The sequence below is a fragment of the Rhinolophus sinicus genome, chromosome 1, assembly GCF_057876585.1.
Source record: "Rhinolophus sinicus isolate RSI-liver-muscle chromosome 1, RSI-T2T, whole genome shotgun sequence".
In the NCBI taxonomy this organism is placed as follows: domain Eukaryota; kingdom Metazoa; phylum Chordata; class Mammalia; order Chiroptera; family Rhinolophidae; genus Rhinolophus; species Rhinolophus sinicus.
The window spans coordinates 203,982,407-204,054,495 of record NC_142501.1 but is presented as its reverse complement, the minus strand read 5'-3'; positions in this window follow the sequence as shown (position 1 = coordinate 204,054,495).

Here is a 72,089-nt window from a genome sequence, read left to right as displayed (position 1 = left end):
GCAGCTGCCAGCTGGCTTTGTGTCTGGATCTGTGACGTTCTCAGAGCGGAGCAGCCTGGATGTGGACTGGGAGACAGGCTGATGGGTGGAGAGAACTGGAAACTTCTAGACAGAAAAGGTATGATGTGAAAAACTAAAACGAAACACATGCACATAGGTAGCATGACAACAAAGTATCTACTCAAACAAGCTTGTAAACAGAATTTTAAAACACATGAAAAAATGAATGTGGTGAACAAAATTAAAAAAAAAAAGAGTCAGACCATGAATTCACTTCCAATGAAATTATTTTAGAAACCAGTCTGACAAAAACTTTTGTACAACTACATTTTTTTTTAATTTTATTAAATTTATTGGGGTGACAATTGTTAGTAAAATTACATAGATTTCAGGTGTACAATTCTGTATTACATCATCTATAAATCCCATTGTGTGTTCATCACCCAGAGTCAGTTCTCCTCCCATCACCATATATTCGATCCCCCTTACCCTCATCTCCCACCCCCCCGCCCCCCGCCCCCCTTACCCTCTGGCAACCACTAAACTATTGTCTGTACAACTACATTTAAGACATTCAAAACCAACCAACCAACCAAACAAATAAGCCATATGTTCTATTAAAAATGGAGGAGTTACAGACAAGATGAGCCAAAATGACACACACATACACACACACTGTACCTTATAATTTCCATTGCATAAAGTTTAAAAACTGGTAAAACTCATGTGGTTTTAGAAGTCAGGATAAAGATAGTGTTATTTTAGGAGGAGGAAGAGAGAGGGTGCAAGGGGCATGAGGGAACATTTGAAGGACTTTTGGGATGACAGTAATTTTTGGTGACTAGGTTGTAATAATTCATTAAGGTATATGTACATATGATTTATGTTGTTTTCTGTTTGGATGTTACAATGCAAAGAGTTTATTTAAAAACAGGAAAAGAAATAATAAAACAAAACTAGGCAGTAATAAGAGCAAGTGGCTTTATAAGTCAAAATGGGAATTAAAAGCATAGTCCTGGAAACTAAGAAGTCAAAAATTATGTAGGGTTTTATGGGTTCCATAAATGACACCCCTCTCTACACCACTCTGTCTGAAATCAGCTGAGAGGGATTCAGGAACCAGATAGAGAGTAAAACTGAGCTTTATTAAGGGGAAGAAGCCAGACAACAAAAGCCCACATCTTGTATAATTTCATTTAAATAAAGTAACCAGAATAGACAAATCCGCTGAGACAAAAGTAGATTAGTTGTTTCCAGGGCCTGGGAGTGAGGTAGGATTGGGGTATGGCTACTAATGAATACAAGGTTTGTTTTTGGCGTGATGGAAATGTTCTGGAAGTAGATAGTACAGTTGCACAACTTTGTGGAGATACCAAAAATGAACAAATAGTACACTTTAAAGGGGTGAGTATTATGGTGTGTGAACTATATCTCAATTTTTAAAAAGGAAAAAGTGAGTTTTATCACCCATGCAAAAGCTGTGTTGGAGGATGAGGCCAATGCAACCAAGTGCCAAACAGTTTTGCTGATGTTTCCCACCTGGCTTGTCTCTAGCTTACCATATACTCCAGTCTGGATCCCACCTGTGGATAACTTTGGGGTGGCAGACACGTACAGAATTGCTTCCTCATACCAGGTCAGAATGCAGAAGGAGAAAGAGACTGAACTTCCAGAGTCTACAGCCTTTATAATAGATTAGCTCCTTCCAGTCAAAGAAGGTGGAGGAATGGCTGTCACCCAGCAGTCAGGTGGGAGGAGTGACTAGGGGAGGAGCAAGAGGAAGGAAGGTCACTTTCCATATTGCTACCTGAGGAGCAGGGAATAAGTCTTGCTCCCTGAGAAAATCATCCCTAGACTGGACACAAAGTGAGAATTCGTGAGTTAAAGGTAGTACTGGGAATTCACTATGTGTTCAACACTGTTTTCTTATTGTAGGGAAACTGCAAAATATTACAGAGAAAGGGAAATCTTAAAGCCATGACAGAGAAAAGATAATCTACCTACAAAGAAACAGCAATTAAACTCATAGTAGAATCTTTTTTTTAAATTAAATTTTATTGGGATGACAATGGTTAGTAAAATTACATAGGCTTCATGTGTACAATTCTGTAATACATTATCTCTATATATATCACATTGTGTGTTCACCACCCAGAGTCGGTTCTCCTTCCTTCCACCATATATTTGATCCCGTTTACCCTCATCTACCAGCCCCCTCCCCCCTTACCCTCTGGTAACCACTAAACTATTGTCTGTGTCTATGAGTTTTTGTTTCTTTATTTGTTTGCATTGTAGACTTTTAAATCAGCAAAACGAGAGGGCAGAAGACTCATAAGTACAATTGCAAAATGTCAACCAAGAATAATAACCCAGATGAATTGTTATTCAAGAATGAAGGCAAATGAATGCAATTTTGGATATATAAATACAAGAGTTTACTCCACAGAGATTGTCAATGTTAGAATTATTAAGATATACTATAGAATATAGAAAAGAGATGCGGAGAGAAGCCCTGGGACATAAGGTACAAGGGAAGGCACTGAAATTAATAAGTAGTGTTGAACATTAAGAGTTGATGTAAAAGAAACAAAATTAAAAACCGAATAGTACAGTTTTCTTAAAGATAAAACTAAGGAGGAGGGTCATTTGATAGATAAGGAGTGCAAGAATACTTGCCGTGTCTAAGAGGGACATAAAATACGATAAATTTATAGTATTAGAATAATGTATAACTAATTACATATGCTAAAAAGTAAAGAAAACCGTGGAAATAAAATCTATGGGTGGATAAAAAGGGCATGTAGAAAACATTGTGTACCTAATGGAAACAAGAAAAGACAAAAAAATAGGAAGAGCAAAGAAAAATGTTGGTTAAATTCTAAACACAAAGTAAGATGCAGAAATAATTCCAAGTATATCAGGTATTACAATAAGTGTAAGTAGATTAAGCCTTCAAAGACAGAGATTATTAGATAGATACAAAAACGAAATCCAGTCATATGTTGCTGATGGAAGGTACGACGAAAGCAAAATCACACAGAGAGGTTGAAAACAGAGATGGAAAAATAATCCCATTACTGTAGCAATATTAATATTGTACAAGACAGATTTAAAGTATTGAATAGTAAAAGAGGACCATTGTGTAAAGTACAGTCGTTTCAGAAGATATAACAGTCACAATCTATTTGCACCTAATAGCATATCCTTGAAAGATGTAAAGTAAAAATGGACCAAAATGTAAGGAGAGATGGTCAAATCAACAATTGAAGTGGGAAATTTAACCCCTGACAGATACAGAACAAGCTGAAGAGACATTAGTAAGAATAGAGATGTAAGCAGTGCAATTAAAACGATAACTATAATAACATAGAATGTCTGAGTTGAACAAATAGAGACTATTATATGCCTTTCAAGTGCACATGGAGTATTTACACAATGATCACATTAAGACTCAGAAGAAGTCTCAATAAATTTCAAAGAATCAGTGTAATGAATTCCATCTTCTGTAACCCAAAGGCAATTAGAACTCAATAAAATATTAAAAGACAGTCTCCATATGTTTAGAAAGTACAAATTATACTTAAAAATTAATGAATTGAAGAGTAAACCCAATGAAACTTACAAAATGTTGGAAGAATGCACCAACATTAGTACATTATGTACATTTTTTAACAAACAATTGAACATAAATTATTTGGTTCAAGGAGCTAAAAAAAAAAAGGATAAACTTAAATATTGTAGGAAAATAAATTAAGACAAAAAAAATTAAACAGAAAATAAATATACAAAGAACAAAGAAAGTCTAAATATTGTTCTTCAATAAAAACTAATAATAGCAAAACTGATAAGTACAAAAAGATGTAAAGGAATTAAAAATAAAAGAGTATGTAACAATGTATGAGTATACAGTAGGGCTATAAAAACATCACAAAGAATACTATAAACATTTTTATGCTACAAAAAATATGTTTCAAAATTAAAGTAAGTTTTTTAGAAAAATATGTTTAAATTCCAATATGAATCAAGAAGATGTAGAGAACTTAAACAAAAGAATAATCATCAAAGAAGTTGAGATAGTAATTACAGTTCTCCCTCTCTCCACTTCTTAACCCTGACTCATAATCCCCACCACAGAAGCTTCAAAGTCATCTGTCTTCTGTCCTATATGGTTTCGATAAGTAAGTTTTACCAGTCCTTTGAAGAATAAAAGATCCTTATTTTGTAAAACTGTTTCAGAGAATTAAAACAGAGGGAAAGCTCAGCTTATTTTATGATAATATTATAATCTTGTTGAAACTAGATCAAGAAAGTAAAATAAAATTATTGTTTAATTTCACAAGATAGATGCAGAAATCCTGAATAAAATATAAACAAAGTCAGCATGTGTGAGGGCTTTATATATGCTCTCAGATATATATATATATATATATATATATATATATATATATATATATATATATATATATATATATAATGGGTTATTCCAGCAATGTAAGGATAGCTTTATATGAGAAAAATCTAATCATATAGTTCATTGTATGAACAGATTAAAATGGAATACCATATGATCATCTCAACAGATGGAGAAAAAAATTGATAAAAATGCAACACTCGAGCACAGTTATATATTAAATGATATTGTATATTATTTACATATATACATATAAATGTTACATATTTCAAAATCTGTCAGCCAATTGGAAATAAAAGACACTTCCTTAAATTGATTATTTCTATTAAAAATTTATACCAAACATAATACTTGATGGTAATATTTTACAAGCATTCTTACTAATGTCAGGTAAAAGTAAAGAAGGCAAATTTAATCATTCCTATTGTCATTAATTAGAAACCATATCCAATTTAATAAATCAAAGATAGAGATTAGGGTTTGAAATGAGTAGAACAAATACTTTTAATTGCAGACAATGTGATTGTCTCCATAGAAAAATCCAATAGAATCAATAAATTATTATACCAGAGTTCAACATGCTTATTGGATATAATAAGATCAATGTACAAACAATAGCTATCCTAAATACCAGAAATAGCAAAATGGAATATGTAATAAAATAAAACATTATAAGGTACAAAGGGGTAAATGTAACATATTTTTAAAATGTTAAAACATTTAAAAATCTTTATGCAGAAAATTACAAAAAATTTTTGAAGGTTACAAAATGGACACAAATTTAGAGATATACTATGTTCATGGATAGAAAGATTATACCATATAGACAACAATTCTCCATAAGTTATTTTAAAGATTTAATGAACTGCTAGTTAAAATTCTAATTCTTCATGGAATTTGACAAGCTTGCCCTAAAACTCACATGGAAGAAGAAAGAAACAGAATAAAGTTTTAGAAAAAGAAGATGGTAAATTGCCTTATAGATATCAAAAATTACTATTAAAAACATAGTAATTAAAGATGTGTGCATTGGTTTAGAGATAGAAAAAAAATGGATCAATGCAATAAAAGAAGTCCATAAGTATATGGAAACTTAATCAATGACATATCTGGCATTAAAAATTAGTGGCAGAAAAATTATTTAGCAAAAAGCATTTGGAAAAAATCAAATTAAATCCCTACCATACACTATACACAAAATTACTAAAGACAAAAATGTGATAAAAAACCGTTTAAGTCTTTAGAAGAAAACATGAGAGAAAATGTTTATGACCTTGGGTTAGGAAAAGATTTTATAAAGAAGAAACAAAAAAGCACGGACTATAAAGGAAAAGATAAATACATTTGAATATAAGAAAACAATTTTTTTTTCAGTATAAGATGGCATACATTTAAAAGACAAGGAACAGACTAGGTGAAGATATTTACAACCCATACAAATTGCAAAAGTTTAGCTTCTAGAACTGAAGAACTCCTACATATCAAAAAGAAAAGGCAAAGACTTCAATAGGATAATGGACAAAGGCAGTGGATAGGCAGTCTGCAGAAGAGGAAATGTGTACGGCCAACAGAATGAAGAAAAGGAGGTCAACCTCACTAGTATGCAGAGAACGGCCAAATGCAATGAGATACCTTTTTCACAGTTCTTGGAATGAAGACATAAAATTAAAGTTGGCTAACTCCAAAGTTTGAGGGTTCTGTGGAGACTTGGCAACTCACATACCCCTGCTGGTGCGAGAAGCCACAAGTTGAGTCAATTTGGAGATCTAATTTGGCAATATCTGGTCAATTTGAAATGTGCCGTAATGTTGGTCAGGTGCTCCAGAAGCTGACCCTGAGATGAGATCTGTGTGTCAGTGATCTATTAAGACAGTGCTCTCAGGGCCGACTAGTAAGGGAATGGGGAAGCAGGACCTGGAAGGAGAGGATGACAATTAATAGTAAAATCTCAGGTAAAGTCCTGTAGATCTTGCTTTACGTCCTAGGAATTGTTCTGACTGCATATAAGGGGAGTTGATCTTTCCTTCCTTCCTCCTGCTCACCTTCCTCCTGCTCACCAGTCATCACTCAAGGGCAGTGAGATGCCAAAGTGAATGCTAGCTAGTTCAGGGTCAATTTCTGGTGTTCTGTGTTAGCTATCATTTCTAATTCCTGGAGTGGAGGTTACTGAACATAAATAATGGGGAAAGTGATTTGGGTTGAACATCAACAGTGCAATAGATTTCTATACCACAGTCCAGTAGTTCCACTCTCTCCTTGCTCATTGTGTACCAGGGGACACATACAGGAACTTATATCAATGTTGTTGATAACATCAAAGCACCAGAAGTAATCTCGGTAAACAGGATAAAGTTAAATAAATTGTGATATGTAAATACTAGAGATGCTTTATAGTAGTTAAAATGAATGAGACTGTTTCTTTATGGATACAGGTCCAAAACACAAAGTAGTATAGTTAAAAAAAAAAAAAAAAGAGCAACTTGCAAGATGAAAATTGAAGTATGACAGACACCATTTATATAAGGAAAACTTACAAAATTCTATATATTATGGATGCATACACATACACTAATAGCATAAGACATGAAAAGGAAAGATAAATGCCAAATCAAGTTAGTGATCACCACTAGGGAATGCAGGAGGTAATATGTCTGGGCATGTATACAAATGAAGTATTAATTTCATCTATGATGTTTTGTTCTCTACAAAATCTGAAGCAAAAAGGCATGATTTGATTAAGCTCAAGTGATGAGTACATGGTAATTATTAAGTCATATAGGCAGGGAGGTGGTATATTGCTTTTCTGTAGATTGGAACAATGATAGCTCAAGAAAGTGATTGGACTGAAGAAAATAGATTGTTATTATTATTTTTAAGGATAGGAAAGCAATCTGTTGGAGAATGAGACATTGAAGATGTCTTAGAAAAAGGATAATTGATGAGTCTGTTTTAAATACTCCCACATCCTTTATGTCTTCAGTTGAATATTTCCTACCCATTCTTTAAGATTTGGCTCAGCTGTCACCTTCTCCAGAAAGACCTCTTTGCCATCCCAGAATGAGGTGTTCCCAGAAGAACCTGTCTCTGCTCCTTCACTGTTGTACTATTTTGTAATTGTAAGCTACATACATGACTTTCACTTGACGTTCTATATACGTCTGTATTTTCAGCGCCAAGCATGGTACCTGGCTCATATAGGCATTGAATGGACCTTTAATAAACTAGTCTTATTTTAGTACCTGCCTTTGTGATGTTGGATCTCAATTAGTGGTTGCCTTTTAGGTAAGTGCGTAAGTAGGGAATAGGACATCTAAATGGAAATCTTTATGAGGCTTTTTGAGATGTTCAATATGGAGGTGTGAGAGAAGGTGAAGATACAGAAAACTTGGAGAGCAAAAAGGCAAAACTAGAATTTTAAGATGAGAAGAAATAAATAACTGTTAATAATAAATAATAATCAATAATGATAATTACATAATTTGCTCATGGTCACACATCTAGAAAATGAGGGGGCCAGAATTTAAACCGAGGGCTTTCCACCTCCAAATCTATGCTATCAACTACAGTACTGTATTTCCAGGAAATAACCATGAATGTTTTTAGTTCCATTCTTTAAAAATGGTTAGCTACTCAACCAATCAATGCTAGGTCACGTGTTGGGTTTTCTCTCTCTAGGATGAGTAGAGCATAAAGCCCATTGTTCCAGTAACCAATGAGAAGCTCAAGTTTTACTGTTGGAGAAGCTGAGGCTCAAGGAAATTAAGAAAACTGCGCAAGATAAAGTCACAGAGATGTTTTTAACCTCAGATACATATGTGTATGATTCCAGATTCTGTCTTCTCTCATTGTCTCCTATTAGCTTTTCTGAATATAATTTATGCTGTTCTTCTTTTCTAATCTTTTTTCCTTCTCTGTGAAACTCTAGTACATATTAATTTGGTCCTGCATACCTTTACCTCAACTCCAAGAATTTTGAGGTGAGTTTGTCTGAATTTCCAGTCTTTCAGCAGAACAGGGATAAAGGTTTCACAATAATGAAGGTCCGGGAGGAAACCAAATGTAAAAGGAACTCAGGTCTTGAAATTACATTTGTCCCTTTTGACGAGAGGGCGATGGCGATGAGTGTGTGAGTGGCTGACAGCACCAAGCCTTAGTCTTAAACACCAGCTGCCATCATTGGACTCCTGTGAAAGCACCAGGCACTGGAATATCTGCTTTATACACATTGTCACATTTAGTACCATGATGTAAGGGAGCTGTAGCAGAATTGCTTCATACAATCTTACATGCGTTTAACTTGGGTGCATTTACGCTCGCGTGGGAGAAGGGGAGGAAGAGGGAGAAGCAGAAGAGGAAAAGAGAGAAAGAGGAAACTAGGGGGAGGTAAGGGGAGGAAGAAATGTTTTTACAGGCTGCATTTAAATAGTGCACTATCACTGGTCAGCCCTCTGCTAATCAGTGTTTGGCTTGGAGTAACCTGCGCATGAAACTGTTATTCCCAGAACTTGCCTCTGCTTCAAATGCTTCTCAGTTTGTATCAGCTGTGTTGAGTGCAATTCTGATGTTTAAATCTAAACAGTTCCCATTCCACACGGCCCTCAAATGCAAGCCAACAGCTTCATCTGGTCCATAAATGAAGACGTAGCCATCATTTCCAACACTAGAGGAAAGCTGGCTCTGCTGGTCTTAAAGAAATACATAGTGCACGTGGACTCCAAAGTGCAGCCTTTTTATAGATTACAAAAACAAAACAAAACAAACAAACAACCTGCATCACCTTTGCCTTGCAACCTGACTAGAGTCAAACTGCCAATGTTCCCCATTTCTCTTGTATTCCCTAATTCTAAAACACTGGAACTGATGCCCAGAAAGGGTTATCCACTTTCCTGTGGTCACACAGGGGTAAGGACTGAGTTGGGATTTGAGCCGAAGTTTCTCTTCCTCCAAAGGTCTGCTGTTGTTTTTATCTGCTGCCTCATGCAGATTATAGAAGAACAGAGATTGGCAGGTGTATTTGGAGTGCCAGAGAGGGGTCTCCCTGGGGTCTGTGTGCAGCAAAGTGCTGGGATGACCTAACCATGCTGGATTCCAACCCAACATCACTGCGTGTAAAACTTTTGAACTTCAATTTCTGCAGAACAATCCGTTTCCTTAGATAATGCTATTCTCTTGATGGAATGGCTTCTAAGGGCATGTTTCTCTTCCCTTTAGGGAGGATAGTGTATTCCCCAGAAATAAAATGGGCCTATTTGTCACCTGAAATGAACTGGTGACTTGGAATAGCCGTGTTTATTTCTGCTGTTTGTCTTTCCCTTGCCTTCTTCGTGGTCATCTGGGTTTAATATCCTGGGTGGTGGGAAGTGACAGGCTGTGTGTATTTGCCCTGAGATTTTCAAATTTGAATTTCCTGCTGTGAGTGCTCTCACTGCTGAGTTGAAATTAGAGCAGGATGAACTTCTTGAACTGTCACCAACTTGGCCACAGGCTGACTCCAGGACCTCCTGTGGGGAAAGTTCCCTGAAGGGACAGCTTGAAATGTCTCTGCAGGAGAGATTAAATGGTTTAATAATGTCCTATTAAACCCACAGCTTTCAAACAAAACTGAGGCTTTCAATGCCACTTGTCACCCCAAAGCTCCTATTTAAGCGATTTTAATCTCAGATAAGGCTTTTACAATCAGAAAAGAAGGTACTGGCAACAATACTACTTTTTAGCCTTCTTTGGGGTGAGGGATGGTGAGCTTTTGTCAAATTCTGATAAAGCACGTTAGAATGGTTCTTATGCGGGTAGCAGAAGAAAGGAGAGAGTTTTGTAAATAAACATAAACAAATAATAATAAAATGGAACAGAGAGGTGAATCAGCACCAATGAGACCGAGGTACCATGAAATGAGACGTTTGAGGGCCTCAGCAATGTCCAGAAAGAAACACACAACAAAATAAGACAAGGAAACAAGCCAGATCCTCTAGAATAGACCTTTGTGCTGTTTCCATTCCCAATGAATAAATGAAGTTTCAAAAATGTGTCACCCCATCAGGAAACCAGCACACTCCAGATAGATTTTTCAGTGCTTCTTGTTTCTATTTTCCTAGAGTAATTGGATATCACAGTCTTCTTTAAAATACCATTTGTGTTCTTACAGTAGGGAGGTGATTTTTTTTTTTAAATTTTATTTTATTAAATTTATTGGGGTGACAATTGTTAGTAAAATTACATAGATTTCAGGTGTACAATTCTGTATTACATCTAATTTTTAGAACAGGTTTAGATTTACAGAAGAATTTCAAAGGTAATATAGAGACTTTTTATATATTTTGTACCCTGGTTCCCCTGCTATTAACAGCTTACATTAGTTTGGCACATTTGTGACATTTAATGGATCAATATCGATACGTTATTATTAACTAACATCCATACTTTATTCCTGTTGCCTTAGATTTTACCTAATGTCTTTTTCTGTTCCAGTATCTCATCCAGGATCCTGCTTTATATTTAGTTGTCATGTCTTCTTAGGTTCCTCTTGGCTGTGACAGTTTCTCAACCTTTCCTTGTTTTTGATGACTTTGACAATTTTGAGGGGTACTAGTTGGCTGTTTTATATAAAATCCCTCAACTGGAATTTGATGTTTTCTCATGATTAAACTGGGGTTATCTGGCTTTTGGGTAAGATCACAGAGGTAAAGGTCCATTTTCACCACCTCTATATTTATCTATCTCTATCTCCCTATATTGTTCTATATCGATCTGTGTGTGTGTGTGTGTGTGTGTGTGTGTGTGTGTGTGTGTGTGTGTGTATGAGAGAGAGGGAGAGGGAGAAAGCGATTTTAAGGAATTGGCTCACACTATTAGGGGGGTGTAAGTCCAAAACCTGCAGGGCAGGCTGGCAGGCTGGAGACCCAGGGTAGAGTTGTAGTCTGAGTCCAAAGGCAGTCTGCTGGTGAATTCCTTCTTGCTCAAGGGAAGTCACTCTTTGTTCTGTTAAGCCTTCAACTGATTGGATGAGGCCAACCACATCATGGAGGGTAATCTGCTTTACTCAGAGGTCACTGATTTAAATGTTAATCTCATCCAAAATAACTTTCACAGAAATGTACAGTATAATGTTGACTACATATCTACGTGCTGTGCCCAGCAAAGGTGACACATAAAATTAACTATCAGAAGCAGACTCATGACAAGATGATAATTCTTTCCTCTTGTACCCCTCCTCTACCCCCAGCATTATATTCAGAGGGCCCAAGTGAGAACTCACGGGACTTTGTTTTCATTAAGAAGTAGAGATTGATTATTTGGTGAGAGGCAGAAGGAAGTCAATGGGTGCAGAATTGGAAGTTACCTAAGTTCAGAGGCAGAGCATTGGTTTCCCCAAGAATGAGGATTTGAAAAGATGGCTGGTTTCTCAATGTGTCCAGGGTCTATGCCCTTGAAAAGTCCTGGTGGTGGTCTGATGGGGTGCTGATGTGGAAGGCTGCGTGGACTGGAAACAGGGCGAGGGCTTGGATGCCTCTGATAAACACTGAGAATAGACCCAGCACCCTTCTAATGGAGCATGAGAACATGGATACAGCATCTCAACTACAGTCAGGATGGATTTGTAGTGCCATTCAAATCCTAGGAGGTTTTTTTGAATCTCAGGAGGGAAGGAGACAGTAAAATAGGAAATATGATTGCAAATGATTTTCTTGTTACCCTGATGAACAGAACCTCAGATTAAGCAGGTTCGCTATAGTTCAGCATAAATAAAGTAATGGGCTGTTCTTTGTCTGTCAGCGTGTGGAGCCAACCATTCCACTGTAATCACTTCAATTGTTGTAATTGTTTCTCAGTGGGTTTTGACAACTAATTTCTTTCAAAATAACTATAATTGTAAAACATAAGGAATCGGAGAAATCCTCATGTGCAAAAGGCTGTCTTCAGTGATGGGGAAAGTGATTTTCTCAAGGTCACATAGTGACGAGAAAGGGAAGACTAGAACCCAGCCCTCCCAATCCTCTGTCCACATGCTTTCTCTCTCCCACTTTCATATAAATCTACTCCTTTACAGTATGTTTCTCAAATATTTCATTTTTAAATATAAACTAGTTTTTCCCTTTTAGAAACTGTTATGGGCTGAATTGTGTCCCCCCCAAATTCATGTGTTGAAGCCCCAACCCCCACTGATGATGTATTTGGTGATAGAGCATCCACAGAGGTAATTAGAGTCAAAAAAAGTCATAAAGGGGGGACCCTCGTCTAATAGGACTTGTGTCCTTATAAAATAGAAAGAGACACAGGGCCGCACACACAGAACAAAGGCCACGTGAGGACACAGCAAGACAGCAGGAAGTCTGCACGCCAAGGGGAGAGTCAAACCTGCCAACACCCTGACCTTGGACTTCTAGCCTCTGGAATTGTGAGGAATGCCTGTGGGGACTAGCAAACTCAAACAGCAATCATTTTCTTTATCACATTTACTTTAATAAAAGTTTAAAGAAAAACTGTTTACTTTAATAAAAAATTAAGGAAAAAAAAAATCACCCATAAACCCATCACGATAGCACGGTTCCCCTTGTGCACATTCCCTTCTAGTACTTCTAGTACTAGTATGAATACATAGTTTACCTAGGTAATTCACTTACTTCTAAAACTACTTATTTGTGCTAAACTGCAGCCTTCTCGAGCGTCCCCTTAAAATCTTGTTGCTGCTCTGCGGTACATTAAGTGGTCTTAGACCCAGGCGGTAGTTCAGGGACACCTGTTTATTATTGAGAAGGAAGCTTCACTCCTCTGTGTTTCTTCATGAGCTACAGCTCTCACTAACACAGCCTCAGGGTCAGAGGTGACCCTAGGTCCCAGTGGTCTAGCTCCCCGGTGGCCCCTGCAGGTCAAGGAGATCAGAAGGATCAGGGGGTCCCCAAGGGCAACTCACATGGGTATGCCCAGCCTCGGTGCCTGCAGACCCTTACATCTTCCAGTCCAGGCTCTTTTTAGAACTTACCCCTTAGGTTCTTCAGCTCAACCTAGCCCCTCTCATCTGGCCCCAAGCATAAAAATTCTGCCCATGGCTGAAGTCTCAGCTGAGAGGCTGCTTGCCTAAGAGCCCACACTTCCTGGAGCTGGTAGGCTCAGGAAAGTTGGGTCCAGTACTTGGATTTTCAACCGAGGTGGTCGCGTAAAGCTTTCCCAGGGCAGGACAGATAGAACTTGGAAAGGAGGGTGTGATATTGTGATTTAATAAGAAACATATATTTGGTCTGAATCCTTGTTTCTGGCACAGAACTCCTAAAATCCTTGGAATTTCCTAAGTGGAGAGAGGATAAAGGTGCCTTTTGTTATGCTAATGAAGCGACTTTTTAGATCTAAGGATGGGGGTCTGGTTGCTAGGACAAGTGAGGGTGTGATTAGAGTGTGTTGGTTTGCTCCCCATACACAGAGGGCAGGGACGACTGAAGGAAGAGGCAGATCACTCCAGACTGGTAGGTGGCGGTTTTCATGGACAAGGCTGGCCACAGACATGATGATCTCCATACCCACGAGCCAGAATCTTAAAAGTGTATATAGAATTCTTAACTGGGTTCAGTGACGTGTTCAGTCCAGATGGTCTCAGCATACCTTACTTTCCCAAGGCTGCATCCTTGAAGTAACTCCTAGTGTGGGAATAGTGGGTGGACTGTACGTTCCAAGGACAGGGGAGGGGGTGATGAGCCTCTGATTTGGGGTCACCTGGCAGTCATGTCCTCTCAATGACCTCATCCAACAGAGGATTGGGACCTTCAGTCCCATCCCCTGACCTCAAGGGAACGGAGAGGGGCTGGAGGTTGAATCAATTGCCAATAGCCAATAATTTAATCAGTCATGCTTATGTGGTGAATCATTCAGAAAAAGCCCAAAGGACAGGATTCAGAGAGCTGGGTTGGTGAACAGGTGGAAGTGCGGGGACCCAGTGCAACTGGACAGGGCCTGGAAGCTCCACCCCTCCTCACATACCTGGCCACATCTCTTCCATTTGACTGTTCCTGAGGTATGTCCTTTTACAGTAAACCGGTGATGTAGCAGGTAAAATGTTTCTCTGAGTTCTGTGAGCCGCTCTAGCAAATGAATTGAACCCGAAAAGGGGGTCATGGGAACCTCTGATATCAGTCAGAAGTAAAGGTGATAACCCGGGCTTATGACTGGTATTTGAAATCAAGGGGGAGCATGCACCCTTAAGGACTGAACCCTTAACCTGTAAGATCTGATGCTATTTCTGGGTGAATAGAGTCAGAATTGAGTTGAATTCTAGGAAACTCAGCGGGTATCTGGAGAATTTCTTGTGGTGGGAGAATACTCTTCTCTCCCATTGGAATTGGGTCTAGAAACCTATAAAGAAAGTGGGAAAGGCATTTCAGGTCCAGGAAAATACATGAGCTAAGGTAGGGAAAATCAAAGGTATGTCCTGGGAATCAAGAATAAATAAGTCTGACTATAACCAAGGCCCCTGCACTCATAAAATTATAACCCATCTGTTCCACAAAATACATCATGAGGAACAGCCACTCTGAAAACTCCTTATATATTGCCTAATTATAAATATATACATATGTATGTATTGTACACGCAAATTTGTGTTATATGTGAAGGTGTCCATAAAGTTTTTGTGCAGTTTGAATTTGTGGTTTTACTTCTACATAAGATGCAAGCAATCTGCAAAATGTGACAGAGGGAGGATTTACACAGATTTAAAGTATTGCCGTGTTAGCGTCCAACACACCCACCATCATCTTGGATACATTTGCATTTAGCCATTATTATACCTCGGGTTTATTACCAAGACAATGGAATAAGATGTTAAACAAATTGTTAACAGTTTATTTAAATCTTGAATAATTATCCTTTGTGTATTTTGCAAATTGTTTTCTTGTTACATAAAGATTATTTACTATTCATACTGAACCAGGACTTTGTGTACACCTCGTACTTATAGGACACACACACACACACGCACACACACACACCAGTTCCCAAATGTGAGTGTGAATCAGAATTACCTAGATGGCTTGTTAGAACACAGCTTGCTGGGTCCCACTATCAGCAAGGGTCCCTCTCTCCCTCCCTTTTTTTTCCTCCCTGCCCACTCCTTGCCTTCCTGCTCACTCGCTCCCTTCTATGTGTGCGTGTATATATGCATGTATATATTTCAGCCTTCCCCAGGTAGAACTGATTTGGCAAACCATTTGTTGCCAATATTTGGTGATCCCAGATAACAGGGAAGAATGATACGATCTCTTACGATCTCTCTTCCTGCCTGTTGCCATGGTCTCTTTACCTGTTTCCTTGCCTCCCATCTCTGTTTGTCTGATTCTTTTCCCTACACAGCTGCCAGTTGCTGTCTGAAAATAGGTCAGTTCTTGAAACCTCTAGTGACTTCCACTGATACTCAGGGGAGCAGCAATTCAGACTCAGCTTTGACTAACTTTGAAGTAAGTGGTACATTTAACTACAATATATCCTGTCTTTCTCACTTGTGTGAACAGAATGCATAATTAAAACCTAAGTCTTCCCATCTTAGGTAATAATTGTAACCTTATTCCTCACTAAGCTCTTAAATTCTAACAAATAGAAATTATTTATTTTAAGTTAATTGACATTTAATAAACCTCTGTGATGGACCTGACGCTGTCTGCATGGAGATATCTTTCCTAGTCCCTGAACATGTCTTTGGGTGTGAACAACGGCACAACCAAATAAACAAAAGACCCAAAGTACAGAAAAAACCCCAACCCCTCAGAAAACCAAAAGGCAGAACACAAGAAGAGGGAGTTGGGACGATCATTCCCTGATGCAAAGAGGAACTTCTTAAACAAACAAACAAAAAAAATCTGTCATGAATTGTTTCTGAAAATCCAGGCATACATATCAAAGCAGAATCTCAGGAAAACGAGAAACGGTATTATTATAGAAATAACCTGAGTTCTAGTGTCCACTCTTTTAAACATAGTCTGGGTGTCTTTGATCGATTCACGTTATTTCTCCATTCCTTCATCTGTAAAATGAAAAGCTGGGCCCAGGTGATCTCCAGAGTTCCTCCAAGTGCCAATATTCCAGGATTGCAATGTTCTGTGGATAAACACACAGAGCAGTCTTTAATTATAAGTTTGCAAAGGCATCTAGGGGGCCAGCTCCATCTGCTTCTGAGGTCTTAAACCTTTATTAATTACTCGCTTCCCAAGGCCACCTCTGTTGGTGGGAGGGGGCAGGGAAGCAGAGAAAGCCCTTGGACCACAAGCCTTCCACTTCTGCTTTCTCACTGCACAATATTCCCAGGACTTGGGAGCCAGATGGCAACATTTTTGAAGATGCACTAAGGATTTGAATTCTGGTTTGTACTAAATATCACATATTAATTATTAATCTGTGGCAGATGTAAAGGTATATTATTACACTACATTAAACATTAATGTTGCAAAAACCAGGCTTTGGACCACATGGAGCTGCTGGGGAAACACCATTGGTCCTCTGACTAAAATCCAGATTCAGAATCCAGGTAAATTAGGCAAAAGGCTTTAGAAGGAATATTTATTATTAATGTGATGTACAAAGAATATGAGTATTGTTTCAAAATAAGTGATAATAGTTAGCATTTATTGAGGTCTTATTATGTGTCAAGTTCTCTTCTAAGTGCTTAACACACACTGATAGATTTAAGCTCCCTAAAAACTCTATACAGCAGGCATTACTACTTACTACTGATAGGGATCAACCTTTATTAAGCACCAACTACGTACTGGGAAATGTTCTAAGTAGTGGGGATACAGAGGTGGGATAAGCCATTGTCATGATTTTTTATGGAACTTACTTTCTAGTGAGATGAGACAGACAATATACCCCAAGCCAAAAAATGAACAAAATAATTTCAGAGAGGGATATGTGCTCCGTGCTCCGAAGTAAATGCAACAGAGTTATGTGATTGCCAGGGGCTGGGAGGGGATTATTATAGGTCAGTTGATCTGGAGAGTCCTCTTTGAGGATGTAACATTTAGGGTAAAGGTTCTAGGTCAAATGGCTTAATAGCGATTTCCTAAAAACAATTGGGCAAATATTAATTTTTCAAATGACCGATGCGTTGAGATATCAATTTGCCAAGAACTTGTTCTAATGAACTACCTATCAATTTGATAGCAGTTTGTGCTTCTACCAGGTCACGTAACACACAGTGCGTTTTTAGCTTGACAGATTCCTGAGTATTGTGAATTTTAGCTGCAGTTCATGTCACTGATGTCAAGAAGATGATAAGCAGTAGTGTGGGTTTCTGCTTTCCCAAAGCGTTTTTTATCCAATCTACAGCTTTTTCTTCTTCTCTCAGTTTACATCTCTATTTGGATTATTCCATTTTGCAATTTTGCCTCTGCTTGCCTGTAAATGGCTAGAAATAGTTTGTGGAGAGACAAGTTGGGCCACTCCAGTGTAAACATGGATGTAAATTAAACAGGATAGGTATACTGTCTAGAAATGGCTGCTGTCACTCTAGCCTTTCTTCAAGTCGGTCCATCATCTCCTCTCCCAGGATAATCACACCAGGAGATGACCTTGTTGGTATGTTTTGGATCCCACCGTCTTTGGAGCCCTCTGCCCTCTTTTGGGAGACCCTTTTCTTTCACCCGTTTGCCTACCTTAGAAGCCAGGCAAGCCCCTGTTTCAGATCTCCTCAAATTTTATCTCTGTTTACCTCGTAGCTACTAAATATCAAAAGCTGTATGTTTGCTGCCTTAAAACTCATTTGAACCCACTTGGAAACTGCTTTCCTTTATTACAGAGCCTGGAGAGCCAAAAGGACTTTGCTTCAACTTTGTAACTAGGATGTAGGCACACGACCTAGGTAGGATCTGGCAATCAGAAGGCCCCCAGATTTGGAAAATAAGCAAAGGGAAGAGGCAGGAGGCCATGGAGAAACCAACATTTCAAACAAGCGTAGTGGGGAGGGGTCCAGGGCAGGTGTGGGGTGTGTCTCGCATCCAATCCAGGTTATTATACAGGCAGGAGAGCAGTGACGATTCCTCGAGGATGGAACCATCCTACAGGAATGTTTTTTTCTAGATGCATCTTACCTAACTGCATCTACCCTGGCTTATGTAGCATGAGTAATTTGGGTCTCACAGAGATGGTATGAACTGTGTAGTGCCTTTCACTAAATTATCTTATTCTTAAACTAACTGGAGTAGATTCTGCTATCTTTGGCGAAGAACTCTGATCAACATAGCTGATGTATATACATTTTATTGAGATACTTGATGATGGTGTCTTATTCTGTTTGGGTTGCTGCAACAAAATACTACACACTTGGTGGCCACTAAACAACAAATGTTTATGTCTGGAGGCTGGAAAGTCCAAGTTCATGGCACCAGGAAATTCAGAGTCTGGTATAGTCTTTCTTCCTAGATGGCTGTCTTCTTGCTATGTCCTCACATGGTGCAAGTGGCCAGGGAGTTTTCTTGGTCCTTTTCTTATAACAGCACTAGTCCCATTCATGATGGGTCATTCATAACCTAATCACTTCCCAAACAGCCCCGCCTCCTAATACTAACTTAGTGGTTGGGATTCAACCTATGAGCTTTGGGGGTACACTAACATTCAGACCAGAGCAGATGGAAAAGCATCAAAGGAAAGGTGTTATAATGATGGAATGATTAATACTGAACTCACTTGGGGGATCTAATTCATACCATGTTGGGAGTCACTTATTCTTTCTCCTCCTAAATCTAGTTGCCTTTTCATTCTTTAGTTTCCTCATCTATAAAATGAGAATTATAACTCTAATTATCTCACAGGCCTATTGTTTTAAGTTAAATAAAGTTATTAGACTAGTACCTGCTCCATATAATTTTAATAGGGAATATTGGCTCACATTTCTGTTGGTACTAGGATGGACTGATTAGTTCTGTCTAGAAAAGCATGAGAGTCGATGTCTTCAAACAAGGAATAGCAGGTCTGCGAGGAAGGAATGGGAGAGGGAACTTATGTGGAATAAGGTGCCTAAAAGATCACATCCCGGAGACAAAAGGAGTTTTGTCTGAGTAAATTCCCCTTGGGTAGGTGTGGACTGTAGGAAGGGTACCGCTAGAATAAGTGGTGGGGCTGGGGAGTAAGGTGGGGTGTGGGCACAAAACATTACAGGCTGCTTTATTGCGAGGCAGCTCTGAGCTCACCCCTTCATCCCAGTCCAGCTGGAAGGACTTCCGCTTTCCTTCTGCCCCAACATTAACTCACTCAGTCACTTCTGATTGTCAGCTCTGCGCATATCCCCCTCGTTGCTGCCGCCCGGCAGGATCCTGATCTAACTTTTGAATTCATTGCGCCAAATCACGGAGGAGATGAGGCTAAATGCCTGCTAAGGCTAGGGCAGAGACAGGAAGAATTATTTTTCAAACTTTTTGATAAACATGTGCTTGAAAAATTCTGGTTAACTGAGAGGGTTGGATCACTTTGGGTTCTGGTAAATTCCCTCATGCATTTATGCTCTAGTTAAAAAAAAAAAAAAAAAAAAAAATATATATATATATATATATATACACACACACACACACACACACACACACACACATACATACACACATATAATCAACACGCTTTGGGAAAAATTATGAATTCAATATCAAAACTGAACCTTCCTGATGCCAGAGTCTAAAGGGCCACTTTTCCACTCAGGAATACATTGATTTGTTGTAATAGTTTTAGAATTTCTTCTTTTCTTTTCTACTTTCCACTTCCTCCTCCTTTTATGCCCCTCTCTTCCTCCCTGTTCTTAAACCCAAATTCTTTATTGAGGTTTAGAGTGGACATCTTGGTGCTTAATCTAGAATGGCCTCTGTTGTTTTCTGAAAATAGTCTTTATTTCAGATGATTTAAGGAACTGTTGATTTTTCCTGAGGCTGGCCTTGCCTTGTAACAGCCCATTTCCTGCAACTGCTCAAGTACTATTAGCACAGGGAATGATTATTTCGTAGAAAATAATCAGAAAAACTTTAGTTTTTCATAGGTCAGTGACAGGAAAAACGGTTATTGTTATGGGCCGGGGCAAATTCAGCCATAACTTTTGTTTTTTCAAAAAAAAAAAATGTGTTAAACTGAAAACATATTTTGCCAGCCACCTACTCCCCTGCCTTTTTGAAAGTCCATATGTTCTTCAGGGGGAAATTGAATTCAGCGTCGTTGGAGTCTTTGTGAAATTTTAAAGACCCATTTGATGTGCAAGATTTTTGGGTTTTTAGAAATAAGACCTGAAGTCAATGGCTTGGACTAAATTGAACTTGCATTTTTCTAACACTTTGAAAAAATATTTGGGTCAGATTCAAAAGTTCAACTTTCTTCTGGTAGTACTTGGAAATAGATTCAGACAATGGCAGGGCACATTTACACATTGCTTATTTTCCTGTCCGTTTTAGGAGGTCACGCATTTTGTCCACATTGAGTATTCAATTGTCCCCATTCACAAACAATAAACTCGGTTTGCTTTGAACTAGCATCTGGATGTAGTAGCTTTTGTGACTTTCCTCTCTCACGGGTGGAGGGGTTCGTTTTCTCAGCAGAAGTATATATTGCTCTATGTGCGTCAATGAACGTGAGAGAAAATAACCCACGGAGGGCTGTCCAACGGATCTGAGCCTCCTAAAACCTGTTTACACCTGCTCTGAACGGGGCAGGAATCTGATTAACAGTGTTTGAGTTTAGATTAGGATTCCATTTTACAGGGTGTGGTAAGTGTGCCGAGCTGGAGGTTAGGAGGAAGTTAAATGCTAACCTTGGCTTTGTCACCACCTGGCTGAGTGACTCCTTGAAGGCGTTTTTTCCCTCCTTGGACCTGAGTTTCCTCATTCTAACACAGGTGGTAGGGCAAAGCGGTGTTTTCAAATCGGCCACTTCAGAACCCTGTGGTTCCCAAAAGCTGTCTCTGGAGCTGCCTGGCGTTTACAGGTATTAGATGTGAAGATTTGCAGAAGACTATTTTAGATTAAAAGGATTTTGCTGCTACAAAATAAGATGGAGCGCCCTCACCTCTAGTGCTTTCGATTTTAAAGTTCCTTTGTTTTCAGTTATTTAACCTAGTGAGCAATGACTGTATTGTCATGGGTTTTAAATGATTTAGAGGAAATGATATCTGGATCTGAGCTGAGGAAATGGAAATTTGGTTTTGTTTGTGGATGCTGATTTCTTACACAAGCCTAGAGTTGCTTCTCTGTTGTTTGAAACAGACTGCTGGGTTTAAACGTGGCCTGTATTATAAGCACCTTGGAAAAACTGGGTGGCAATACCTTTTAGAGCTAATTAAGTGTATGACCTATGATTGGAAATTCCACTCCTACATATAGTGTACACAGATGTTCACTAAAAGACGTGCACAAGTGTGTTCCTAGTAGCAGAATTTGTAAGAACTCTACGCTGGAGACTCTAAATCAGGGGTGTCCAAACTTTTTTCAATGTTTTTTACCAAGGGCCATATGTGGTCAAATACACAACAGTCGGGCCACTCACTCGAGGTGAAGTACGTATTGCCTCACCTGGTTTATTTAAGTAAACTAAATATATTTTTGGAATTTGTTGCGGGCCAATTAACAATGGATTGCGGACTGCAGTTGGCCTGCGGGCCGCAGTTTGGACACCCCTGCTCTAAATGTTCAACAGTGGAAAGGACAAATTCTGTTGCAGTGGCAAATGGAAGATTACTCAGCAGTGAGAATGGTGGGTTTCCAACCACACACAACAATGTAGGTGAATCCCCAAGCACAGAAGAATGCTTAATTATGAGTTCATTTATGCAATATGAAAACATGGAAAACTAATCTATGTTGTTAGAAGTCAAGATTACAGATACCCTTGTAGCAGGGAGAGAAAGGAATGGAAGGGATCATGCGTGAGGGCTTCTGGGATGCTGGTGATGGATTCCTTCTTAGCCGGCCTGCTGGTGACTTGCGTGTGTTCAGTTTGTGAGAATGCATTAAGCTGCACACTTACGACATGTGCACGTTTTTGTATGTGGATGACACTTATTCAAAAGTAAAAATAAATTCCTCTAGATTGTCTTTTCAGATCTACTTCCTAAGATCAGTTACTGCAAAAGAAAACAGCACTTTCAGTTCTGGGTAGTACTTCATGTCAGGAGCAAAAGGGCATGTTTTCAACTTTAAGGTTTTGGTTGAAATAATACTTGGCTAAAGGCATTTAGCCAATCATGGAAATGAGTACCTGTCATTCTTGCACCTGTGGATGTTGGGCATTGTGCTTCTGGCAGTTGTAAGCTTGGAAGGTGCTGATTTAAACTGCCTTATATCACATGACAAGCCCTTTTCCTTATTGACTGTTTGAAACCCAACTGCTAGAGTCTTCTGTTTCCTCTCCTGAAAGATGAACTGAAACAGTAATTTCTCTCCTGCCATACGCTACTATAACTGGGAAAAGTATATGAACTAAGGATTTCCAAACATTGGACAACAGGCAGGGCAGGACTGTGATGCCTAAGAGAAGGGAAATAGACCAGGGAGCCCCTCTGATTGTTCCAGTTTATTCCTTGAAAGGGGAACTGATATGGGATCAGGGCCTCACTGAGACAGAGACTGGAGTACAGGAAGGGTAAAACAGCTAATATTTGAGGGACAAAGAAGAGAAAGCTGGAGAGAGAGAGAGAGAGAGAGAGAGAGAGAGAGAGAGAGAGAGAGAGAACCTGAGATCTACAGAAGGGTCCCTCTAATCTTTGACTAAGAATTAGTAAGTGTATATATGAGAGAAGAATGCCTGAGGCTAGGGAAAGAACTGCTGGAAACCGCTGGGAAGAACCACTAGACTGAAAAACTTCTGAGACTCACACAGGACTGACAATTGTTTGTATTCCCAGAAGCTACAGCTTGTTATTCTAGGGCATTTGATAGAGTCCTCATAGGGTTGTACCTTAATAGTTGGGTCCCACTTTCTGGACACGTGGTGGCCAGGAGGCATGATGGCACCCTATCTCTTTGGCAGGAGGAGAGGTGGGCATTAGGTTGAGACAGCACAATGAGAAGTTGTACCCTGATAAAGACCAGACCTGGACAGCTTCTCTGAAATGAAGTCACCAAGCATCACACATGGTCCAGGTACATGGGAGCCAACAAGAGTACAGATCCAAAATGGACCTTAAATATGGGCTTGGAGGGACTCCTGTTTGGAAGAGTAGATAGCTGTGGTGACTTTTTATTTGGTTCCTGTGGTTTAACTCGGTGCCAGGAGAATGTAGAAGTATACGTTCAGTTCTAGAAGATGAAAACTGTTGTTGGCTGCCTGGCGTTGGTGGTGGTTGGGCAGGAAAAGATCTGAGGGAGGGATTTCACAGAGACATGAGAAAACTTCAGGGGAGGCAGATATGTTCATTATCTTGATTGTGGTGATGGTTTCACAGATATGTAGACATGTTACAAAGCATATCAGTGTGTAAGCTTTAAACGTACACTGTATTCTATGTTAATTATACCTCTGTGAAGCTGTTTGCTTTCTTATCCTACTTGCTTAACTAATTCATACGACAGAGGTGGCTGTTAATGCCTTTATTTTATCTTAGTACAAGGTCCACTCTTCTGAAGTTAGCGTTTGTATCATTTTGAAAGTTGCAGGCATTTGAGATGGTTTAATTGACACAAGAGGTAACTCAGTGGTTCAATTTAGCAAGGCTAGGCAGTTACAAAAGTCAAGGGGAGGTTTGGTTTTAGGTGCTGTGTGAGGAGAGCCAGCTTTTCTTGTCCAGTTTTCTGCTCAGAACTCTGGGTACTTACATTCTCATGTTTGCAGCATCTTGCTGATTGGGTTTCACCTCTCAGTCTCTACCCCTTGTTGACCTAGAATGAGCACATACAAATCACATGCAAATGAAGAATAGTCACACGTTTAATTATTTTCCGGTGAAATATGAAACTGTTTAATTTTTGAGAAGACTGTTTATTTCATTGATATAAATTCTCAGACTTGAATTTGAAATTTGTTATTTGCCTGGGTAATATCTTATTATCGGAGCAGTTATTCAAACAAGGACGGCATTTAAAAAAAAATTACTACTCCTTGGTCCCTTCAGAATGTGAAAAATTGGAAAAGGCAGGGACTTTTAAATCAAATCAGATAGGCCTAAATTCAAATCTCTCACAGGCGAAATCTGTAATAGTGGGTAAGTATAAATTTTCTCACTGCAACTTCCTTCAGTATAAAATACAGATAATAATAGCTTTCTTGGAGTGTGTGTGTGTGTGTGTGTGTGTGTATTAGGGATAATGTTTGCAAAGTGCCTAGCATAATGCCTGAAAAGACACTCAATAGATAACAGCGCACCATTAGTTTGTAAACACCACTGGATTTCATGACTTCAAAAACTACTTTTTAAGATTTTTTTCTTTTTTTTATTGGGGAAGGGGAACAGGACTTTATTGGGGAACAGTGTGTACTTCCAGGCCTTTTTTCCAAGTCAAGTTGTTGTCCTTTCAATCTTAGTTGTGGAGGGTTCTGTTCAGCTTCAAGTTGTTGTCCTATCAGTCTTAGTTGTGGAGGGCGCAGCTCAGCTCCAGGTCCAGATGCCGTTGCTAGTTGCAGGGGGCACAGCCCACCATTCCTTGTGGGAGTCCAACTGGCAACCTTGTGGTTGAGAGCCCACTGGCCCATGTGGGAATCGAACCGGCAGCCTTCGGAGTTAGGAGCACGGAGCTCTAACCATCTGAGCCACCAGGCTGGCCCCTAAAAACTACTTTTTAATGATAAAATTAGGGCCAGGTATTTTGATTCTGTTTCCCTTCCCACACACCTTCACTTCTATATGCATACCTATTACAATTTCCTTAGTTCTTTTTCATGTGATGCATGAAACATTAATTTTAACTTTCCTGAAGTTAGTCCCAACACAGGTCTCCTTTTTCTTTGTTTCTAAGCCACGACAACAATGTTGGCTATGGGAAATATTTATTGGGTGCCATTTAGACAAATATAAGAATCTGATTGAATACTCTCTGCAACTGTCAGTTGAAACTAAACGCAGAGTTGCCATGGATACTGGTTGGTTGGCCTCTGCTCCAACACATCAGAGCCTTTTTAGTTCAACAATGTGCACGCCACAGATGCTGGCATGCATTGTATTCACAATCAGCTTGGATCTATTAGCAAAGGAATATCTTGGGTTGGCTTTGGCAGTGAAGGAAGGAAAACTGAAGTCCCTGGACCCTCCCTTGTGTCTCCAGGTATAGGTGGTAGCAACCTTGGCAGACACCATTTTTACCATTTTTTTCTGCTTCCTTTAATCCAGATAGACTACTCCTCTCTCAATATTTATTTGGAAATAAGAATCTCTATTGCATATTTTGTGAAAGACCACAGGGCCATCTGCTAGGAAAACTGCACACAGCTTTGGGTATAGGACTTAAAACAAGGTATCAAAGGAGAGAGAATGCAAAGAAAGCCCAAGTTTTACTTGAGAACTGGAGTGGAGTCACAGCAGAGAGATCACGGATTGATAAAAAAAAGTACTGGCTTTGCCACTCACAAGCTGTGTGTCCTCAGGCAATTTAAGCAATGTAAGCCTTAGTTTCCTCATTCCACGGGCTCTTCCACTTGTAAGGACCCTTGTGATCACACTGGACCCACTTGGATAACCCAGGGTGATCTCGACATTTTAAGGCCAGTTACCTTAATGCCATCTGCAACCTAATTTCTCTGCCTTTTAACATATTCACATGTTTTGGGATTCAAAGGTGTATGTGGACATCTTTGGGAAAGGAGCATTATTCTATAATGCAGTAGTACAAAAGAAAGTTTGCTGTCTTCATTGCCCATAAATGTCTATCTCTTGTTCACGAATTCCGTTTGCACTGGTAGAAAAAGAGGCAAGTTTAATGATCTATTTTAGGTTTTTTTTCAGCCTCTTTTGATAACTATTCAGTTTAATTTCCATCTAGGGCTGAGCTGCTTATCTCCCCGGAAAGACTCAGTGCTTTCCCCTCTCCCTCTCGAGCTGACGTCTGGGCATTTGAAACCTTATGTGACTTCACGATGATGGCGTGGGTATGAGAGAGACAGTGCTGGGGGAGACGGGGGAGCTCGCCCCCTTGCTCTGTACAGATACTCAGCATGACTATCTTTATCCTGCCAAGCTGCCTAGACTTACTACAACTGGGAAGCATTCTTCCATCAACTGCATATAGCGTGTAAAAGCTACTTTACATTACTGGGCATCAAGTTCTTAAAAAATACCTCCAAAAATAATATGTTCTTATCAGCAAGGCACTGTACTCAGAAATATTTTGTGGAAGAAATATTTCTCTCGCCCTCTGCCATCCAGTAGTATTCTGATGCCTAGCGAGCAGAGTTACAGTCATGTTGCCCTAAACCTGCTCTAATTCACTGGGTATTTCATGGTAAAAATAAGGATATAATTTTCCACCTTGTTGCTGCAGTAGACAATTAGGCAAATACAATTCTACACTGAACAGTATTTACAGGAAAAAAAAAAAAATCATTGTTCTCCTAAAGGAATATTTGTGGTTGTTATGAAAAGAAGGGACGTCCAATTCTCTTCACTGAAGTCAAGTGATCACAGGCCTACTGGAAACAACATCATCCAAACATCTTCTCTTTCCACAAATTTCTGGTTGTCAAGGATAATTATAAGCATGAGAGTTGCCTCAATAGCACTGTGAATCACTCTCATTTGATTTTTCTTCCCTGTTGAGCTGCCTCCCTGTGAATAGTGCATCATTTATTGTTAGCCATAGGCAGAGCTCATTGTTCAGGAGAGGTAAACAGAAATTGAATTTGTGAGCGAGCCTGGGGTAAACTATGTGGTGAGCCAAGTATTGTGATTGGTGACTCAGGCTCTCCTCCTCTGGTCCCCCACAATGAGGAGACAATAGTATGATTTGAAGAAGAAAATGTGATTGTTGATTTTAGCCCTGGAACAGAGTGGCAGTGATGAGGGTGGAGAGAGAGGGGAGAGGAGGATGGGAGCGAACCTTACTAAACCCCAAGAGTGTTATGTGTTAGATTCGCCCCAAAATAAGCTTTATTACCCTTTCTACAATTCTGTGAGCTGGTAGTACTGTGACAAACACAGAGATAGTAACTGATTCTTTCTCTCTTTCATACTTCCTACTTTCAACTATTGCAAGTTATAATGATTTCTATACATTTCTACTTGTGCCACTATAGTCCAAGCAATTGTTTGTCTGAACGCCTGTGACTACTCTTTGAACAGTTCTCTTTCCCTTTGCTGCCATTTTTCCTCTTTCAAATCATTCACACATATTTAAAAACATAAGTTAGATCAGGTCATATCCCTGATTAAATATCCCCAGTGTCTTTTCAAAGAACTTAGAATAAAATACAACATCAGTCAGGATGGGTTACTGTCTTGTGCAGTAACAAAAATGGTGTTTATTTTTCTTGCATGTTGCATATCCATTGTGAGTCTGTACTATGGACTGAATTGTATGCCCCCAAAGCTCATATTTTAAAGCCCTAACCCCAATGATGTTGTTTGGAGGTGGAGCCTTTGAGAGATAATTAGGTTTAGATGAGGTTATGAGTATGGGGTCCCCAGGATGAGACTAGTGGTCTTATCAGAAGAGCTATCAGAGAACTTACTTCCTCTGTCTCCCTGCCATGTGAGGACACAATAAGAAGGTGTCCATCTACAAGCCAGGAAGAGGCCTTTCACCAGGAACTGAATCAATGGAAACCTTGATCTCAGACTTTTCAGCCTCCTGAACAATGAAAAATAAATACCTCTGGTTTAAGTCACTTGGTTTATGGTATTTGATGGCATGGAAGCCTGAGCAGATTGATGTCATCTGCTTAGGGGCTCAGTCACCACAGGTACTCAGCACCTGGGCTGATGATGGAAGCTGTTTTACCCTAGGCCTCCATAATCACTGAGACAAGGCACACAGATGTGGTGAATCCCAGGCTGGCTCTGTAACCTCCTGTGGGGAAGTGACCCATTTGTAGCTTCTCAACTTTTGTTGGTAGAGCAAGTAATATGGCCTTACTTACATTCCATTGGGTAGAAAATAGCTGTCATATTATATTTCGCTTGATGTGGGCAGTCTCAATGACCACCATAGACATAAACCTTTATCAGTACTAATAAAGGTATGTTTGATTTGCTATTCGTTCCTTCTTGGAATTCATCTACGTTCATCATCCATGTTGCTTGCTCTGTGTTGAGGCATTTGCACCAGCTGTTCCCTCTGCTTGCAATGCCCTTCCCCTCAGTTCTTTGCTTGGCTATCTCCTACTGCTCATTAAAATCTCAGTCAAAATGTTACATCTTCAGATGATCCAATCTTAACAGAGCTTTCCCTCCTTTGTTGAAATTCTTACCACTGTATCACCTATTTTTTTACTTTATTTTTCCTTTTTAATTTATTGTTGTTGTTATTATTATTTGAAATGTGACCTTTGGAATTCCTCAAGTCTTATGTTCTGTTGTTGGCTTTTTCACTTATTTATTCAGTTACTGGGGATGCAAAGACAAATGACACCATACCTACCCCTAAGGAACTCACACTCCGGGGAAGAGACAGACATAAACACACATCATTACAACCTGGCAAAATAAGTACTAAGCATAAGTGCATAGAATGATGATCGATATTATTAGTCATTAGGAAAATGCCAATCAAAATCATGAGATACCACTTCACACCCACTAGGATGGCTATGATAAAAAAGATGGACAATGGCAAGTGTTAGTGAGAATGTGGAAAAATTTGAATTCTCCTGTATTGCTTGTGAAAATGTGAAATGGTCCAGCCATTTTAGAAAACAGTTTGTCAGTTCCTTAAAAACTTAAAACATAAGAGTTACCATACGGTCCAGCAGTTCCACTCTTAGTTATGTGTCCAAGAGAAATAAAAAGATACATTCACACAAAAACTTATACAAATGCATTCATAGCAGCATTATTCACAATAGCCAACAAATGGAAACAAGTCAAATTTCTCCCAGCTGGTGAATGGAAAAGCAAAACGTGGCATATCCATACAATGGAACGTTATTCAGCCATTAAAAGAGATGAAGTACTGATGTGTGCTACAGCATGGGCAAACCTTGAACACTTTACGCTCAGTGAAAGAAGTCAGACACAAAGGGCTGCATATTGTATGATCCCATTGACGTGAAATGTCCAGAAAAGGCAAATCTACAGAAACAGAAAATAGATTAGTGGTTGCCAGGAGTTGGGATGAGGTGGGTATAGGGAGGGATTGCTGATGGGCACAAGGTTTCTTTCCGGAGTGACGAAAATTTTCTGGAATTACATAGTGTGATGGTTACTGTTGGAGGAGGACATTGAGAGGATGTGACTGCTGGTTGACGTGTGAGCTGGACCCGAGCAATCAAAGGTTCCTCGCGACCTCCTCTGCCCTTGGAGTATACATGGCGCCCACCTTTCCCACCGTGGGAGCCATTTTCTAGGACACAGCCTTGAGAGAGCAATGTGTTGTTGAGGTCATCTGGATGGTGTATGTGTCTGGACCCAGTTAAAGCCTCTGTATGAACTTTGAAGATTCTGTTGGTAGATGCTGAGATCTGCTGGTCTTGCAGCTGCCCACGACAAGCCTGGCAGGTCAGTTCCTTTGCATAGCAAACCTGCCACCTACTAATGTGGGGTGGCCTGCCTCTTTCTTCGGTCTCTCTGTGCCCTCCATGTATCCGTGTCTGGGGGCCAGTTTACAGACCAACAGTTGCACAATTTTTGAAAATACTAAAAACCGCTGTAAATAGGTGAATTTTTATGACATGTGAATGACATATCAAAAATAAATACAGTTTTTTTTTAAAGTATGAAAAGGGGCAGGACAGAGGTGCTCGTACCCTGCAGGCTGTAGTGTTAGTGTCTTGCACTTTGAGAAGCTATTTGTATTGACATTTTGGCACCACATTTCCTCTCCTGGGAATCTATCCTACAGCAATGTTTTGGAATGTGGAAAAACAGTTCTATGCAAAACGCGCTCACTTCACTTTAATTTAAAGAAAGCAGTATTTGCGTTAGAGTTGTAGGAAGTTTGTTTCTATTTTTTTCATTTTTCCAATATTTTGTCATGAGGTTCTAAAACTTTTATAAGAAAATATACACAATTAAAATTACAACAAATAAACAACAAACAAACAAACAAAAAACCCCTCAAAGTGCAGAGTGAGGTAACTGGGCCTCAGAGTATAGTGAAAGAGATGACGTTTGGTCAGAATCTTAGCTGGTGGGACTTGCCCAGTGGGCAGAGAGAAGTAGGAAGGAGAATGGGTGCCCCAGGAAGAGTGAATAGCGTGTGCAAAGGCCCAGAATGAGACTGGCCACCAGCTATCTGCATTCCATTCCATCCAGAATGGAATGTAGTCTTAGATGACTGAGAAGCAGAGTCTGAGAGAGAGGTGCCAGCCAGGTGAAGGAGAAAATTAGGTGACTTGGTCACCCAGCTAGGAAGTGAGCTAGTAAGTGGAGCCTGGAGGGGAAGGAAAGAAAGTGTGGTCAGGAGGTTACTGTAAAACACATGAAAAAATTCTGCTTCAGATCTTCTAATGATTTCTTTACCCTTAGAATAAAATCCAACTCCTTACTCTGCCTACCAGTAGTGGTGGTGATTATGGTGACAGTTGCACAATTTTGTGAAAATACTCAAATCCACTATATTGTATACTTTAAAAGGTGAATTTTTTTAAGGGCCAATGCATGCTTTTATTGTGCACTTGGAGATTATAAAGATCAAAACAAACAATGCAAACTTGTGCCCTTCATTTGTGAACTTTCATCAAAGGACTTGGAAAATTAATGATGCATCTGTATTTGTGTTAATACAGTAATAGTATCAAAAAGTTCATTTAATTAATTTGTAAATTAAAGCAAGATGATGAAGGTTTTAGCTAACACTAGGGTGATAATTACACATGTACTGCCATATATAAGTGTAAAAGTTACACAATATTATATGCTAATTATATCTCAATAGAGTTGAGGTAAAAAAGCAAGGAGATACTTTAAATTTTTGATAGCCCCCATCTAATAGCTCAAACCAAAACTAATTTACAATGCTGAAATGGATTTTTTTCCTACCTAAATATAAAAAGTAATAATCATTATATTGATATTCTTTCCCTTGTAAGGTGTTTGACAAATATGTTTTAATATGTTAGCTCTTGGCAGTGTTTGCTTTAGGCTAGGGGGATTTTGTGCTCATGTTTTACTTTTTACATGACAGTGTATTGTCAGCAGATTTGGTCCTGCCTGTCTCCAAGCTTAGCTCCTTCTCACACTGTACCCCAGCTGCCCTGGCTTCTATTCTGTTCTCTGACCTCCTAGCAGGTCTCCTGGGCAGGGCTTTTTAGAAGACTTTGTCTCCAGGCCCTTCATGTCAGAAGACTTCTGGTTCAGGGCCTGGCTCCAGTGTCGCCTCCCCAGTGAGGTCCTCAAGAGCAACGCGTGGGGATTGTCAGCTCCCCTCCTCTTTCTTACTCCTTGGCTCACCATCCTATTTTTTATAGCACTTATCACCATCTGCAGTGATCTTATTCATTAATTCACGTATTGATTTTCCATCTGCTCCCAAAGAGTATGTTTGAGTCGGGCAGAGGTTGTGCCTTTCTTGCTTACCCCTCTATCACCAGAATCTTCCAATCCACCCATCACTTCATCAGAGGTCTCCATAAAGATTTATGGATGAAATTATTGAATACGTTCAGCTAAGAGTATGTGCTTTTTAAAATAGTTAGATTGACATGGCTTTCAGTCCGCTGTTCTGCCACTTAACTGGATCCGAGACCCTTACTTTTAGCCAATGACTTAACTTCTTTGTGACTCAGTTTCTTATATTTAAAATGAGGACAAGTGCTGCTGTGCATCTTTAAAAACTTATTTACTTTTCTGTTGTGCAGTTTAAAAGGAACAGTGTGCTGGAAAGTGCTTCGTACTGCACCTAGCAAGGAGTAAACCTTCAATAGGAGTTATATATACAGTAAATAGCATTGTCATTATGTCATCTCCTTATAACTCTCAGCTGTGATCAATGGGACATCTTGTTCAGCGTTGTAAACAACCATAGTTGATATACAAGTATAATTTTGCCAAATGTCCATCTAAAGGCTTGTAAACATGATTCGATGATTAAATCAAATGCATATTGAAATATTAGATTGTGTGTTTACTAATTGGCTTTATCGAACTTTTTTAACACTTAAAATTTTTCAGCTTGGAATAAATCTCTGAGATCAGACCCATGCAAAGATAGTGATAAATACCTTTTAACATATGGTTGTTTAGATGTACATAGTTTTAATACTTGAAATATTCCTTGGAAGGAAATGTGATATGGGAGACAGAAATTCACATTAGCACTTGCATTAATCATTTCCCTCTAATAAATAACGGAGAGGAGGTAATATATGCGCAGAGGAGAATCAAGTTGCTGCGAATGAAAAAAGGAAATGACAGAGACGACAAGTGGGACCTACCCAGGAGATTTGTCTGGGTGGAATCAGACTCACGTTCAACACCAGGGAGACCTATAGGTTGCTGAAAGGAGAATAGACAGGATATCAAAGGACGTGTATCTGCTTTGTTACCAGCTGGCTTGTGACCTTGGGCACTAAACAACTTCTCTGTCATAGTTTTCTCATATTAAATAGGCTCAGTGTTACCTACTTTATCTACTTCATGGGGTTGTGATGATAAAATAGTAATTAAAGGACTTGAGAAAAGGTAATGCACTTCATAGATACAAAATACACCTACTACAAGTTCTAATATTTGGAATGAAACTAACATTTATTGATTCAAAGTTGATTTATGCTAATTTAATCTCTATACAATCCTGTGAGATAGGCGTGATTGTTTCCCTTTTACAGATGGCAAAACTGAGGCCCAGCGGAAAAAGCAACCTTTAGCAGCTACTAAAGGGCTGAGTCAGAGTTTAAGCCTAGATCTGTCTGCCCTCAAGGCCCGTGCACTTTCCGTATCAGTCAGCCTTACAAAAGGAAACATCAGTGATGTGGAGTTGTACCATCTGTCTCAGATCTCCAGTCCTGCGTGCGTGGGCATCACTGCCACGTTCTTCAGGGAACGTACATTCTCCTCGTTATGAATTTATTTTCCACATGGATATTAAAAAAAACATTAGCATCAATGATCTGATTATTGACAATTTAATAAAATTACCTTCTAGTTTTCTCAGGGCTCATACCAAATGTAGCTGGATTCTGAGGGATTGTATCAAGGGGGGATAATATCACACCTTTATTTCTAAACATCTTTATTTCTAAACGCCTTGTGATGCTGCCTAGAAATTGCCCATCTTTTGGGCTTTGTTGGTAATTTTTTTTTTTTCCCTACACGATGATGAAAGCATCTTCCATTTCTCAGGTGTTACATTTGTGCCTCTCCTCTGAGCTTCTTTCCCTAAGTTATTCAAGAATCTATGGATCGTGGTTATGCTTTGTACTTGGATAAAGAATCCTATATTGAGTGACAGTACCCTCAGGCGAGGAGGTCCTACTTCACCCAGCAGGGAGTAAATGTTAAGAATTCAATAACAAGGCCACACAAAAATAGAAATGTGGGAAATTCTTGAATGCAGATATGGGAAACATGTTATTAACAGAACACTAAGGAAAAGGAGAGATACCGGAGATGTGCCCAGCTCAGGTGGCTGTCAAGGGAACATAACACCTTTATTCAGAGGTTGCAAACCTATTGGGCCCAGAGTAGAATTTCTTACTCTCTTTACTAATCACAGTGAGTGCAAGAATAAATATGAATCAGCAAGGTAGTGTGTGTGTAAAAGCCCGCAGGAAATTGGGTAGGAAATAGAAGGTATAGAGATATGATGGGAAATGTCCTGTATTTGGAATCAAAAGACAGGGTTTAAGCCTTTGTTGCTACCTATTGATCTTGGCAGGTTACTTAATTTCTCCAAGTTCTCATTTGTAAAATAAATGTGATAAGAACTCTCCTTTATGTAGTCCTTACTATACGGTAGGTACTGTGCAAAGTTCTCATAAGAGCCCTATGAAGCCAATACTATTATCATCCCCATTTTACAGATGGAGAAAATGAGGCTCGGAGAGGTTAAGAACTTTCAGTAAGATACTCAGTTCATAGGCAGGCACACAAAGAATCTAGCCCAGCTTTTATTTTTGCTCTTTTTACTTTACTATTCTACCCTGCCCCACAGGGTTGAAGAAAAATTTTTATAATTGTATATGAAAGATGTTTAGATCTGAAATTCAAACTCTTATTCACTTTAGTGCCCAACCCCATATGAATAAAAATTGTTAAAGTATTAAGAAATAAAGTTCCCAATCAGTAACTTCTGGTATTGGTTTGAATGGCATCAGCTTGCAGGAAAGAAAACTCTCCAGGGAGGGGACAGAGCCTTTGTAAATGGGCATCACGCTCAGGTCAAACTGCTCCCCATGGGTGCTTGGTAAATAGGAATCATAAATATTCATGGCACCAGGAACCTCAGCGTGTCCGGGGCGGTGTGGCTCACTCAGTGCAGGACCGTAAGGCACAGCGGCCTCTTTCAAGGGCAGGCTGCAGCTTCTGCAGCCACGGGCAGGCAGCCACCAGAGCGTGCATGCCCACAAGAGACCACACTGCTTTCCACCTTTTCCTCTGTGCAAGGCGCACACGCACAGAGGAGACAACTGGCATTGTATTTGTAGAGTGAGAAGGTGACCCTGATTTTATTTCTCACCACTCTCTTTTCCTCTTGTGTTGGTTTACAACCTTCTTCTCTACCAGCTATTCCATTCAACCCTGGACCCAACACTTAACCCAATTTACATGGGAGCCAGCTGAACGGCAGGGAAAGATCAAGCCACACAGATAATGGGTCTCACCATTCAGATGATGCATTATCCTTAAAAAAGTCACTGAATTTTTCCGAACCCCAGTTTTCTCGTCTGTAACATGGGCGTTATAATACCTCGTCTTCTCGGGTGGTTGTGAGACTAGAGTGAAATGAGACACGCAAAGTATCTGGCACATGGGCCACACCCAATAACTAGTCACAGGAGAGAATTGATATTTTTGGCCACTCAGAATTTTGTCCTTCTTTCAATTTTGGGAAATACCCCACCTACTTTCTCTGTTCATGGAATCTAGAGGGAAAACTGTCCCTCTTTCCACCACCTGGTAGCCAGGGCTTGGGAAGGTAACCTAGTCTGAGCCACTCAGATGCTTCTGTCCAGTACTTTGAATTTGGAGCAAGGGCTGTAAAGACCAGCACTTGGGGGCGACATCCAGGCTGTCATCACCATGAGTGGGAGAACAGACGATTCTTGCTGAGAGGTGTTTGTGTTCTTGATTCTGTGAAGCCTCCTTGTTTTCACAGGTTCAAGAAAAATTGTCCTGACACTTGTTGAAAGGAGAAGGAAGACGTTATTCAAGATTACTGCAATAGGGGTCGTGCCTATCACAACAGAAGAGATAATGCTCAGCCACGGATTGTAAGGACAGCTGGCGATTTACAGCCAAGAGCAGGGTCAGTGCGAGTCAGTGGGTAGAGACCTACTAAGAGGTGACATCAAGGGTAGGGAGTTTCTTGCTAAACTGACCTAATAGGGTTCTCGCTAACGGCGGCCAAAGGTGTATAGTCATCAAAGGTGAGGGGTGAAGAACTTGGGGCATCCTCACAACCTGCCTTAGCAGGATTCTTGCCCACACTGGGCTAAGCAGGCCAAAGGCAGGCCAGGGACCAAGGTCCAGGCCTAGCTCATGAGCAGGCTCAGAGGGGCCGTAGAAAAGCTTGGTCAAGGAGAGCGTCTTTGTCACCTGCCACATCTGAAGTGTGGTTTTTAAGCCACTTTTCAATTCTGGGTTCCCCTGATAAACTTCTGATACATCGGTTTCTTTTGAAGCAGGCCAGTTGCTTCTGCTAAAAACGCAGATTCCGTGCACTCTACTCTCTTACAGTGTTATATTATGAGAGTGAACTGCAGCCCAACTAATGGCGATATTTAACGAATCAAAAAAATGTATTTTCTCCACTCTGTAGTCTGGTGCATTTTGAGGAAAGGATTAACTGATGATACAAGAATCACTTTCCTTGATTTTCACTTAATCATTATTGTTATTTTTAATGAACTACCTTGGGGTAATGTTGATTTGAGCAGCCATTCAGTGAAACAGCTCTTTGCTTGATACCTTCCAGTGTGTTTGCAATACACGTCTTAGGCTGAGGCCTATCCCAATTCCATGAGATGTGTCCTCCCCTGATTATCTCGTTGTTGAGAGATGAGGTTCCAGAGCTCGAGTGATGGGTCCAGAATCAGGCAGTTTGTGGTGGAGCTAGGATTCAAGCCCAGGTTTCCCGATGGCAAAGCCCAACACTTCTAGTAATAGTTTTAATGCCAAATCTAGGCCTCTGCAAAATTGAAAACATAGCTTGAAATTTTAGAACATCACGACCATTCGTACCCCTCAGGAAGCTGGTTCATGGATATCCCTGTTTGTTTAATACTGTCTATGAGGAGTGTGTCTAGTGAATTATAAAGATTGCATGGAGGCTCAGATAAGGACCCCCAAAGACTGGAGTTCGGATGGGGTCCTTGTTCTATGCTGGGCCTGTCAGCTTAGACAAAATGAATCAGACCAGTGAGATGCCTGCTGAAGCTAATAGTTAACTGATGGCTTTCCACCCCACTTCCCCAACCATTAACCCTGCCTAGGGGAATTTGCTCATGAAGCCACGAATGAGAGGCAGGCCCAGGAATAAAATGGAGACATCCACAGAACCAGGCACCACCAGGTAATTTTTTCTCATCACGATAGGGCTCTGTGACAGGTGCAGAGTGGATATGTTTTTGTCTCAATAATTTCCTAGTGACATTCTGCTCTACAGAGGGAAAATGCCAGGCATACACACTGCTCCTGTGGCAGGCATGCAGGGTTGTAAAACCAGGTTAACTGTTTCTGAGATTTTGGTATGAGGGTAACTCTGCTGTTCGGATAGATCTGGAAAGAAGTCCCTAGTGGTGCCCTTGTTAATTCCAGCTAATCCCTCTCCAGCAGGAGAACCAGAGGCAGGTTTGTTCCCTCGGTGGGTCTTGGATCCTTAAATGCTTGTGACTTCAAGTACTAATGAGCTAAAGGCAATCTTCCCCACACAGTTTAACCCACTGCTTCTTAAATTACAATCCTCAGGGTCTTTCCTTCACGTTCAATCTCTGATAAGCTATTTTATAATTTCCCGATGACAGTTAAATTGACTCTCCTCGTTAGTGTAGTTACCCAATTTGCTTCCAATAATTCTGCCTTAAGAAACTTCTGATGAGGAGGTTGCATCAGGCATGCCCCCTCCAGCAATTCCTTATGGGGAAGGTGTGTGTGTGTGTGTGTGCAAATGAAATAGTTTTTAAAACGAAAAGGAAAGAAGGAGGGAAATCATTTTTTCAAAGCCTGTCTGTAAGTGCAGGGACCCAGGATTTGATATGGTTAATAAAAAGTCAGACAGCAGATGACATTTACCCTGCTAAATGTTGATGATTAAGAAGGAAAAGGTTATACCCTGCTTTTTTCCTCTGGAGCTTCTGCACGAGGGGGTCAACACGAAAGTCTGCACAAAAGGAATTGCCTGTTTGTGAACAACCAGAGCCCGATTCCAGTGTTGTTGCAATTGCTCTCGATGATGGTAATTACATTGTGTCCCCCCACTACCCCCCCATTCCCTTTTCTGAATCTGGCCTGTTGAAAGCCTTACTCCGGCCTCCCAGCCTCCGATGGCCAGCTCCCTCCTGGACACATGCCAGCAGCCCATAATTAAAGTGTTTCTGGAGGGAGCGTCTCTGTGTACTACCCATTGTGAATGACGTCCTTGGAGTCTGATTATAGTAACTGAAAAGAAATGAGACTTTCCAATGTGTCCCTCTTTCTGCAGCCCCTGCCCCGCCCCTTTCCCAGGACACAAACATTGTGAAATGCCACACAAGACAGAGGAATCCATTTCTGTGAATTTGAAAGCCAAAGCATAATACATCCCCTTCCTCCACCCCCAGGAGGGGATGTTTCAAATGTAACCTTCTTATTACAATTATTCTTGCATGATTCAATAGAAACTGTCCTCCTATTATGCTCTTTGTTGATAGATTAAATGTTCCAATGAGACATTAGGCTGTATTGTAATGAAGCATTTCTGGAACGTCAAATTATAAATTAGGTATGTCTTTGAAGATTAGTTTCAATGAGTCTTGATTATGTGACTGTTAATTCTAAATAGTAAATATTATCAGCATTTTTATATATAGTATCTCATTTGATATTGTTAATAATTTTATGAGATAGTTAGCACTGGTATTATACATCCATTTTTCACTCTTGATAAAACTACAGCTCAGAGAAAAATAGCTTCCCCTAGGTCCTCCAGCTTGTCAGTGGAACTGAGACATGGATTTGTTCATTTCCAAAGTGAGGTGGTGCTTTCACCATACCATACAATTATTTATAAAGTCAATGTACGGAAAGTATATTTTGATTTTCACAAAATTCTACAAATGTATCTCCAAATGCTAAGGACATAAAATTGAAAAATTATAATGTTTTGCAGAAGATAGTTTTGATTGAGTTGTACTCTCTCCTGCCAAGTGGCCCAAATTCACAGTGGGAGAACAATTATATTACCAAACCCCATTCTGAACAATGCAACTCATATACAAAACTTGGAAGGAAATTAAAGAGGCTTGTTGGCTTCTGTTCCACAATAAACATGGGAAAAGCGATCAGTGTTTGCTTAATGGAAACCTTCATTCAAATTTCTAATTGGATATAATGAACAAAGGAGACTGTCCCAAATGCTTGAGAGCTGTAAACAGTACAGTAATCTTTGAATGATCATACAGTGATTATCTTGGTGAATCTGAGTTACATGGGTTAAAATGCTGCTGTGGGAGGCATTGCTCCTTCTTTGTGATTCCAATAAACTCTGGGTTGTTTGGGGGAGGTAATGGGGGATGGGTGGTTCTTGCTGACTGGCATCGTGATAGAGTTGCCAGATAAGAGGACAATCATTTTGCAAAGAATTATAATACAGGAAAACCTGAGCCATGGCTTTGATTTAAGGATATAGGCTTTTGAAACTTGTATACTGGAAATAAGTGTAGTTCATGTTTAAGTAAATTGTTTCTAGAGACTAAGCTACTGGTTCTAAAGATGCTCAAGATTATTTTTGGAACCTATACTAGGGATTGTGTTTAGAATTTATATCAACTTCCTTTAACTTCCTCAGTAGTTATAAATCATTGTCCATAGGACACAACTTGATTTTGGGAAAAAAAAATAACAATGGTGGACTCAGACCAGGTCTGCAGAATTAAATGAAGGGTTAAATAGGGGACAAGGCCATTTTGGGCCAAAATAAAGTGTGACAGATTTAGGTGGCAGAGTTGGATGACTTAGGTTCAAATCCCAATTTTGCAATTTTCTGGCTCTGTGATTTTGGCTAAATTACCCAAACTCTCTCAATCTCTTGTTTTCTCATCTATAAAATGGAATTAAGAGTTGTACTAACCTAATTGGGTTGCTGCTCATTTATTTATTCAGTTGTACAAATGTTTCTTGAGCACCTATTACATACCTGGCTCTGTTTTAAGTCCTGGGAACAAAAAAGGAGTGAACACAGTAGGAATGTACTAGAAAGGAGATGTAGACAAAAACCTTATAAATAATGAAAATATGTAATATATAAGGTGCTTGCATGAGTCCCCGAGCCTTAATTCTTACAGGGCAATGTCAAGAGGGTCAGATAATACCTGCGCACAGTAGCTTTCATTATAAGAGAAATAGCATGAAGATGTCTGGGGAAATCCTAATCTTTTATAATGGACAGTAAGTCTGCCTGAACTTTCCTCTGGAGAGACACATTATCTTTCTTACCTTATGCAGGACAGTAAATAAACCTGCCTTTTCTAAAGCTTTGCACTATATAAACATCCTTGAAAATTTGTGCAGAATCGAGGAAACCAGTGTCTCTACTTGCAAGGTATGGAGAAGTGCAAGAGACTCCTGGAGAGTTATCTCACAACACTTGTCACAAATGCAAATTCTTAGGCTCCATCCAGACCTACTGAATCTGAAAGTCTGGGGGCAGAGCTGAGCAACTCGTGCTTTCATAGGCCGCTGGGTGATTCTGGTGTAGCTAAAGTTAGAGATCCACTGTCTGGGAACTGTCTGAAGACTGACTGAGGAATTGCAGTAGAATGGATGGAAAGTCAATGGGGCTGTCTCTGAGGGCAGTGCCTGCAGGTGACATACCAGGATGTACCTGGGCTCCTGTACCTGGGCTCCTGGTCATGGCACTACCATGAGGTGTAGAAGGGTTGGGGTAAGACCTAGAGGGGTGGTATCAATAAATACAAACTGGTCTAGAAATCAGGATACTGGGTTTCTGCCATTACCTTTGCCATGTAAATCTGGACAAAAAATCTACTTTTAAAGAATTTTGTAAACCTGAAAAAGATTTTAAATGTCCCCTAGTCCTGGGATTCCAATAGGGATTTCCTCTTGTTGACAACTCTAATCCTCTGATACACAGGCTTTAGAGGGTTGGCAGGAATCAGCCATGTGAAGAATGGGATATGGGGACACCGTGACAGGTGACGTCCCTAATCTGCCCAAATGCCTACCTTTCCTTTAGGATGAGGGAGGACAAGTTACCTATCCTTTCATTTTGCTAGCCCTCTGTGCTCCGTGTTCTTTTCAGGAACCACCCCCCACCCCGAGCTCACTTTCATGTACAAGCTTAATTTCTGTCACAATTTTGCATGGCTTGGGTGAATCATCACTGAGGTGGCTGGAAAAGTGTGGAGCATTTGGATTCTTAGGCTGTGGCTTTGTACTAAAAATCAGCTCAGATGAACAACTTCAGAGGCAAAAGTCTTTCTCAGGTTACTTTCTTTGAAGTGTTGCTTGTTCCAAAACCAAATGGATGTTTTAGTGTGCCAGCAATCAGCAAAAACTAGAGAAAGGGAGAGAGAGAGAGAGAAACGTATTTTGAAGTACTTTCTTGGAAATCAGTTCAAAGGCTTTAGCAAGTCAGATATATTATTAACCACCATGTGAGTTCTCAAAAACAGCTTTGGAACTCTTAGAATTTTTGCCTATTTTTACATGTTTTTAAATTAAATATTTGTAGTCAGCCAACCACATTGGAAAAAATAAAATTTGGATTTGAATAATAACAAGTTATTCAAGGTGAATCTTTAATTTTAAGTGCGACTAATACTCCAAAATGGAATTAAGCAACATTCATGGGTAATGATTTTGAGCTGTTTCCAAGAAAAAATAATTCACAGCTACAGATTTGTTATAGGATTAATTAGTTCTTGCACAAGAAAGCACAATATTCAGAAGCATGAGAAAATATGAAACAGTAATAGCAGTAGAGTAGGGAAGAAGAATAGAAAAGAGTAGATAGGACAGAAGGAGGAGAAAGAAAGGAGTAAGGAGAGAAAAAGGAGAGAGGATGAGAGCAAGAGGGAGAGAGAAGGAAGGAGAGTGAGGAAGAGATTGTGAAAAGCAGTTGTCAGCCTCTGCCCCCTACCCCACCCTTGTTAAAATTACGTCATTTCAAGGGATGAGCAGCTACTTTTCAGTTTTAAGCTAATGCTTTCCCAGAAAATGTTTTCTTTGCTCCCTAAATTATTGATTGGGCTATTAAGGGTCTAAAATGAAATTTTAATTCATGGGTAGTCTTCCCAAAGTGTGACCTCCTGGAACATACTGATTGAGTTGCTAACCTGCCATCTGACTAATTGAAGAGAAGGGGAAGGTGCCTGAGAGCAGAAGTGTGTGCCTGTGGACCTCTGCAGGGTCCCCTCTGCTGGCCTGGTGCCATGGGGTTGGGGGAAACCAGTGGGAGGTTGGGAACTGTTCTTTACCGTCTTTCCTGAGAAACAGTATAGGATCTTCCTGCCCGTCCCCATTGGCAAAGTTGACAGTTGTCACTGGACTCTGCCCAGGGGTCAATAACATCTTCCCCAACACATCTGTCACATCCGACCACCGAGGAACTGCTGACTCAGAGGCAGAGGGGACCCAGTCACGAACCCATCAAGGCATGGAAACATTCTGAGAATCTGGGAGGCACAGGCACATAGCTATGGAGAGGCAGTATTTGGCATCACAGATCCCTGGATTTCAATTCTTTCACTGCCTCTTAAAGGCAGTAATCTTGGAAAAGATAATCCATGTCTCTACTTCTCAGTGTTTTCATCTGTCAAGTGGAGATGATGATCAAACAGGGGGGCCAATATGTGGACAAAAGGATGTAATGTAAATAAAATGCTTCGCATCATGTCTAGTAAGCGTCTCCATATATCTTAACTGTCTCCATATGTTAACTGTCATTATTTAAATATCTCCATTTAAGGTTTTAAAAATTTTAATTGTCATTATTTTTACAATTACCTTCATGCTATCATCATTTCTGTCATTGTCAGAAACAAGATGGTAAGAGTCAGACAGGGGTGTTAGTTTGCTAGACCAGAAAAAAGTCAGAGGATCTGGGAACAGGATGGGTCTAAGGAGGAGAGAAATCAACCAAATCTCAGGAAAAAGGTAGGCAGAGTGTGAAGACCAGAAACTTAAGCTAACATTTAAATAGTATGTTACTAATATTAGTACCTGTCATTTTCTGCTTATCCCCCAAGTGCTGTTTTCTTCTATTACATGATTCTTTCTAATTCTCATATCTGCTCTATAAAAATGTGAGTATCATTTTCTGGTATTAACTGGTGAGTTAAAAAGAGCTCAGAACATTGACACAGCAATTGAGAACCCAAGTTCCCATTCCAAGGTCTATTGTCTTTCCATTGCACCCGCGCTTCAGCTGAATACCCTGTGAGCCATTGGAAATTTCTGTGGGTTCTCTTCTCTTTTCTGCTTTTCCCCTTCTGTATTGTGATCGCTAAGGTTTTTGGCCCCAGAGAAAAATTCAAAGGTCTCCTTCTCACCCATATCTTTCTCCTCTCATTTCCCTCTAATTTCCTGGCTCCTGTTTTACTTTGTGTTGTTGGTGAGTCTTACTGTACCTCTGATTTTATTACAAACAAAACATTTTGAAGTAGAGACTGTATCAGTTAGATATTGTGCATAACAAGACAATCCAATTCAACCACCATTTATTGTTTATCTCAGTCTATGAGTTGACTGGGGGTCAGTTGGTCCAGGCTGGGTTTGGCTGCAGGTGACTCTGCTCCATGTATCTCTCATCTCCCTGCTAGGACCATCAGGCCAGCCCAGGTCTGTTGGTGGCCAGGCAATGACAGAGGTGCCAGAAAGCATGTGGAAACACACAGACTTCTTAAAGTTCAACACTGGCGCACCTCATCTCCACCTCATTCTGTTGGTCAAAGCAATCACATGGCTGAACCCAAAGTCAGGAAGTGGGGAGTCCCCTCCCCTACGGTGGATGACACTACAGAAGTGTACAGAGATAGGGAGGGGGTGGGGAGTTGGGGGCCAGTGATGCAATTTCTCAGAGTTGTGTCAACTAAGCAATCATTTTGCGATCTACTGTTGCCTGTTCGTTTTTCTTCCTCTGTCTGACTCTCACTTGAGGGTTAGCTTTTTTCCAAGTCCTGACAACCATGCGAATCAGTTCCCTCCCTTGGGGGTGATTGACACTGAATGTTGATTTTTCCAGTGTCTCATTCTGCTCCCTCTCCCCTGTGCAATTGTAAGCTCCACAGAAGGAACAGTATCTTCAAACTCTTGTCTCACCAAGGAGGACACATTTGTGAAGTAACTTAGGTTTTATTTTTTTCTTTGAATCCCCAAACATCTTCCTTAAAAGCCTCTATTTCCTTCGATGAGTTTAGAGACAACACAAGTGGGTATATTCACACTATGGTCTGGTATTCTTGTATTTTAACTTGTATTATACCTTTGTAACCCTTTTACTAGGGTTATTCTTGTTTTTATGAAATTTTGAAGACACAATACCTTCTGCTTGATAGTGGTAGAATTTCAAGCAAGAAATCTGCTGATTTGGCACTAGAATCGTAATTACCTCCTGTACTTGGGCATGAATCCTGATTATTGCACACAGTGGGAGCTCAAACGTGACACTGGTGAATAAAACTCTTAGTTTTGCTCTTCAAAATTCTACGCTTCTGAATAAGGAATCTGATTTTTTTTGACCTAGATCTTGGGGAGGGTTATAAGAGGACATTTAATTCAATATTAGCCTGGCCTCCAAGGTCGTGTAATCTGGGTCTTTCATTCTTAGCCTCTTAAACTCTTCTCCCTTTCTGACAGCATTCTTACCACACAACTCTTTTTTACCCTCTTAAATACCAAGCTACTTCATGCCTCAGGCCTTTTCATCATCCCATTTCCTCTGCCTGGAATGTTCTCCCCTCGGCCATCTATCCAGCCCTCTATCTGTTACTTTACCTGGCTAACTTCCTGCATCTCCTTTGGGATGTAGTTAAATCCTAACTTATTTGAGAAGCCGTCCTTACCTCACAGTTAAGATGACCAAATCTGTCACCATATGTCCTAGCACTCTCCATCTTTCCTCCAAGGATTTTGACTGAGAATGAATCATTGTATAGTTTTTATTCCATGTGTGCTTTCCTCTCCAGTCTTGTAGTTCCTTGAGGATAAGGACTATGTCAGTATCATACCCTCTTTCTCCCCAGCCCCCAGCCTAGAGTGTTTGGCACAGAGTAGGTTGTCATTTCCTACTTGTTGAATCAATGAACAAATGAAGCCTTGTAGAATTTGAGTAGAATCTAAAAACCAGCTCCTATCTTATGGGTTCCACAGCAGCCCTGTCAGTCTCCTTGTAGCTATTCATAATTATTTCTGCTTAAGCTCCTCTCCCAATGGGCAACTCACTCTGCTTCATGTTGTCAATTCCATCTTTCTAACAGTTAAAACATTTCCATGTTTATTAAAGTTTGTCATTCCATTACTTTTGTCCAATGATTGTACACAACAACCTAATCTACCTTTTATTTGGCAATATTTTGGATATTTGGAAAACATTGATTGTAACCCCCAAGCATTCTTTATTGAATACCCACTGTTTGATATGCACCCTTTATCCACATTATCTCATTTAATTTTCAACACCATCCTCAGTGGGTTACTGTTATTATTCTCATTTTTCAGATGAGGATACTGAGGCTGAAAGAGTTTAAACAATTACCCAAGGGAAGGAAGTCAGTAAGTGGAAGAACCTGGGTTTGAAACCAGGAGCCATAATTTGTGTAACCCAGAATCTTGTATGCCCAGAGGATTAATATAGGTAATATATTCAATGAAGGTGAAGGACTCTACAGAATTTAACACATTTGATGGCTTTTCCTCTCTTATTTTTTAACCTTTATACGATTGTGCATAGAGCTACAAAATGTTTGTGTCTGTACTTCCTTAGTATAGGTGATCTTTGATCTCTTTCCCTGTTCATCTAATTCACAACCATATGTGTAGGGCTGTGTCTTTAACTAGACCATCCATCCCAGTACAATGCATCTGGCTCCCTAAATCTTGATAATGGCAATGACAGGCATTTTAACCCTATGTCATTTTTTCAATCTGTTTCTCCATTTATTTTTTTCTTCTCTGTACTTGACCTCTGGCTTTACCCAAATGTCCCAAGCCCTGTTCTTGGTCCCTCCTTTCTATAGTACCTCACACTACTTTTGTACTGATGTTGCTCTGCCTTGACACTGCTGTTTCACTCCTACCTTCTGCAGCATCCATCTCATGCAGCCCTCGGAGACAACCTAAAATCATCTCTGGATCAGTTTAGCTACATTTTGCTGCTATAATGAAGAATGCCCAAATCTTAGTGACTTACACAGCAAAAGCTTGATTGCTAACTCACGCTAAAGGTCTTTCCTGGGTTAATAAGCAGGCTACTCGTCACAGTGCCGCAGAGACCCAGGCTAATGGAGCAACCAACATCTGGAACATGGCCTGTTGTGTGACAGGAAAAAAAAGAAAGAGCTCTGATGTCTCTCGGCTTGGCTTGTAATTGACAGTAGTCACGAGTCCCCACTCAGTCACCAGGGAGCCAGAGTACAGTCCTGCCGTGTGTGCAGACACTGGGGGACTAAGAAATATGTGGTTTATATTTGATAACTTAGTCCATATGACGAAGATCTAGCTTAGGGATAATTTGATTATATTAAATAGAAACCTACTTACTATAGCTCAAATAAATGGAAATTATTGTAAAGATTCAAGGAAGTTTAATGGAATCCAAGGATTATGGTATAGTAACTATGTACTTTTTAAACTATGAAGTACATAAACTGTGGCTATTGAGAACTAGGAGGCTTAAAAAACTAGCCAACAGCTTCTCTTTGTCTTTAGAAACCAAGGCCACCCATCTTGATTTATTCTCCTTTCCTCCCCTGCAGACTAGCCTTCCATGTTTATTTGTTAGCACATGTGGTCCTAAAATTGACAAAATGGGAGGCTTAACTCTTGACTCTGTCTGATTTTATAATTTGCGGGTGTGTAGCTGGCTAACGCAGACTCTATCTGATCCTTGGTTGGTATCCTTCCGTAGTCCAATTAATAATGACTATTGGCAGGGCGAGGATGATATCATATGGCTGTAAGTAGTCCTGCCTCTAGGGAGCGCGGAGAGGGGCACTGATAGGCATCTTTATCCCATTAGCCTTTTCTAGCACCAGCTTAAATGACCAATAATACAATTCCTGAGAAAAAGAATTAGACGTCATCTTCCCAAATAGTGTGGGATATCAGGAAAGCCCCAATGTTCTTTTGTCTTCTCTTTTCCAGCTGACTTCTGAATTCTACCTTATAATTTTATCTTTTCAATATTAAGACTTAAAACAGTTACATGTAACATTCTTTCCCCTAACCACTCCATATATTCTTGTCAATGAATGAACTAATGAATTAGTTAAACACATGATTATTGAGTGTCTATTATGTAGGGGGTACATTTTTGCATTGGATATAACCAAAAGGAATTGCCTTCAAATTGCTTACAGTCAAGTGTTGACAGGTTTATGTACATTGAGATTCTAAGCTCAGCTTTCCAAGGGCACAAGATCACAGGCCCTGGAAAACAGAAGAAAGAGAACTGATTTCCATGTGTCGGGCCCTCTATGAATAATTTCTCATAAATCCTTACATTACACCAACAGAGACAGCATTATTATTCTAATTTAAAGAGAAGCAAGATTTCAAGTCAGTCCTTTTAGATTCCAAAGTCTGCCTTTAAGAATAAGGGGTGATGTTGGCCAGAGTTGGCTAAATTGGGCAAGTCTTTGACTGTTTATTCTCTTTCTGGCTTGTAGCACTGCCTTTATTATCTCTCTTCTGAATCACTTCATGAGAAAGCTTGCTTCCTGTAGTCAATAAATAACTGGGTGGTTTTTTATTTGGGTTCTTTGTTAATTATTATATTTATGTTCAAATCCGAGTAAAGCTTCATGAGAAGATGAAGAGGCTGAATGAGTGTAGGTTGATCATTAAAGCTGGATGTGATGATTTCTGACACCGTCATGGTGGGAAATAAATTCTTATCACAAACTGAGTTAACAATTGACCAGGTTGTCCCTGTATGAATGCTTCTCTTCATGAGGAAGCTGACCCTCTGGGAGAGTATAAGACCTGTTCACACTGTTTTCATCTCTCAGAGTTGATAATTGTCTTTTCCATTTCAGAGGCGAGTCCAGCAGTTTATTAAATGTTGCCCCCCGGCCTCAAAGAGCTCTGTCTTCTTCTATGAGTTCCCATTTCATTCCGGGAAAATTGCTTAAGTCCTGGTGGAATAGTGCAAACGGTAAAAGCTTCTCAGCTTCCTCTCTGCTTTAAAACACATCACTAATAGTCAATAAATTAGGGAGAAACACAGTAGAATGGTGGAAAAAGCGTGAAGCAAGGCAGACTTGGGTTTGAATCCTGGCTCCTCTGCTCAGTAATTATGTAGACATGGGTAACTTTTTTCACCTCACTGGTAGTTTCCAAAGCTCAATAAAATAGGACAACCAAATGTAGCTCAGAGGCTTGTTGCAGACTAGTTGAGGTCACGTGTGTAGAAAATAGAGAACGCACTAATGCATGTAGAGGCCTGCCGTGAATGCCTATGTAGATTGAGTGCTGCATGACTGTAGGGAGTGCCATATCCATGTGGGCAGGACTGTGCGGTGAACAGACAACACACCACCCTACTGAAGCACTTCGCATACTGCCCAGTGCAAAGGAAGCATTTAAAGAGGCAGTCATTATCATTACTCTTACTACCGCTGTGGAATTTTCATACAGGGTACTTTCTCTTGACTTCTTGGATTATTGGTTCTACTGAACAGTCTACCTAGCTTCAGTTTGTTTTCACTTCAGCTGGACATTGACTCTTCAGTAACCCACTTCCATTTTGGAAAGCTCAGGCAGTAGGCAAATTCTGACCTGGGATCTTGGAATACTTTTCTCCATCCTGGAACTAGAGCTTTGCTTTTCTGTTGGCCTGGTGGGTAGACTCAGAGACCATGGGGATAGCAAAGCACGAGTTGGATTGAGGAGACAGATAACGTGTGTTTGCGGGATCAGACTGTTAGAACTTGAACTTGAAAACTGTGGTGATCTTTTTGAACATCTGTTTTACAATCACAGAAACACAAAAAGGGTTTTGGAAGTTGTGGCAAAAAGAGCTAAAGGAGCAACAGAACTCTGTGGTGAGGGAATCTGGCATTGCTTGAGAGAGTATCTGTGGGAGAGACAATCTATAATTGGATTAACAAGCATTAATACCAATCTATGAATGCTGAACCTTAGGTGCAACTAAATTCCATTATTAACTGGAGGGGAAGCATTTTGTGAAACTTAAACTGCATTGATTTTGAATAACTTGGCACAACACCTGCATTTTTAACATGCTGATTTGCTCTCACATTATAAGGAGGTGTCTTACCCAAACTGACAGAGGTGCTGTTTGCTCCATTCCTTCAGGCATGTATCAGGAGAAAGGAAAGGGAAGAAAAAAATGGGAAATCACACCCATTTGGGAATCATAAAAAGACTTGTTTTTTGTCTTTCAGTGAATTTGTTTGAAATCAATATTTTGTATGTTGAAATTGTACCACTCCAGAGAAGGGGTTGGGGTAGGTTGTAAATGGAGGGTGACGGATGAAGAATGTAACAATATTTGTGAGGTCTATTCTAAGTTCTTTGTATATTTGTTTAACTCTCGTAATCTTTCCACAAGGCTCAGGTTATTGATTTCATTTAACAATGAGAAAAGCCAGGCTCGGAGAAGATAATTAATTTCTTCAATACCACACCTTTCCTTTTGTCAGAGATTGGGTTCTAACCCATATCTGCTGACCCCAAGCCAATCTTGTTTCCTTTAGACCAGGGTCAGTAAACATTTTTGAGAAAGAACTGTAGTTAATAGGCTTTGTGGACTATGTGGCCTCTGTCACAAGTAGTCAATGTGCGTAGGTAGTGCAAAACCAGCTATCGACAATATATAAACGCGCAAGCACTGCTGTGTTCCAATAAAACTTTATTTATAAAAACTAGCATCAGGTGGGATTTGGTCTGCAAGCCTAGTTTGCCAAGCCTTGCAAGCTTCAGAATAAAAAGCAACCAAACAAACAAATCCCCAACCAAAAGAAAATAAAAATGCTAAATTAAGATAAAGTTTGGATAGGGACACACCGCTTTGTAAAGGGCACAATAAAAACAAACAAACATATATATATTCCTTATATATTGAGAGGGAAGGCCATCTTATACACACTGTTAGAATGTATCATTTGTATGTGTCAGTCCCTGGAAAGAAACCAAACTCTTCTTTAAATGTATACATGCCTAATGTTTCAAATGTTACATCTTAGTTAACCATTAGTTAGCAAAAGACAGGTAGGAGCATGAAATTGTTGAGTCCCTCTCCAGTTAGGTTGCTTGTTCCTTCTCTTCTTGTCATTGACTAAATTTTAATGTAATCCTTAAAATCCCTTAGAAACAGATTACCACATTGTTGGAACAATTCCAATATCATAAAGCTGAACAGATAAAATTTACTTTTCAGGTAAAACTATAATGTTATTTTCTCTACTGAAGATATCATGAGTGATACATTTCCAAAAAAAAAATTTCTTTGCCATTTGTTTATTTACTTATTTGTTATATGCTATATAGATAGACTGGGAGGCCTAAAACAGAATGCTAATTAAGAAATGGTGGAACATGTATTTCTTTACAAAAATTGCTATAAGTATGCAAAAGGTGAAACAACACCTTAACTCTCACTAAATTCCATAAAAACTCGCCAACTTGTTCCCCCCTAAAAAGGTGTGGGGCACCTGATAGTTAGAAATCACCAAGTGCAATAACTAGGCCAAATACTGTACCTGAGGACTACTAAAGACTTTGGCAGTGGGGTTCAGGACAGGTGGCTTCATATTCCAGTTCAGAAGTCCTGTTGTAATGCTTCAGCCTAGAAAGGATGAAAGTCCAAACTAAGGCAGTAACTGTGACTCACAAGGATGAATATGAGAAATTTTTGTATGCAGAATTGACAAAATGTGGTGTATTATAAATGATGATGATGATGATTGTTTTTGGTGGCAGGTAACAGAAACTGGCTGGTAAACTTAAGCAGAGATGGTTATTTATTGGTAGGATTCTGGGGTAGCACACATAATTGATTACATCTTAGGAAGGCAGAAATCAGGGAATCTCCATGGACATTAGCATGGAGCCTCCATATATCTGCTTTCTGGGGTGTTGACATAGGGTTACTGACTTTCAATCTGTGGTTGGTTAGTTGCATTAATGGTCCCAATTTAATACCTCATTGCAATGCCCCTTGCTCTATAATTCTATAGTCCCATATCATTCTGATTCTGAAATGGGTCCTGGAACAGCAGCAAATCTGATGCAATCAGAAGCTTGATTTGCACTTGCAGGTTTCTGCTTTCTTGTTTGTTCCTTGTCTTTGCCATGAGCATGTGCCCAGGCTTGCCTACTGGATGATGTGGGATATGGAGAGGATCTGGGTGATCCCCGCTGTCTGAATTGAGCCCCACCTCTGCGAGAAGGCTCATTTGAGGACTACCTATCCCACATGCAGCTGACTGAGACACAGGAGGAAGCCTCACCAAACCAACCTCAGCTCAGCAGAACGGTCTCCTCCACTGATCCGTAGACTCACGAGAAACAACATACCTTGGTTTAATTAAATTTTGTGGGTGTTTGTTATGCAGCAGCAGCTAACTGAAACACCACCTCTGTGTCTCTTGATTCAAGCCCCACTTTCTTGAATAAGAGGATCTACTTGATTCAGCTTGGTCTTGTGTTCTACCCTGCATCATTTTGCTGTGACCAAGGGGTAGGTACTACAGTTAAAAGGAGACACATTGTGACCCAGCTGCTAATTTACACGTGGCAGAGGAATGGGGATAAAGGTGGAGAGTCAAAGACTCCTGGAATACTTCTAAATATCTCAGAGTTTCACCAAACTCCAGAGAAGAAGAGCTTTTAGTGTTCACTGATGGTAGCTTTGCATCAGTATTGGGTAAATTGCCCACCATAAGAAGGACTTATTTTTCATCTCTGGATCCTCAGTGCTTAGCAAAGTATGGCACATAGAAATAAACATTTTTTATTTTTTATTTTTTTTTAAGAAAGAGAGGGGCTAGGCATCAAAAGAATCATCCAGAATAACATGTCAATTGTTGATAATGAAAATAGAGTGGCCAAATTTTGTTGGTTTTTTTAGATACATCAATATATGATAATTCAGTGCCTGCGTAATATTAGTTATAAAAAAGTAATTTGAGCCAGAAACCAAAACGTTGATGTTATCATATAATACAAATGGGTTTTTCAGGCAACCAACTCGTCAGCTGCCTCTTTGTGGTGTTTATGGCTGTGCTTTCCTTCCTTGCATAATCAGAATTCTAGATCTGGATGGGAACTGAGACCCTCTGATCTAGAGAGCTGGTGGCACATTCTCTTCAGTGTCTTCCCACTGCCCACAGGTTCTTCCTTCACTGAAGGTTCTCGTTGCCGTGTCGGAACCCCATTCACTAAGTCACTCGTTCATCCTCTACTCAGTCAGCACCTAGTTACTGAGCTCCAGCCATGTGCTTGTCCACACGGAAGGTGCAAGCAAATCGTCCAGTAGCCAGTTCTTTCAACTCCTGCTCAGTCTGGGATAAACATTATCCTATCACAAGCGAGGCAGTCATCTCCCCACTCATTTCTCATACTTTATAACCCTCTGCATGCACTTCTGCGCTAAGTCTCTGCCCCCTAACATCTGAGCTCAGAGAAATGCGTTGAGAATGCGTGTGGGAGCACTTTTCCTTACGTGAGCTCTTGAGGTTAGTTGCATTTTAATTTCTTTCCTTCCTTCCTTCCTTCTTTTCCTTGCTTCCTTCCTTCCTTCCTTCCTGCCTTCTTGTTTTCCCCATTTTTTCTCTTTTCCTTCCCCCACCCTTGAACAAATGCTGATTAATCCTGGTGTTCAAAAAATGGCATGTAGAAGTAAAGACACGTTTGCTAACCTCAGGTGGCCCACAATCTAGCATCTGTTGTGGGGAAAAGAGAGGTTTTCCTCAGATCTAAGAAGGAAACTAACATTGTGGGCAATCATAATTACTATTTTGTTCTGGTTGTTAACATACAATACCCCTGTAATTCACACAGCTACTATATAAACTAGGTTTTCATATCCCTATTAGTAGATTAAAAAAAATGAAGGCTCAGACTGTTAGGTAATTTTCTCAAAGTCACACAGCTGAGGCATGGCAGAACTGGGACGTGAATCCTAGTCCTTAGAGTTGTGACTGCAAAGCCTGGTGTCATTTCTCTGCTTGTTGTGACAGCTCTATCACCTTTCAGTCAAATGCCCCCTCAGAAAGTCCCTGTATCATTTATTTTTTTATTTTTTATTTATATTTTTTTATTGGGTAATATTGGGAAACAGTGTGTTTCTCCAGGGCCCATCAGCTCCAAGTCGTTGTCCTTCAATCTAGTTGTGGAGGGCGCAGCTCACTCTCCCATGTGGGAATCAAACTGGCAACCCTGTTGTTCAGAGCTCGCACTCTAACCAACTGAGCCATCCGGCTGCCCCTGGATCATTTAGTTTTTATTGTAATAATGCTGTAATACCAACAAGTCCAAAACTCACTGGCTTACAGCAACGAGCGTTTATTGTTTTCCCTCATGGGTCTGCAAGTTGGCTGGCCTTTGGCTGGTCTTAGGTGGATCTAGACGGATTGATCTGGGTTTGGCTTCCCCGTGCAGGCTGGACGCAGGCTACTCCAAATGTCTTCTCACACTCCTCCTCCCAGGTCCTTGGGCCTCTTCTCAAGGTCAATGATGGGAGTACAAGAGAGCCATTCCAGTCGTGCAAAACTTCTGAAGCTACGCTCACATCATTCACATTTCATTGGCCAAAGCAAGTTACATGGTCAGCCAGACATCTAGGAGGCGGGGGATTATGGCTCACCCATAGTGGGAGAAACAAAGTTATATGGCAAAGTGTTCAGATGCGTAATCCTGTAACAGAGAGCAGCTATAACATTGCGAACAATAATTCCATCTACTACAGTCCTAAAGAAGCAAGGTGGCCAAGGAGGTGTATGTCAGCGATCTATTCTTTAGTGGTATTTAGAGTCTGCGGTCCTGGCTTTGTCACTTCCTGACCATGAAGCCTTTGGCCTATCACCCAACCCTTCTGAGCCCTCACCTGTGGTGGAATCGTCATGCGAATCCCTGTTCCTTATCCTTCATAGACTTATTGTATCTATGCAAGATCTAAGAGAGCAAATCTGAACTTCATAAATGTCACTGCAGTATTCAAAGTTAATTGTTCATATTGTTATTTATTGTTTTTTCACTATTATTTCCACCTTAATTATTCTTGAAGTCTTTTTGGGGGACCACTTGGTAATCCACAGTTGGAGAACCAGGTGCTCTGTGGGCTGTGCCATTAGTGCTTGCTTATTTTATTATTATTATATCTATGGTTTGGTTTCTGGTGTTATTAAGTCGTTTGTTTATAATATTTAATAAAAGCAGACATTGTTTCATCTGCAGCCCATCAGAGGCAGTACCAGCCTTTTCTTTCCTGGGGTGTGGTTTTCATTTGGGGCAGCCCCCAGTGGGAATGAGGGTGGTTGGTGGTTCGTGGGCATTCTCCGTTTCGCCAAAGTGGTCTGTAGTCGGCAGGAGCTTGAGAGCTCCACTTCCCATAAGTGCCCTGACTCTTAAGCTGAAAGCATTCACACCATTTCTATTGCTTTGTAATGGGCTGAATTCTTTCTCTGTCAAACACAAATAGTGCTTGAGGTGAGCAAAAAAAGGCAGGAGGTAACGTCTGCCAGAACCAACTAGCTGTACGTGTGCAATATAATATTTCCCTGAAGAAAGAAACCATAGCAATGAAGGGAGGAGCAGGAAGAGGCAAAAGTTGCCATTATAAACCAAATATAAAGTTCCTAAGATAAACCTACGCGTATTTTCACAAGGCTTGCATGTTTACTCAGTTCAGTTCAAATCTATGAAATTCAATTCTCTACAACTCAAGTCAATCAATATTTCTAGACACTGTAGTACTAACTCAGACATGAATAAAATATAAACTCTGCCCTTAAACTCCAGCTTGTGGTGAACACACACACACACACACACACACACACACACACACACACACACACGAAAAGTTAGGGGGGAGGAGCTAGGGTTTGGGAGTCCGGCAGACTGGGGTGAGAATCCTGAACAAGGTCTTGACCTGGATGAGTATCAGCTTCTTCATCTGTGAAATGGAGACAATAATGTATGTATCATAGAGTTCATCTAATATTCATTTGCTTGTTTACAAATATTAATTAAGCCTCTGTTTTGAGTCAGGGGATATGGCAGCCTTCAAGGAGCCGACAGACTTACGGGGAGGCATGAAACAGAGCAGCGATATAACGATAATTTGAAAAAGTTCTGCCAAAATTAAATTCAGGATGTGTGGGGCATGGGGGAGTAGAGGAATAGGGTGTAGGGTATGAGGTGTTTAGGGGTAACTTAGCTAGCCAGTCATGGACTGTTCCCTTTTAAACAGGAGCAGGAAGGATACTTATGACAGCCAGGCACGTGTGTGTGCGCGCGCGCGCGCGCGCGCGCGCGCAAGCTTGTGTGTGTGTGTGTGTGTGTGTGTGTGTGTGTGTGTGTGTGCGTGCGCAAGCTCGTGTGCTAGGGTTGGGGAAGCAGGACGTTTTAGGGAGAGGGAATGACATTGAAAACTATCTTTTGGTGGGAGGGAGAATAGCACCCCAGGAAGTAAGAGAAGGCCATATGGTGGGAGTGGAGTGAGAGAGTTGAAGAGACAGAGGCCATGCGTGTAGAAATCACATTAAGGGTTTGGACTTTGTTCTAAGAGTAATGTGAAGCTATTAGAGGGATTTAAATGGGGTGGTGACAGTGGTTAGGGTTAGATGTGCATCAGACTGGGCAGTGGTTGGGAAGAAGCCAAAGGTAAATCTGGAGGCCAGTTGTAGGTTTATTGCAATCTTCCAGGAGAGAGGTGATGTTGGCCTCCTAGGTGGTGGGAGTAGAGAGGAATAAAAAGACAGTGTAGACACAATCTTAGGAGGTCACCAATGTCAAGTTCACTAATGATTTCCATGTTGCCAAATTCAATGGTCAGTACTCTGTTCTCATGTTCTCTGTTTGACTCAAATTGATGATGCCCTTCTTGTATCATCTTCTTCCCTTTGTTTCTGTGATACCACCCTCTCTTGGATCCACCTAATGCACTAGTCACTTCTTAGTCTGCTTTGCTGCATCTCTCTAATCTTCAAGTTTATAAATTATTTCCTCTCCTGCACAATGTACTTAATGGTTGTGTCCCCCCTCCCTCCAATTCATATATTGAAACCCTACCCCCCAGTGTGATGATATTAGGAGATGATTAAATCACGAAAGTTGATCCCTTATGAGTGGGATTAATACTCTTATGAAAGGGAACCCAGAAATTTCTCTCACCCTCTTTCTGCCATGTGAAGATATAATGAGAAACATGCAAACCAGGAAGAGGGCCCTTATCAGAACCCAGCCATGCTGGCACCTTGATCTCAGACTTCCAGTCTCCAGGACTGTGAGAAGTAAGTTTCTGTTGTTTATAAGCCACCCCCATACGGTACTTTACTATCTAGCAGCCTGAGCTGACTAGGGTACCTCCTTTTAGTCACTGTCTTCCAAATTATGATTTCTAGCTTTACTCCCCCCGACTTGTATATCCAGTGGATATCACCACTTGGATGTCTAATAGTCTTGCAAGGTATCAAACACAAAATGGAAATAATTCTGCCCCTTGTCTTCTCTATTTTATGACTCTTCTACTAGTTACTTAAGCAAAAGCACTTGGCGTCATCCTTGAGTCCTCTCTTTTCTTGTAATTCACATCCAGTCCCTTAGCACATCCTGGACACTTATTGGTTGACTGCCACAATGAACTCAGTGAATGACACCCTGTGTCCACATCATTTGCAATGCAGCTTTGCAGCTTCTCCCACAGAGTCTATTTACCCACCCCTGAATATAGGCTAATTTTGTGACTTGTTTTGTCAACAAAATGAGAGACTGAATATAAGTGGACAATGGCCAGACTATATATAAAAACAGAACTCTGATCTACAACCTGCAGCCACCAGCGCAGGACGCCAATCTACTACCTATGCTAACCAGGAAGTCAAACCACTATCTGGAACAGCAAGTCCAGGAAACCAAACAATAACCTCTGTAACAATTGGCCCCAAATGGCCAAGACTTGATTAATAGGCTTTCCTAATGTTTGTTCCCACTTCCAAATTAGGACCAACCTGAGAAAGCTAAATAGGCACCCCTAACCAATCACATACAAGGATGCCTCCTTCTAGTTTGCCCACCTACAGCTTTCCCATGCCAACAGCCTCCAATTAGGACATACCTGAAACCATCCCGTTTATTCCCACTGTAAAGTTCTTCTGCCTGCCTTTGAGTTTCTGCCAAATGCAAATGATGGTGGCTGACTCCCTTGTTTTATCAATCTCTGAATCAATAGCCTTCACTTACTCCCATTTGGTACATGAATATGGTAGAAGTAACAATGTGGCAATTCTGTGTCTATGTCTCAAGAGGCCTTTGACAATTCCACTCTTTCTTGCTGTTGTGTGGGGCGGCCTGCGGGGCCTCTGGTCCTGCTCCCCACATAAGAACTCAGGATGTGGCTAGGCCAAAAAGGAACACCCAAGGAGCCATAGGTAGGGGAGTGATACCACTATAGTCTCATGTAGGCTGGATTCACACGACGTGCGACCTGCTGTCCACTTTCTGCCAACAGACCGACTGTCTCCTTGGCTTCACTCCCTAACGCAGCCACAGCAGTTATATTAGTGGCCAATAGCTCACTGGTTACAGCTGACGGCCAACTAGCCACAGATGATGGCCATCCAATCACAGTTGATGGCCATTTACTACCTGAGCCATCACCTTTCCACATGAGGCCAAGAGCCTGGAAACTGCACTCCTGACTCTGTCCCCACACTTGCCTTTCTGCTATCACCATGAGACCAAGCCTGGGCTAGCCTCCTGGGAGTTCAAGGGCCTACTACTATGTGAAAGACTTTGTAGAGCAGAGCTCAGGTGTCCTTTTGAAAAAAAAAAAAAGGATACTTTGCAATGGAGCTGCTTAAAAGTAAGAAGCCAAAATAAGTAAGCAGAGAAATTTAGTGATTTGGGACTTATTTGGATGATAGGGGGAGAGACAAAGGATTTAGCTTTCCAATCAAGTAGCAAACAAGATGGCTGGGAATAGTGCTAACCTGGATTATTCTTGGGTGAGTACCGGAAGTTAATTGGAAGAGGCGGGCTCATTCCAGGAAGCTAAGCTGTGACACTGCTCTCAGTTACCCACTGGGCCGGAGCTGCTGCTGAAGCTCCAAGCCCATCAGCTTCCACTTCACACTGACCTTTCCAGGGTGGAAACTGAGAGAGTAGCATAAGCAAAGCTTCTGTATTTCCTGGGGCGTTTACAAACATGGCTTAAATAAGAAATATCTTAAACAAGAGCTGTGAGTGAAGACTTTATATGTTTATTAATTCTTAACAAGTGCTATGAAAAAGAAAAACAGATACATATTTAGCCTGGAAAATCTGCGAGGCAGAGTGAGCTCAACCACCTCCCTCGGTGGAGGTTCTACTGTGGGGAGGGAATGCGCATGAGCCCTCCCGAGCACTCTCAAAAGGTTTGCAACTATGGCCACAATTTGCATTAACTAGACCACAGCTTACACCTTACAGGGAGCAACCAAGGAAGGAAATATTAATGAAATGGAATTCGAACCACATGGCCTAGACTTTCAGCTGCCCACGTTTTTCTTTCCTTTTTTGCCTCCTTTGTACTTTGCTTGCTTCCATGATATATCTTTTTCTTTGCAATTTGCCTCAAATATAGGCACCATGTACATGTCCTCTCTCTGGGGTCCCCAAGTGTCTAGCTCCTTACAAGTCAGACCCCAAGGACAGCACAGCGAGGCCCCAGTGAGTGCAGGAGCTTTATCCCCCTAGGAAGTCTGCTAAGCAGTACCCAAGGGGCTGTCTGCAGTTCATTATTACCCAAGAGGGTCTGAGTGGTGCCCTTTGCCTCTGGCCTGTGGGTCCAACTCCAGTGTTGTGTATACTGAGTTGACAACAACTCGGTGATCCTTGGAACTTTGCTTTTAGTTTTCTCTCTAGCAACTGAACACACAAGAGAATCTTGGTGTTATATGAAGGATTCTGTGCCAGTTTTTATTGTTTCATTATTGAACATCTACGTCTAAGATTCTGTGGGGTCATATAAACATAACCAGGTGTAGCAAAAAATATATCAGGAATTCCAGGTTCAAATCCAAGCTGGGTGACTTGGGACAAGTCATTTGCTGGGCTACAGTTTCTTCAGCTACGAAGAGATGTGGTGTCCAAAGTCTTGCCACTTCTACCACTGGATAATTTGAACTATACACAGATTCTGAGCTCTGAATTCTGAATAAATTCTAAGTCCCATTTCTTATGTACTTATTACATTGTCAAGTAATTTCAAGACACTCATTTCACAAGCACTAATTTCTCCCTCCTGTGCACCAGCCATCCTTCCAGGTGCTGGAATGGAGCAGAAAGCAAGGCAGAAACAGTTCCTGCAGTCCTGGAACAGGTGTCCTGGGGATAAGACTGGCCGAAGTTCCCACCATGATGCAGTGCTGAAGTCAGGGTTAGTCTTTGTGGCTCCAACATGCATGTTTTGATTCCCTAAACTTTCTGGTCTCCTGACAATAAAAAGAGCCAGACTTTGGCTCCTGGCTTTGTCTTGTAGCGACATACAAGTGACAGTGGTGGTAGGGTTAGAGGGGCTTTGTCATTTTAGAAATTCAGTCCAACAGGAATCCAATATACTCACTGAAAGAATCATTCTGGGAAAATGGCAAATGGTAGCGTGTCCCTTTGTATTTCTCCTCTCACCTACCTCATAAAGGTGCAGAGTTAATATAGAGCTCTGTGCTCCCAAATTTTAAGGAACTTCTTCTGCACTTCACCTCTGTGATGAGTTTGCTGTGAGGATTAAGTGAGAACAGGAAGAATTCCCCTGAAAGAACAGACTGTATAAAATTAAATATTTCTTCTACTAAGTATCAGGTCAGCCTGGACTTTAGCAAAGACTTTAAACTCAGAATCAGACAACAAAAACAACAAATACACAGAACTCAGCACTAAATTTACGAGCTATGTGACTTTGGCTCACTTGACTTCTCTCGTCTCCCATCAGAAGATTTTATCTACATCTACCTCAAATGAGACATAATCTGTTAACTGCTTAGCATAATCTCCAAAACCATTATAGGTGTTCAGTAAGTATTACCTCCTTTCTTCTTCTAGAAGTGAATACATGTCTACGCATGTTATCATCGCCAGCCTGGCCCCAGCACCCAGAGACCTAGCATCCTTGGGGAATAGCTAGGTAAAATGAAAGTAGTTTTAACTTCAGGGTGATGGTCTTCTATTCATTTATTCACATCTTTATGTTATACCCATTCTATAGATTGGGAAAACTAAGGAACAGGAACTTCATTTATCTAGCGTTTTCCTGCATAGGACTAGAGTTATTAAGCTCTAGATTGATGAATTGGATGAAAGGTTTTATAGCCATCACTGTTGCTTTCTTCATTGTAGGCAGACATACTCAAAAGGGAAAATGTGTTTATCATGAGCTGTCCATTTCCTTTCTCTCATGTCACTGGAGAGGATAGCCGTAAGGCTCTGGACATTTCCTTAGAATCAAGTACTAACAGAGCAGGGCCAAGTATATTTTCACTTGGTCAAAGGTCAGAGGGCAAGTGTTATCTGTGATCCAGACACCTAAGGAAGGAGCCAAGTAAATGTTCTAGGCAGAGGTCATGAGACCTTTTGATTCCTCTCCACACTATTGGTAAGCATCCTTTAGTTATTATTTTTTTGTAAACAGCCTTATTGAGGTATAATTGATATACAAAAAAAAGTTGCACGTATTTAATGTACACAGTATGATGGGTCTGAACATATGCAGACACCTGTGAAACTCACCACAGTCAAGACAATAAACATGTCAAGAATGGTTTACATTGTGGAGGAAGGACATTTGCTGAAACAGACACCAGCCCCCAGCAGATGTCATCTATGTTCATTCATTCCTCCATTCATTCAAACATTTAGACAAAGTTTGAACACTAGGTTTGGGCCAGGCACTATCCTAGATACCAAATGGGAGACTTGCCCCATTCTCACAGAGCTAAGAGTTTAGCAGAGAAACAAAGCTCTCAGATAAAGTAATTCATGACAAGTGTGTCAAAGGAGGAGCAGCATCGTGAGCTGTGGGAATCATGGACTAAAAGGACGAGGCAGGACTGAGAAACGTCAAACATTTCAGCTTGGCTGGGGCAGAAGGTGCTTCCGTAATATTACTAACTACCAATTATCAAACATTAACATGTCCCAAACAACATGTTGTACGTTATATGCTCCAGTCCATTCAGTCAGAACAACTATGTAGTAGGTATTAATAATCTCTTTTGCAAATAAGCAAGCTCTAATGACGAGAGGTCAATTAATAGTGTAAGGTCAAACAGACAATGAGTGGTAGGCATTCTTTAATTCATTAATTCAGTGAGTATTGAGGGCTCACTGGCTACGTGTCAGGCTCTCTGCTAGGTTCTGGGGAGACACAGCTTCTTCTAATCTGGAAGCCTGTGCTGTCACTTGCTGCTTCATGCTGACTCTCCCACGCTGAGCGTGTGAGGGAGGCCAGGTTGTCAGTGATCTCTTAGGCCCATCCGCTAGGCAACAGGGAGCCACAGCAGATGGAGAGAGAATGTAATCTTTCTGGTCAGCATTAGACTTTGGTAAAGGATGGAATTTATGAGGGATTTGAAAGAGGCAAAATTATAAGAAGGAGGCTTGCATCTTACCAAATAAAAGGTGAGTGAAGAGGGGAGTGGATACATAAGCATAAGAGATCAGTTGAAATTTCTTGTAAACACAGCATTTCTGTAGCTGACAGGCTGTGGTTGGGAAGGAGTGTCTGCACTGGCCACAGTGCTGTCAGTCAGCTCAAGCAGCTATGACAAAATACCAGACTGGGCAGCTTAAATAACACACATTATTTCTCACAGTTGTAGAGGCTGGGAACGGCAAGGTTAGGGTGCAAGCTGATTCACTTCTTGGTGAGGGCCATCTTTCCGGCTTGTAGACAGACACCTTCTCTCTGTGTCCTCACATGGCAGAGAGCGGAAGCTCCGGTGTCTTCCTCTTCTTACAGGGCACGCATCCCATCATGGGCCCTACCCTCATGACCTCACCTAACCCCGATTACTTCTCAAAAGTCCCACCTCTGAATACCATCACATTGGGGGTTAGGGCTTCAATAAACATTCAGTCCATAACAGTGGCTTACTTGGCTTTTGAGATTTGAAGGAACACCAGGCAAGGGTATTTGGCTTACACTTTGTTAGGAGTTGGTTTATTATTGATTTGGATTTTTGTTAGGTTGTGATGACTGATTCAGATTGCAATTCAGCCAAGATGGTCCTAAGTAGTTTATGTTAATTTAGTTCTTTATGCCTAGTAAAGCACTTTTACATGTGATATTTAAGATCCATTTTACAGATGAGAAAGCTGAGGCTCTGAGAGGTTATGTAAATTTCCCAAGGTCACAAAGTTACTAAGAAGCTGGAAAGGACACTGAATTCAGATCTTATAGCTGAATCCTGCATTCTTTCTAGGCTACCAGAAATTTCTCTAGTAACCCAAAAGTCCAAATGGAATAACCATAAAATATTTGAGCTACACAAAATGTAAGGACCATCCATCTATTCCCAGCTTTTTGTTTTGAGGCCCAGAGAAATGAAGTGGTTTGATGGATCCCAAATTTAGGACATGAGATAAAACTTGTCTTTCAGTTGTGATCCAAGAATAAATATGTTTACCCATTTTCAATTTTCCAAGTGCCTTCCCTTACATTACTACCTTTACTTATTAAAACAGTCCTCGTAAGAAAAAGGCAGGAGTCAGCCCATTTTACTGATGAGAAAACAGAGGCTTGAAAGATTAGGTACCTTGTCCCATATTGTCTGAGCTGGGTATAACCTCCTTTTAATTAATTAACTAATTTCAGAGAAGTTAAGCAATGTGTCCATGAAGCCAGACCTAGAGATTGCAAATCAAGTGCAATTGTATCCCTTTCGCTCAGTGCCCTTCTTTTTCCCTAAGGCAGAGAGAGGGTGTTCTCTCCAGGTTTTGCCTGTCATTGTCCTAGTCTGATCACTTCCTTGGAGTTGCCATGACAGCTGTAGCTACAAGCCTGCTCTGCTCCCCCTCAGATACCTGTTAACCCTCTGAACTCCCCACAGATTTGCTCCAGGGATCCCCTGCTATGCAGAAAAGGCATTTATAGAGGGAGAGCATCTCCTTATTGTTTGCGTCAAGAACTGCTGGCTATGTCCCATCTTCCCTCACGTCTCATCTGTCATGTAGGCTTGTGTCAGAAGCAGGGTCGATTAACTTCCTACAGAGATGTTAACTTGGCAGACACAACTTGATTGATTTGTTTTAATCTGACCCATTTTTTCAATGAGCATCCCAGGTAGGAGGGATAGCTAAGCCTAGTTGCTGGGGTGAATGTCAAGATTGATTGCTCTTTTATTTTAGAAGAAAAACAAAGTAAATAGTAGATGTGGGCAGATGGCAGATTTGTCTGATAAATTGGTGTTATCAGGAGCCTGAATGGCTTGCTTTCTCGTGTAGTGTTCCTGCTTTACAACATCAACCTCCTCTTCTCCATGTCGTCATCTTTCTCTTTCAATAGTGTCTGCTCTATCTTGGTTGCTGTCCTCACTCTTCATCTAATGGTTCCATCCAGAAACTAATACTCACCCTTATTAACCTCCTGGTCCTCACCTAATCTCGATGATCATTACATCATGTTGGTTCTGCCTTTGAAATACTCTCCATTCCACAGCTTCTGCTACCTCCTAACCCATTTAATCTTACTTCAGGGTACCATCTTTTCTCCAGTAATCATTGCCATCACCTCCTAAGAGGACCTTCAGTCTTAACTTCACCAATCCATTCTCCAGTGTTGTCCTTCATTGGAGAGCAAATTTGGTCGTGTTACTTCCCTGCTTAAAAGTTTCAGTGGCCCTCACTGCCTACATAATGAAATCACAACATGCATGCGTTTAATGTCAAGCTCTCCATTGTATGTCCCCTATGAACTTCTCCAGTCTTATGTCCAATCATTCCCTTCTTAAACAATGCTGAAGTCTGCTTTTCCAGAGTTTGTTGTAATGTTTCATATAATTGAATTTTTTGCACAAGCTCCCTTTCTCTGAAAGAATCTTTTTTGTCCCATGGACAACGCTCACTCATCTTCACGACTCAGTTCAAATATAACATCTTTAGACCAGTCTTCCCTTATCCCTAGATTGAATTGAATGGCTCGACTGTTCCTTACGCCATATACCTCTGTTCTAGCAAGTGTCCCAATGACCGACAATTCTTTACTCATATTTTTCTTTCTGCTACTAGCTTTGAACTTCTCAGGAAGAGGAACCTGTCTTAGGCATCATTGTATCCTTATCACTTTGCAAGGTGATGGTGCATAATAAATTCTTGGTAAATGTTTTGGAATTATATGCAATGCTTGGCCCCCAAATCCCACTGCCAGCAACGACTTAATGAGAGCTCTTTAGATGCAGAGCAGTTACTCCTGCCCGCTATGAGATTTTATAACTTTGATCTTTTGCACATTTCGTGGACTTGAAGAAGAGACATTGCCACATTGTTACCTACAAAAACCATATGTACTCCTTAACTCTCAGCTCAGGCGTCACTGCCTCCTTGAAACTGTTCCTTACTTATCCAAGTAAAAATTCATCACTCCTTCCTCGGAATTCTCAGTTAGAACTATACACTCGTCTTTATTTCATTCTTTTCTTTATTGTAGTTAGCAGAATGTTTTTCTAAAAATCCTTTGAAAAATTATTAATAATCAAGTAAATACCCATCCCTCCACCCTATCAGAATTAGCCGTGGCTTCTTTTATATTTTCATAACGTGTGTTTTCTAATTCTAGCACATAGTTATTTGTTTATGTCTTGAGATTTTCAGCTCTGCGAGGGGAGGATTGTTCTTTATCTTGTTTTCCCTATTGCCCTGCAGAGAACCTGGCCCACAGGTGCTAAAGAATTGTTTACTAAATTGAGTTGAAATGAACCAAAATGTAAGCTTTTTGAGGATAGTGATTTCTGTTTTACTTCTTGATTTTATCATAGTAGCAACTGGGGGAAAATGAAACAAAACGTACTTTTGCTTGTACCTACATACTATCCAAAACATTTCTGAAAGAAAGCAAAACCTGTATTACTGTTTATTTGTCCCTAGAATGTCCCCAACGTTTTAACAAATAAATTTCCTTGCAATATGGCTGCTGTGCCAGAGCTCTCTATATGTGGTGGGAGCAGATAGACCTTACTTATACATATCTTGTAAAGCGCGTTGATGGTGATGAAAATGGAAGGTTGAATTCAGATATTCAAGCTGATTCCCCAGATTGCAGTATGTATCGAAACTACTCTGTGTCTCTTTTTACTTCAGAATAGTCCCAAACATTTCACTATCCCATCAAAACCCAGCATAATTTAGGGTCAAGCATAATTCAGAAAGTGTAATCTTGGCAGATTATTGCCACAGAGAGACAGCATAGTGTAGTGTTGGGAGGATGGTCCCTGGGAGCAGAGGCTCTGGGTTCAAATCTCAGTGCTGCTGCTGTCTAGCAGACTAAGCTTTGCAAGTCACTTAATCTAAACTTTTCCTCATCTGCAAGAAATGGGCCACTTAGTGGGTTAGCATGAACCTTACCTGAGTGAACCTTTGAATAGAGCCTTGCACATACTGAGTGCTATGTGGATACCTATTAAATAATATCCTGCCTTCGTTTTTTTTTTTTTCCTACTTCTTCTGTCTGAAATGTTCTTTTTCATCCTCTTTCTCTACTTAAGTGTTTATTTCTAGTTCCACTTCTATTTTAACCTTGCAGACTGGTGACCAGCCCTGCCCTCAGTCACATCTCCCCCGTCTGAACTGTGCTCTAAATCCTTGGTAAACAACTTCAGGTTCTCCATCCCATACCTGTCCATTCAGGGCCCAATGATAAGTCAGGGCATCACATCGGATGCTTCGCTGTGTGTCAGGTCGAACATACGGAATTTTCTAACTTAAAGTCTTAGGTGCAGAGAAGTTCTGTAGGCAGTTGGTTCATTCACAAGACAGAACTTAAACATTTCCACGGGAGAGGTTCAAATCACATATTGTGGATATCGGTGTGTGTTCAGTCTTCCCCCACCCAGGAAGTGGCAGGCTGTGGAAGCACAATGATACTGACGGTACAGCCAAAGGTAACTCTGGGTTAAAAAAGGAGCTTTGTTCACTAGTCTCGCGTGGACTCTGTCTAAGGCAGTGAAGATCTAAAATAGCCATGAACCTCAAAAGATGGCGAAGGGTCCCACTGACTTGGTGGGGACAGTAGGGCTGTGGTGTGAATGCAGTGGAGGGACTCAGGCTACTTGGACTGTTTGACTGACCTCCACAGAGCAGAGTGGCTGACATCCCGTTTAGTTTTGTGTTTACAGCTTACACTCCTTCCGACTGCAGTGTCCCCTACAGGAGCCGCTAACCACGGTGACGAGTGAGCGCTTGGCATGTGGCCTTTTGCAGTTGAGATATGTTGTAAGTGTAAAAGATACACTGGATTTCAAAGACTGAGCTGAAAAAGGAAGGCAGAATACCTCATGAACATTTTTATAGTGATTGCGCGTTACAATAATAGTGCAGGTACAGTGGGTTAAACAAAATGTTAAAATAAATTTTACCTCTTCAGTTTTATCCTTTTTAGGTGGCTACTGGAAAATTTACAATTGCCCACGTGGCTCACATTATATTTCTGTTGGACAGCTCTGCCTTAGAACATGATTTTGAAAAGTCATATGTACTTATTGAGCACATGTGATGTGCTGGGCCTTGTGCAAGTTGCTGGTGATTAAAAGATGAATGAGATGAAACTCACGGTCTAGAGAGAAACAGCTGTATAAGCACCCATCTTTGATATAGAGTAATGAGTCCTGTGCTTGGGTGGCAATATTGTGTGGGGAAAAGATAATAGGTTTGGGTCATATTGGGCTGAATTAGAATTTGAATTCTATCTGCTGGTTGAATAAGTTCACTTGCATCTCTTATTCTCAGTCTTCTTATCTGTATAATGGTGATTATTATCTCTATTTTATTTGTAGTCAGCATTTGCATTGCTCATAGCAGGCATTCAATACAATGAGAGCTGATATCATTTGATTATATGATCAAAGCACTATGATGCTGGGGGTGGAAGTGGGAATCAAGTATCTATTATACCTACCAGTGATACATAAAGTGGGAGGTGTGAGGGTTATAGAAAAATGTCACTTGACTAGAGTCACTGTGATCGCTAAGAGTTTGCCCAGTGGGGAAGGGATGGCAAATGTCAGTGACAATGATAAAAACGAATACATATATCTCACTATGTACCAGGCGCTGTTCTAAGCATTGTACCTATGGTACCTCATTTATGGCTTTCAGAAATGCTGTGTGGTAGACACTTTAATTATATTCCTATTTTAAAGAAGAAAAGAGTTGGCACAAAGAAGTTAGGTAACTACTCTAAGGTCATCTATGAGTAGCTAAGAAGAGGCACAGCTGAGGTGGGACCTACGCCCTTAACTCCAGAGTCCATACTTTTAAGCACTCTACTCTGCTGCCAACAGAGAACCCATCAAGAGCAGGGCTGCGGGAGAGTTTGGTGCACTATCATGGCTGGAATACGGGTAGCATGGCTGGAATATCATGGAAGCATACGGGAGAGTAGAGGCGGGAAGAGTGAGGGTGGCGATTGTCTAGAGGTGAGACTGAAGGTTCGTGAGGATTTACTAGTGAAGGACTTTCATTGCCATGGTAAGGAACCTGGAATTTATTCTACAAAGGATTTCTAAGTTGGGAATTGATAACATCAGACTTTTACTTTAGAAAGGGAATACTAGTGGTAGGGTGGAGAGTTCCCAGGAGCAGGTAGAGGCTGGAAGCAAGGATACCATGTAGGAGAATACAAAAGTACTGCACAAGTCCCAGCAGAACCTGTTGATGGCTTGAGCTAGGACAGCAGCAGTGGGGATGGACCCAAGAGGTAGAGTCCATGGACGTAGTAGGAATTACATTGTATATATAGGTCATTAAAATATTTTATTATTTCCTTCTCCCCAGTTGCCCGTGCTTATTTCCAGCTGGTATATACTCCTAGTTGGTCCATATTGAGTTTTTTTATTTCCCCCCCCTTTCCCACCTCTCTCTCAAATAGACTTCACACTGTTATTTATATTCTGGAGATTATAGCCCATGATAATTATTATGCTTCAGGTTACAGCTCCATGTAAAATACAGTGTGATAATTGTGCATCTGTATTTTTTCCTTAATGCTTAATAGTACATTTTTACTGGGCACCAATAATCATCTAATTGCTATGTAGTTATTGAAATCAGATACAATGCTCTGTTGAAGATTACTCTAATTGTGAGCCAAGGTTATTAGATCCTCTCTCTACCTGTACTAGATACTCTCTCAGTTTTAGGCATGTAGAATTTTCAAAAAAGAAAAGGTTGAATAGACATTGAAATCCTAATACTCCGTTATTTAGAGGTCCTCTCATTTGGCTGTTAGGGAAACCTTTGTAAACAAACAGTCTGACCCTGGTCACACTTCTGCTTTGATGAGATTGGGAGCCTGCAGTCATACTCTGAGGCATGCTGGGAAAAATCATTGTTGTCTAAAATGAGAACTGTCTGATAGGATATAAGACACTTGTACTTTTGTTTCTAGTTAGATTTTCAACCATAAAAAACATTTCCCTTCATCTGTTCACTATTTCTAAGTTCTTATTCAAATGTACACCCATGGATTTCTTTTGGTTTTTTTTAAAGAAATTTTTACTTAGTCAGATTTTGCTAGTGTTTCTGGCACTAGAAATGATAGCAGCAGTTTAACCTTACATTTATTAAGTGGAAATTTGAATGTAACTTCATCAGTGGAAAATGTAGCTGTCCAGAAGAACAAATTTGAAAATAGGTAAAGAATTACAATACAGTTTGTGTGTATGGGGTAAGGTGTATTCAAAATCTGTGTTACATTGTACGCTTTACCCGTTCCCATTCACCTCCAAAGTCATGATCCCATGGAAGGCATGCATTATAAAGTCACAGATCACACACAGCTGAAAGGAAAAGGGAATATGTGAACTGTCAGATTAAGGATCCCAAAAGATCTTGATAAGTTGAGGCAATGGCTTCAAACGAAGATGTCATTTTAAGATGCTTTTTTTGGTTCCAAAAAACCAATCATACAAGTACACATTTGGAGAGAAGAGTCTTAGATGCCGTGTGCTAGAGAAAGATACAAACCTAAACCTTAGAGTTATAGTGGAGATAAGAACTTTAGTTGTCTAGTTGACTAGTTTTTTAATGTACTGCTTGGTAAGGGATGAGAAAAAGAAGAGTGTGGTAGCTCAAGGGAAGGTATTCTCCTGCCAACCCCACCTCCCCTGGAAGCATAGAGCTGTAGCTGCAGGCTAAGGAGAGAGAGCTGTTGGGTACTGTGAGATCTAAGATGCTGGAAGAAGAGAATCTGACTACCCTGTTCCAGTGGGTGGTGGTAAAGACGCCTGGGAATGAAAGAAGGTGGAATTAAGACCATAGTGGGAAGGACTAGCCTGGGAAGAGACAAGGGTACATACTCTTCTGCGATAAAAGGGGAGGAGGTAAGCCTGAGTAAACACAAGACCATCTTAAAGTTATGAGGATCGTGTGGTGTTAGAGGCAGAGGGGATGAAGATATAATGAAGCTGGGAAGCTCCGACCATCTTAGAAATAGTAGGTGAAGTCATCTGCTAAGTGTAAAAAGGAGCCATTTGGAGCTGGAGAACTGTATATAAAAAAAGGAACTGCATATCTGGTAAATGTCAATGCAGGATGAGGGATAACTTGAAGTTTAAAGGCGTGAGTTGTCAGTGTGACCTTGTTAAATAAAAATCGGGTCCTGTCACTCTTCTGATTTAAATTCTACAGCGGGCTGCCATTGCTCTTTGGGATGAAGATTAAAATTCTTAATGTGGTGCTCAGTCCCTGCATGGCCCTGCCTGCCTTCCTCGGAAGCCTCACCTTGTTCGGGTCTCCACGGTGTTAAATGCCCTTTGCTAACTCACCATGTACTTCATGCTTCAGGGCTCTGCCTGGGATGTGCAGCTCCCAGCTCGTGGCCTTGGTCGTCTCCACTCAACCTTTAGAACCCAGAGGAAATCGGACTTTCTTAGGAAGGCTTCCCTAGCACCTCTAACCACGCATTCCCACAGCACTCCTCTTTTCCTTTATAATATCTTCTCCCAAATGTAGTTAAATAAATCCTTGTAAAAATAAGTCAAGAGAAAGCTGGTTCGAAATTAGAAAGAATTTACGTGAGTTTAGGACTTTTCAGTATGATTTGTGGGGCCCAGTGCTAAATAAACATGCAGGCACCTTATTCAAAAATTATTAAGAATTTCAAGAAAGCGACAGCAGGGCATTAAGCCAAGCACAGAGCCCCTTGGCACATAGGCCCCTGTGTGACCACATAAATCATCCAACCCTGAAGCTGTCTTGCATGTTTCTCCTGCAGAGGCATGGACTATGAAGTCTGGATTTATTAGTCCAATAGAAGTATGAGTGGTGACACTCTCCAGGGCTGACAATGTTGAAATGATGAAACCCTGTGTTTAGAACAGAATGGGCTCCAAAAAGAAGTCAGAACGAGGCTGGTAGACTGGCTAAGTAGGGGGCAGCACAATGTCAGTGCAGTGGGATTTCGCAGTGATGGACGACATAACAGAATGTCCGTAAATTATTTATTAATTCATTGCGTCAACATTTAATTGTCTAGCTCCTACTTTGTGTTCATGGGTGTAGTCATTGAAATTTTCATCCTCCCCAAAAGGAAGACTTTGAGAAATTTTAGAGGGGAAGACATGGAGTCTGAATGATTTGAAGAACAGGTTCTAGATCCAGACACCCTATGTTTCAAGCTCAAGTGTACCAGTTATGTGCTCTGTGATCTTGATAGGTACTAACTTCTCTGTGCTTTAGTTTTGTTTGTTTTCTGAGGGGGGTATAAAATTAGGATAATGTTAATATCTCCCGTGATTGTTTAAAGGAACAAAATGAGTGAATGAATAGTGTCTGATTCATAGTAGTTCTTACTGTGTCACACTAGTGAACTCTTAGTTTTCTTTTCAATGCTATTTTCTTTCAGTAAGGTAGTGGAACTCAATCATAGTATTGTCATGTATCATAATCAGCTAAGCTTCATTATTGAACTTAGGTGGATGCAAAGAATGTGCTAACATGCTTTGTGAACTGTGTAATGGGATCCATTTAAGGAGATGGAACCTAATATATAAGCTCACTCATCTTCATTAAAGTGCAGTAGGTGCCAAATACATGTCTAGAACACATTAGCATATTAATGTGTAATATATTTCAATGAACTTTCAGAATTTTATATCTGTAGCTCTAGAGTCAGAGAACCTTTTGGCCACCTGAAGATGATGGCCAAGTGTTAGAAATTGTGAACAACAATCAACTTTAATGAATTATGATCCTCTGTTTTGGTAATAATGAAATTAAGTCTGTACTATTGTTCATTGAGCATATAATATTTTTTTAACTGTTAGGGTGCCATTTTTTTTTTAAATTGCTCTGCCCTGGAGAATATTCTGATCAGTTCCCTAGTCATTGTCCTTGGTATTTTCATTTAGGCAGGGCTACCAACAAGGTCATCTGTGGGTGGACTGTATAATAAACAATGCCTTCTCAATCTACTTCTCCAGATCATGAGTGATAGAGCTAAATCTACAATTATTAACTTACCATTTTTACCTGGAAATCCCATAACACTTTAAACTCCACTTGTCCCAAGCCAAATCTGTGAGCGTTACTGGAAATCCAGCTGCTTCTCATAAACAACTTAATTTTTGGCTCACTCCTATAAAAAGATCCTCTTGTTTTTATAGAATCCACCTGTTCTGTAATTCCCGAATC